The sequence below is a fragment of the Dipodomys merriami genome, unplaced genomic scaffold (genome assembly GCF_024711535.1).
Source record: "Dipodomys merriami isolate MVZ:Mamm:240054 unplaced genomic scaffold, mDipMer1.0.p SCAF_20, whole genome shotgun sequence".
NCBI lineage: Eukaryota > Metazoa > Chordata > Mammalia > Rodentia > Heteromyidae > Dipodomys > Dipodomys merriami.
Window position 1 is genome coordinate 21195833 of NW_027203382.1, and position 59146 is coordinate 21254978.

The following is a 59146-nucleotide window of genomic DNA, read 5'->3' on the forward strand; positions in this document are numbered from 1 at the left end:
GGAAAGAGAATGTGGAAGGAAGGAGGCTGTTTTATGTGTGTAGTTTAAGTCCCTGTGGATTCAGAGAGGTACGGCCAGCCTCTGAGGAAACCGAGCTCATGCTTTTAAAGGTGGGCCGGCACACTGCAAGATGGAGCTGGCCAGCGACCACAGATCTACAGAAGACAGCTGGCACACATTTAACAGTCAGGAGTATATGTACACCTGTCAAGGTATATATATTTGGGATGAAAATAAGAACAAGATGGGCTGGGGGTGTAGCTCTGTGGAATTGCAATGGCCTGGCATGTGGGAGTCCCTGGGTTCCATCCCAGCACAAAATCTCATGTATTCTAGTTTTCAGTAGAATGCCATACAATGCTATGTGAAGTTTTAGCTGTTTTCTTGTTTTCATGTTCAACCTCTATTGTGTGTGAGTGTGTGTTTACTGAAAATCAGAGAAGAAACAAAAGCTATTTGAAAAAGGGGCAAAAACTATGTGCCTATCAGTCTATAAGTAAACACACTGGGTGGTAAGCAAGTAGTTACAAATGAAATCACTGACACATAACAGACTCTATACAGAGCTCAAATAGTATAATTCTTTAGAAAGACTAAGTCAAAGCCCAACAAAATAAGTACTAGGAAACAGTTATTTGCAGGGGGTGGAGAGGCAGGGACAAGAGGAGTAGGATAGACGAGTGAAGGGCAGAAGGAGGAAAATGCAGTTAAGAATTCATTGTCTATACCACAAAATAAGAAAAATAAGGGAAGGTGATGGAAGGAGGGTGCAAGAGTTGAAGGGATGATACTGATCAAGATGCATTGTCTACATGAACTGCCTTGCTAAACAGGGGAAAATTCACTACACACCCTAAAATATTAAGGAAAGTGAGAGAAGGCGTAGGTTGGGAGGGGTGGGTGAGAATGTGGAAAGGGTTGATATTAATCAAGACATATTGTGTTCATAAACTGCTTTGTTGAATGGTACCTCCTTTGTACAACTACTTAAAGACAATAAAAATATTCGAAAAAGTTTTAAAAATATAAAAACACATGACCCTTCAACATATAGTAAACCTCCCCACAGCACCAGAAATCAAGGAAATGCCAAGTAAAATTGCACCATTGACAATTTGACTTCATACTGTGAATAGAACATGATGAAGGAACTTTGGCAAAATGAAGTATACAACACTTGTGTTCTTGCCAAAAGGTTTAATCTGAATAAGGGACAAAGGATACCATCATAAAAAAGGAACATAAAAAGTTGAACATTTCTATTTTAAGAAAACTGGGCTGGGAACGTGGATCAGTGATAGAGTGCTTGCCTTGCATGCATGAGGCCCTGGGTTCGATTCCTAAGTACCATATAAACAGAAAAAGCTGGAAGTGGCGCTGTGGCTCAAGTGGTAGAGCACTAGCCTAGAGCTGAAGAGGTCATGGACAGTGCCCAGCCCAGAGTTCAGGCCCCACAATGGGGGGGGGGGGGGGGAGGGGAAGAGAGAAAAGAAAAAAGAAAATTAACCTGGATGCATTAAAATGGTAATGTAACTAATTAGAAATGACCCAAACACCTATAGACTGTGGAATAAATAAATTGTTCTTATAAACATCATATAATGGAGTCAGCCGCCAGTGGCTCACAGCTGTAATCTTAGCTACTCAGGAGGCTGAGATCTGAAGAGTGTGGTTCGAAGCCAGCCTAGGCAGGAGTGTCTTTTCTCCAATTAAGCACTCAGAATCTGAAAGCTGTGCTGTGGCTCAAGTGGCAGAGCTCTATCCTTGAGCACAAAGAGTTTCAGGGACAGTGCCCAAGCCCTGAGTTCAAGCCCCACAACTGACCCCCCCCCCAAAAAAAAGCCATAGGACAAAATGCTTTCGTTACATATAACAAAAGAGAAACTTTTCACAAATACATTGCAGAAATGTTGGGTGGGCAGTTACATAGTAGTTGTACCAACTCAACTCGGGCCACAGTATATGAGTTTAAAATTTTTCATAAACCCCTCAGTTCTTACATTTGCATTTTTGATGGATGTGTATTCCATTGTGACTTTAATGTGTGTTCTTGTTGAATTCCTTTTCATATATTTGTTGAGCTTCTTTTCATATTTTTTAGCTATCCAGATATCATTTTTTTGGGGGGGGTCCGGTCGTGGGGCCTGAACTCTGGGCCTGGGCGCTGTCCCTCAGCTCTTCAGCCCAAGGCTAACTCTCTACCATTTGAGCCACAGTGCCACTTCCGGCTTTTTTCTTTATGTGGTGCTGAGGAATCGAACCCAGGGCCTCAGGCATGCAAGGCAAGTGCTGTACCACTGAGCCACCTTCCCAGCCCCCCAGATATCTTTTTTTTTTTTTTTTGTCGGTCGTGGGGCTTGAACTCTGGGCCTGGGCGCTGTCCCTCAGCTCTTCAGCTCAAGGCGAGTGCTCTACCACTTGAGCTACAGTGCCACTTCCGGTTTTCTGGTGGTTTATTGGAGATAGGAGTCTCACAGTCTCTCCTGCCCGGGCTGGCTTTGAACCGCGATCCTCAGATCTCAGCCTCCTGAGTAGCTAGGATTACAGGCGTGAGCCACCGGCGCCCGGCCCCCCCAGATATCTTTTTGTGAGGTGCCAATTAAGTCTTTTGTCCTTAAAATAAAAACTTGAGTTATCTTTTACTTTATGGATTTGAAGGAGTTCTCTGTTGATGCTGGGTATCATAGAATTTTTAAGTGTAATCACTGAAGCTCTCTTCTCAGTTTGTCTTTCCCTTTTCAATTTCTTAATTGTATCTTCTGATCTGATTAACAGATATATTCTATTTTAATGAAATTTAGTTTATCAGATTTTTTTTCTTTTATAGTTAATGCTTCTTTGATTTCTGTTTTGGAAATATTTGCCTCTAAGTCAAGAAGACTTTCAAACTTTTACTCTCTTTGTAGATTTGAACTGAAAACTTCTGCCTTTCTGAGTGTTCAGCCAGCTGGCTCTGGATGGGAACCACAGCAGCAGGCCTTTGGACTCAGACTGAAACAAAACCAGGCTCTCCTGGTTCTATTGGCAGCCTGTCCACCATGGAGACTCCATTATTGTAGCAGTCAATTCAAATCAATCACCTCATCCATTCTATTCAGCCTTTGAAGAACTGTGATTGACACAGAGGACTATACAAACATCTTTAAAATACTCTGTAAACTTTTCATTATGTTTGAAAGTATCTAAAATTGAAATGGAAGGAAATCTTCTAGAATACACAAGTGTCTGGAATCAGTTCAAAGAAGAATGCTACAGCCAGGCATGGTAATAAAAGCCTGTAGTCCCAGCACTTGGTAGGCAGAAGCAAGGTAGACTGCAAGTTCAAGGCCATTGTGGGCTAGATAGTGAGGCCAGTGTGGGTTATATAAGGAGACCTTTGACAAAAAGAAAAGAAAAGGAAGGACTTCCTCCTTCCTCATTCTGCCTCCATCCCTTCCTTTCCTTCTCACCTTCTTTAACATTGGATTTTAAATGCACAAGAGAGCCTATGGTTAAGCATAAATAACAAATCTACCCCCTCTTAGGGCAGATTTATGCTCTATAAACATTGCACTGATAAAGTTCAGCCTTAACCTTTGTTCTGTAAATGTTTCAGATTTCTTTCTACTGCCACGTTATAAAATAAATGTCAGTCTGAATGCAGGCTTTTTGTAAAAACCCAGCAGCTCCACAGATGGCCTCTAATCCATAGTTGGAAAAGATGAGACTACATTTTTGGGGGTTGAAAATAATTTCGAGAAGCTCTTAAGTTCCCATCAGAACATAATGCCACTCTCCACATGGCAGGAGGTCAAGTAAATGAACTCAGACACCGTTCTCCTAGAGATACCAGCCAAACAAAATTAGATAAAAGCAAGTTTTTGCTTAATGTTAATATAACCACTTGGTTTAGAAACCTGTCTGTTGCCGGGTACCAATGGCTCACACCTGTAATCCTAGCTACTCAGGAGTTTAGATCTGAGGATCATGGTTCAAAGCCAGTCAGAGCAGGAAAGTACGTAATAGTCTTATCTCCAGTTAAACACCAAAAAGCTGCAAGTCGTGCTGTGGCTCAATTGGTAGAGTACTGGCCTTGAGCACAAAAGCCCAGGGGCTGTGCCTAGGCCTTGAGTTCAAGCTGCAAGACTAATCAAAAAAACAAAACAAGAAAACAGAAAAAAAAAAAAAAAAAAAAAACAATGAGCAAATGACTCAAGAGGCTGAGATCTGAAGATCAGGGTTGGAAGCCAGCCCAGGCTGGAAAGTCCTGGAAAGCCTCAAGTCCAATTAACCAACTACTCAAAGTAGTTGAGCAAAAGCTCAGGGACAGTGCCCAGGCCCTGAGTTCAAGCTCTATGACCAATCAACCAAAAAAAAAAAAAAAGCAAAAGGCTCATAACTGTCATCCTAGCTATTCAGGAGGCTAAGATCTGAGGATTATAGTTCAAAGACAGCCTGGGCAGGAAAGTTCTGAGACTCTTATCTCCAATTAACTACCAGAAAGCTGGAAGTGGTACTGTGGCTCAAGTGGTAGAGCACTAGCTCAGGGACAGTGTTCAGGCCTGAGTTCAAGCCCCAGGACCAGCGCACACATGTTTGCATGCACAAGTGCGCTTGCGCGCACACACACACACACACACACACACACACACACACACACACACAGAGCTCAAATGATACTCATTGACCAATCTTCCAATGACATTAAAGTCTCAAGTTTTTAGTTAAGATTTTCAAGACCTTTTCTCCTACCAGATTTAAGATGTTGGAAAACATAATACCAAAAATATAAACTTTAACATAATGAAGAGGAATAAATTCAATAACCCCCCCTTTCTTTCTTGCCTCAGCTTCCCTGAGAGCTGAGATTACAAGCATGTACACTCATATCTAGCTTCAGTATAGACTTAGTAGTCTTTAAAAAAAGTAAAATATTTTATATATGTGAAAGAAGAGAATAGTGCTATAGATAAGTCACTATTCAGATGCCAATAAATCATTCCTGGAAATTATGGTGTTAAAGTAGGGCAGTGGGGGTTTATGCCTGGAATCCCAGCTGTCTGGGAGTCTGAGATCAGGAGGATCACAGTTTGAGAGCAGACTTGACAGAAAAGTCCACAAGACTCCATGGGAAGCTGGACATGGCAAGTGGGGCTTATGATTCTAACAATGACAGAAACCTAAAGTATGTGAATCACAGCTCAGGTGTATGCCCAGATGGGACACAAGACTCTATCTCCAAAATAATCAGCCAAAACACAGGGCTGGAAGTGTGGCTCAGGTCCAACAAGTGCGAGGCCTTGAGTTCAAAACACAATACTGACAAAAAAAAAAAAAAAAGATGCTATCAGTTTTTAAAAGCTTTATATGAAATAGAAAGATAAATTTGAGGACATTTTAGCAAAAGCAGAAAAATAACCAAAGCAATAATAATAGGCGAGATCATATTAGTATATATATATATATGATTAAGACAATACCAGTGCAAAAAGTAGGAGTGGCCCAAAATAGAATAGAGAAAATAAAAAGTCATCAAGGAAATAATATAAGAAAAACTTCCTAGAATTGAAAAATAAGGAATGTTCATGTCTAAAGTTCCTACCACTGGTGGGGGGGGGGGGGGAGCGCTGGGAATGGCAAAAAGACATACTGCCACTGGACACTCGTGGCTCATTTAATTACTCAGGAGGCTGAGATCTGAGAATGGCAGTTTGAAGTCAGACACGGCATTCCTGTGAGACTCATCTCCAATTAACCACCAAAAACCTAGAAGTGGAGGTCTGGCTAGGACTAGAGTGCTACCCGTGAGGAAAAAACAACAACAACAAAGGCTCAGGGACAGCACCACAGCACCGAAGCCTGAGTTCAAGCCCTAGGACTGGCACTAAAAAATAAGTAAATGAAGACACATTTTCATTGTCCTGGAAGATAAATGTATAGTATCATACAGCCTGGAAGAAAATACAGATAAAAACGTTGCATGAAGAATAGTGTTGCTCAGATACTGAAGTACAAGTATACTGCTCTGCATTTATGATACATATTCCTCTCCAACAACTAAAACTTTTAAGGAAAAAAATTTAAATTCAAGAAAATCATAAAAATGTTTTTTAAAACAGGGCTCGATATTTTAAGGAATTTTGTTGTGATTTCTTTCATAAATAGAGCAAAGATGCCTGGTATAAATAGGCATAGACAAGGGAGGTGACTGATGAGGCCACTTGGCTTGATCCATTTTGTGCTTGAGGCTGGATAATTTATTTATTTATTTATTTATTTTTTTTTTTTTGTCGGTCGTGGGGCTTGAACTCTGGGCCTGGGCGCTGTCCCTCAGCTCTTCAGCTCAAGGCGAGCGCTCTACCACTTGAGCTACAGCGCCACTTCCGGTTTTCTGGTGGTTTATTGGAGATAGGAGTCTCACGGTCTCTCCTGCCCGGGCTGGCTTTGAACCGCGATCCTCAGATCTCAGCCTCCTGAGTAGCTAGGATTACAGGCGTGAGCCACCAGCGCCCGGCTTGGATAATTTATAAACAGCAACCTATGTCTCACCATTCTGGAGTTGGGAAGTCTAAGTCTAAGCCTATTGTGATTGGTGAAGGCCTTCTTTCAACAGGTTAGCTAAAGGCTAGCTTGCCTCTCAGTGTGATGCTTCTTTTATACATAAGAGCCTCTGTTTCCTTTTTTATGTGTTTTTTTTCTTTTTTCTTTTTTTTTCTTTCTTTTTTTTTTTTTGCTAGTCCTGGGGCTAGAACTCAGGGTCTAGGCACTGTCCCTGAGCTTCTTTTGCTCAGGTCAACACTCTACCACTGAGCCACAGCACTACTTCCAGCTTTTTCTGTTTATGTTGTACTGAGAAATCGAACCCAGGGTTTCATGCATACTAGGCAAGCACTCTACCATTAAGACACATTCCCAGCCCGGGCCCCTTTGTTTCTTTAATGAAGAGGTAGCCCTGATGACCTGATCCCTGTTTTTCTTTCCCTTTTTTTTTTTTTTTTTTTGGTTGGTCATGGGGCTTGAACTCTGGGACTGGGTGCTATCCCTGAGCTCTTTAGCTCAAGGCAAGTGCTCTACTATTTGAGCCACAGCACCACTTCCTGACCTGATCGCCTCTTAAAGACTTTAATCTTCTTATTTTTTAAAAATAGAAATACTGAGACTTGAACTCAGGGCCACATCTTTGCCTGCAAATATTCTAATGCTTGAGCCACATCTCCAGCCCTTTTGTCCTGCTTATTTTTGAGACAGGGTCTCAATTCTTTTTTATTTTCAGGATGACCTGAGGCACAACCCTCACTTCCCGCTGAGCTGGGATGACAGATGTACACCAGCATGCCCAGCTAGTCATGAGAAGAGGTCTTACAAACTTTTTGCACAGGTTAGCCTTGAACTGCAGTCTTACTGATCTCTGCTTCCCAAATAACAAAGATTACAGGCATGAGTTATCAGTGCCTGGCTAGATACCACCTTTTGCTCCCATCAGACAATTTGTTAATTCGGAAGGGAACACATTCAAGCCATAATGCCTCTCTCTCTCTCTCTCTCTCTCTCTCTCTCTCTCTCTCTCTCTCTCTCTCTCTCTCTCTCTCTTTCTCTCTCTCTCGGTATATATATAATATAATTTTGATTATATAATATTGATTATATATTGATTAGTATATTATATATTATATATGTTGATTACTTTATTGGACTAGCAAATTTCCCAAAAAAACTTTATTAAGCTCAGATTTTCTCTGGATAAAGGACTGGGTACAATATTTTGCCAGTGGTACAATTACATTTTTAAAAAATCTATAAAATGGCCAACCATAATTTTAAAATGTCTTAATAGTAGGTTTGCATTGAGGCTTTTATTCACTCATGTTTTTTAGTATTGTTACACTGGTTTTGCAATTAAAACATTAAGTTCTCTTTCCTTAAAGATAATTGACCCCAAGCACAAAATAATAGTTTTTCATTCATTGTTTACTCTCATGACATGTTCCAAGATTATTTGATGAAAAACCCATGTGTTCCATTCAGTATGAGAAAAAGTCAAATGCTAAGAGATATGTAAGCTCTGTAAGTTGAATAAAGTCGCTTTTGAATGACAGGATAGAAATGCTTAACATAAGGTTATGATACAAGATGTAGCCAACCCAACCTCTTCACACTTAGCTGAGAACAAATGCTTCCATAAGATATGAGATTAATACAGTATCAAAAGAAACAATTCTGGAATAGTCAACTTTTCCTGGTTATAGCTATTAACATGGAAGAATTGTTACTAAATTTTACAATCACAAAGGACTTGAATCCGTGCTTCTCAGTATTGTTAAATTGAAATCTACCTTTTAGTTTCATTTAGTTGTTTTCCAAGAAAACTTACCAAATATGCTAAACTTATGAGTCCCTTATGGGTACTATCCTATTTTGTGAAGTTTATTCCTTTGCTGTGGCTTTTAGTTGCCCTCAAAGAAGAACTTGGACCAGGTCTAGGAATGTAGTTTGTAATCCCAGGAGACAGAACTAGGAAGGAAGCGGTGAAGTGAGTGAGTCAGGAATGGGGAAGGGACTTTAAAGGGTGTGTTCCCAATGTCACCACTTTAGGTACTGAGAGCTTGGATGAAATCGGAGATGAGGGAAGGGGATGTAGCACGAGGCCACAGACGCTGTTACCTAGAATCTTGTTTTAAGCTCCAGTGGTGCTCAGTGAAAGCCTTATGAGTCCTGAGACCCAACACAGTGGCCTCATGCTTTCCACCCCCATCAGTAATACCCTCTCATCAAAGATTACCCAAGAAAGAGCTGTACTTTTCTTTTTCTTTTCTTTCCTTTGTCTTTTGGTTTTGAATTCAGGACCTCATACTTGCTGGGCAGATGCTCTACTTCTTGAGCCATACCCTCAGCCCGTTTTCACTTTAGGTATTTGTTGATAGGATCTCCCACTTTTTGCCAGTGCCAGCCTCAGATCACGATCCTTTTACCTCCACAGCTCATACAGCTGCAGTGAAGCATTTTATTTATTTATTTATTTATTTTGGTCCAGTTGTGGGACCTGAACTCAGGGCCTGGGCGCTGTCCCTCAGCTCTTCAGCTCAAGGCTAGTGCTCTACCACTTGAGCCACAGTGCCACTTCCGGCTTTTTTCTTTTTGCTTATGTGGTGCTGGGGAATCAAACCCAGAGCCTCAGGCATGCAAGGCAAGCGCTCTACCACTGAGCCACCTTCCCAGCCCAGTGCGGCATTTTAGAGTGTAGCAAGCGTAAACTGTCACAGATCAATAGACATTGAATTACTGCCAGTGCACAAGGTATTCATCCACCTCAAAGTCTGTCCTGACCCCCTTAATTGAGCCATTATTTAGATGCATATGCACTTTTCTGGGGATGGAGCCCCAAATCCTTCTACTTACTCTTCTCCTAAGTGCTTCTCATTTTCATCCTCTGCACTGTCTTCTGGGCTTCTTGAATTCATTTAGTGTGTCATAAAACATCATCCCCCTCCCTAGCCCTCAGGATCCTCTCCCAACTCCCAGATTAAGTGGAGACTACCATCAGTCATCCAATGCTCGTTACCTATACTGAGATGGGTACTCTCAACAATTCAGATAGAAGAGATGATCATGGAAACAAAGAGCTGGGAATATTGCTATGAAGGCATGACATACAAGGAAGTGTACGTATACCTAAGGATTTATTAATCTTATTTACTTTTATTGTTTTATTGATTCTTTGTAGAGCTGTTTTGATCTCCATTTCATTAATTTCTGCCTTAATCTTTATTATTTCTTTCCATTTGTTATTTGGCTTTCTTTGCTTGCCTATTTATCTAGATTATTTGTTTCTTTGATGTTTAAGTTTATTTATCCTGGATATTAATCCTTTATGTGTTGACTAGCTAGCAAAGATTTTCTCTCCTCTCATGAGACAGAACCATAACAAGCTATGAGAATGAAATCGTGAAAAGAAGTGTCCCAACAAAGAAAAGCCGCAGACCAGATGGACTCACTGCTGAATTTGATCTGAACTTTTAAAAATGAACACCAATGGATGTAAACTGTTGATCAATAGGGAGTGGGAAGACTGATAAAGCAATAAAGTTATCCTGAGCAAAATATAACATATGCATATTATATTTAGTGTGCAATATATTAGTGTACAATTAATACATACTAAAAATGAATCACAGGAAAGTAAAATAAACTTTGTTTATTGGGTGGATGAACAAGAGGGAGGAGGACTACCAAAAAGGATAAATGAGGTAAAATGTGGTTGAAATTGTTTGCTTGCATGTATGAAAAAGAAAAATGAAAGTGATTGAAATTGTTTTAAGAAAAGTGGGATAAGGAAGGAGATTGATGGGAATTCATCATATACATGTGCTGCATTTGCAGCAATAGCACAAGGAGCCTGGCTCTGGTGGCTCACACCTTGAATCCTAGCCTCTCAGGAAGCTGAGGTCTGAGGATTTTTTGGTTCAAAAGCTAGACCCTAAAGGAAAGTCTGTGAGACCCTTATGGCCAGTTAACCAGTAGAGAGCCAGAAGTGGAGCTATGGCCCAAAGTAGTAGAGTGCTAGCCTCAAGCAAAACAAATCAGGGACTGTGGCCAGGCCCTGAGTTCAAGGCCCACTACTGACAAAAAAGAAATTACAGCCGGGTGGCAGTGGCTCATGCCTGTAATCCTAGCTACTCAGGAGGCTGAGATCTGAGGATCACAGTTCAAAGCCAGTCCAGGCACTCTGTGAGACTCTCATCTCCAATAAACCACTAGAAAACTGGAAGTGGTGCTGTAGCTCAAGCAGTAGAGTGCTAGCCTTGAGCTGAAGAGCGCAGGGAAAATGCCCAGGCCCAGAGTTCAAGCCCCATGACCGACCAAAAAAAAAAAAAAAAGAAAAGAAATTGCAGCAAACAACTTCTCCATGTACAGCCAATATACTGTATATTTTTTACATTTTTTTAATTGTCAAAGTGATGTACAGAGGGGTCGAAGTTACATAAGTAAGGTAGTAAGTACATTTCTTGTCAAATGTTACCCTTCCCTCATTTTTCTCCTACTTTCCCTCCCACTCCACCCTCCCCACCCCCAAGTTGTACAGATCATTTCCAACATATTGTCTTGTTGATATTACTGTTGCATTGCTTCTTTGAATATTGGGATTTTTTTAAAGATGAGGATTTATCATGCTTGCAGCATGCTGGACACCTACCGAGTTAGGGGTGGAGAGAAGAGAGTTGGAGTTTTGATGGTCATTGTGTTGAATTTTGGGATTTGCCATCCTATGGCATTGTCCTCCAATCCATAAACATGAGATGTCTTTCCATTTACTAAGATCTTCCTTAATATCTTTCACCAATGGTTTTCTTGTTCACACAAAATTTTGTCACAAATATTGTATTTGTTTTGATGCGCCAGTAAATAGAATTGTTTTATAATTGTATCTCATATTGTTTATTGCTGCTGCATTTGTTTTGGTGCTCTAGTAAAGGGAATAGATTTATAATTGCATCTCATATTGTTTGCTGCTACTGAAATACATTTTTGCATATTGATATTACATCCTATGGCCTTGCTGAACTAATTTAATAGTTTTAATTATATGTGTGAGTGTGTCATTTCTATACACAAGATCATGTCATCTGAAAATGATAGCTTTATTTTTCTTTCCTATCTAAATCCCTTGTTTCATTTTCTTTCCTAATTTACTTGGTTTGAACCTACAGCAAACAAAAATAGCAATAATCTACATCCTTACTTAATTCTAATTGTTGGACAAATATTTCAGTCTTCTACCATTAAGTACATGTAATGCCAGCTGTAAGGAAAACAGAGTTATGGCAGTTTCCTACCCATCTCCCCGCTTCTAAGGTACATGGTGTACCAACTTCTGAGCACTTTAGACACAAGAATGCCAGCTGAGTAGGTTTAAGTGATAGCTGTTACAATATTCTGTTTTGCTTTATAAAATCTCAGTGGTGGGCTGGGAAGGTGGCTCAGTGGTAGAGTGCTTGCCTTGCATGCATGAGGCCCTGGGTTCGATTTCTCAGCACCACATAAAAACAAAAACAAAAACCTGGAAGTGGCACTGTGGCTCAAGTGGTAGAGCACTAGCCTTGAGTTGAAGAGCCGTGGGACAGAACCCACGCCCAGAGTTCAGGCCCCATGACTGACAAAAAGAAAAAAAGAAAGAAAAAAAATTTCAGTGGTGATAGCTAGGCTAATGATAACCATGGGATTTTTTTAATTCAAGAGGGCAGACTAATCACACACAGGTCTCTATATCTTGATCAGTAGGATCAGATTTTTTTTTATCTTATTTCTTAAAGATAGAAAGCAGATTGACGAATTTCTGGACAGGATGCTTATCAAATCCAAAAATCTACTTTAACTTGTACCTAAAACATATCTTCATTCCTAGAACCTAGAAAAATGTTACTTGCCATTGCAAGAGGAGTTTTTCAGGGTGGTTAAATTAAGAACCTTCAGATGGCAGATTATCCAAGTGGGTCCAAGTGTAGTTGCAAAAGTCCCCAAGAAGGTGAGGCAGGATAGTCAGAGGAAGAAAGAGATGGGACAACATAAACAGTGGAAAATGGGAGGGAGGGAAGAAGAACCGAGGGGGGAGAGAGAGAGAGAGAGAGAGACTTGAGAATACAGAAAGGGGCGACCAGCCAAAGAACGCAAAACAGCTTCTAAAAGCTAGAAACAGCAGAAAATGGGGTGTCCTCCAGAGCCTCCAGAGAAAACACACCCATAACCCTGTTGACACCTTGACTTTAGCCACATGAAATCTAGATGGTGAGAAAGCAAATTTGTATTGGTTTGAATCACTAAACTTGTAGTGATACATATTTGATCACAAGTAGCAACTGGATACTAATAGAGTGAAAATGGGATCATCTACTTTACAAAGCAGCAATATCTTCAGAAAGTGAACATATGCCTACTTTATGACTCACATTCCATTCCTAGGTATGTACCCAAAAGAAATCCATATGTATGTTCACCAACCAGCATCTATTACCATAGTAGGTTTATTTGTAACATCCCAAACCTGAGAATTAACCCATGTCTATCAGGGGAAAGATAAACAAATTGAAGTACATACACCTACTGTAATATTATATGTAAAGAGGAATGAGTGACAACCACACAACAGTATGCATCTTTTAAACATAGTATTGAGGAGAAAAAGTCACACTGCAGGGCATATTCTGGTGTTATAAAGTGCAAAAACAAGCAATATCAACTTCATTGTTGGAAATCAATAATCTTCCCAAGAATATAAGGGGGGACTTCTAGGAGCTGGTAATGTTCTGTTTCTTGATCTAGACGATGCGTCAGATAACTTGTGAATGTGCATCTTTTGATGTGTAAATTGTGCATCAGTACAAACTTTAAAGGGTGGAAGGGAAGAGAAGGATGCCTTCATGAAAACCTGCCCAGTTGTTGTTTTGTTGTTGTTTTTGTTTTCTTTCTTCTCTTCCCTATGCCCTCAAATGAGCGCCGAAAAACGGTAACCTAGACCTAGGATTCCAGCTCCTTCAGAGCCCATCTTTGGAGCAGCTTGTCCTTGGAACGTGCTTTGCATTTGTTTCGGCTGTTTTCCTCTATAAAGGAGCCAGCCCAGAGAGATCAATCTACCTTCCCCATTTGGGGAGAATTACTGGCTGTGTTCATTGACATTATCTGAACAATGGAAAATATCGATATTTTCTCCAATCAGACAGTCCATGATAAATGAAGAGTTAAACCAGTTAATTCTACTTAATTCCTTTTTCCTTGATCTCTTGGTGGAGTTTAATATATGACATTTCTTTTGTGGAATTTTGTTAAGCTATATATTAAACTTCAATAGTAGAGTAATAGGGCTAGGTGGTCATAAAATAAAAACACTAACACTCCAAGCTGATGTGTGTGACTCTCTGGCTTCCACTAAGTGGGGTACAGGGATAATAACAGGAGAGAAGGACATGGAGAAGGGCAGAATCATGGACCAGCAGGGTTGATATGAGCTGGTGGGGGAGTGTTGGGTGCAAGCCGCTGACCAGCGGTCCCAGGAACATCATCTTTACAGAAAAAAACAAAAAACAAAACACTGACGCCCTTGTGCTTGGACCCAAGCTAGGTGGCCAGAGAGGGGTGGTGTGGTGGTGGTGGTGGTCAGGGGCGGGGCTTGTGAGGACAGAAGGCGGGGCTTCGGGGAGCATCTTCTGGCCAGCGGGGCCGCGCGGGCCCGCCGCCCCCACCTGCAGGCAGCGGGAAGCCGGCGCGTCACTCGCAGCGGAAGCGCCGCGCCACCCGGGCGTCTGGCGAGGTGCGCGCCTCCGGGCTCCCACTCCAACGCTGCGCTTCGCCGCCCGCAACCGCCAGTCTCTGCCAAAGCAGGGGCGGGAACCGGGAAGCACTTACCAGGATCCAAGGTCCACCGTGGTGCTGAAGATCACAGCCCAGATCCTCCGACAGAGCCCCAGGGGCCACCAGCAACCAGGGTGGGAGCAGCCGGGGGAGGCAGCGGGCGCCATCGCCAACTCGACAGCGCGTCCCAGGTCAGTGTGCTGCGCCGTGTCTGCCCGCTGCACTTGGGGAAACTTTGGGTGTCCGGGGCGACTGCTGGGAGAAGGGCATCTAGGGCGCAGCCAGGGGCCCCGCGATCGCCTGGCCTCCGTGCGCCCCGCTCGGTGCCACGGCTCAGGCCCTGGGTGTCCACACCTCCCGCGCATCCAGACACTGCAGCGCCCTGGCGGGGGAGACCCGGCCGGCCGAGGGCCCGCGGGCTGCAGCCCCTCGCCGCCCCCACCCCCTGCAGCCAAAAGGAACCACTGGCCCGCCACCCCGGGGCGCGTTCTGCCGGAGTCACCCCCCCCCCCTCCCGCAGTGCCCTCCCGCTTAGGGCTCCAGCTGGCGGCAGCTGGGATGCAGGTTCTGTCTCCTTGTGGGCCTCGCAGAGCGGACGGGGACCGCGGGGTGCAGAGTGCCGGCGCCGCCGCGGGAGCGCGCGGGTCGGAGGGTCGGGCTGGCCCGCGCCTCCGCAGGGGCCAGGGCCGCTGGGCAGCGGGACGGGCGGGACGGGCCCCGAGGGCGGGCTGGGGGCTGGGAGCTGTTGGCAGCCACCGGCTGTTCCAGAAGAGCCATACTAGGGGTTGGCGGCTGGGTCCCCGTGGCTCCGGGGCGCGCACATCTATGGCATTCGGAAACCAGACCCCAGCTGGGACGTGCAAAGGCTCACCTGCCTCAGGAGGAGTGCGATGGCTGTCCCCTCCCCAGACGCGCCATTTCCCAAGGAAGGGCCGCGTTCCCCAGGCGGGGAGCCACTCGGCAGAGGCAACGGAGCCCAGCCTATTTTCATGGATGGCAATCGCTCCTGGCCCTGGCGTAGAGAGGAGACGACGAATTACGCACCCCGCCCCCACCCGTGCCCCAGCACTGTCGCCCCAGTCACCTTCCTTTGCCCTTCTCTGACAGTGCCTTGCCCTTGCTCCTTCCTGCTCCTGAAAAAATCCGAGGAAACGACCGCGGGGGAGGGACCGTGAAGGGGCCACCAGCCTTCTCAGCAGCTCGGGCATCCACTCACCTTGGTTCTCAAAGACTTGGAGGTAGGTAGGTGCAGGTTTGAGGTTCTGTCTGCCTGCCTCTTCTTTTAGCTCTTCTTCTGCCGAGGAAGGGATTTACGCAAAGATGGTGGGGCATCAGTTGCCCTGTGGCCCAGACCTACAGGCCTGAGGGAACTAGAAAATAGCTGTGGGAAACACAACAAAAGCTTCCCAACTCCTCTTTTCCTTGGGCTGTTTCTGAATATCTCTTAGGAACCAGTAGCTGGGAAGTGCACTCTTGCCGGCCAGTCGTTCCCTTTTCCAGACCATCTCAGGTACAGCCTTTTGCGCTGGCTCTGCACCTCTCCTTGCTGGGGACGGAGCACATTTCTTCTAGCTAGAGAGGAGACACGCTGAGCTTGTGGCTGGCAGGTTTGCATCTACATCCTGGCTTTGTGTTGCCCATTGGGACTCTGGGTTTCGCCAGGCCTCAGAAGATCAGCAAACCTCCCATCCAGGTCAGTTCCATCCCAATGTTAAGTCTCCCTAGGACTTGAGAGCTCCCTTAACCCTTCTCTGGGATATGGCAACTGACCTGGCTCTTCTCTCCACTAGGTAAGTTAAGCATCAAACCATCCCGGGGTGAAGATGGAGACAACTCTATGTAAGCTGGAGACAGAGGTTGACTGCGGATAGGACGGGAATGAGGAATCTATGCAACAGGCTCATGTGATCCTTAGGATGGAGAAGCCATTGATGTATTAAACTTGGCCTTTCATTGTCAGATCCCACCAAGCCCAGAGGGGAACACATAGGCAGGGACTCTTACTTGCTGATTTATATTTGGAAACCGATATCTATTGAATTCCTAAGTAGCAAGTGTATGTAGGTTTTATAAAAATCCTCACAATCATCTGCTACAAAGTAGATATTATTTCTAGTTTAGAATGACTTCTCATATGTTGATAACTTGAAAAGAAAGTGAGAGAGCAAACCCAGGTTCCTGATGCCTCTTGCACAGAATGTAGAATGCCAGTGACTAGGGACAGGGGAAAGGAGTGAGTTCTGAGCTTAACACCCATTTATGATGCCCCCCCCATCTTCAAGCGGGCCCTCCTCTACCATCGCCAAACCACTCGTTTTATGGGAGGGAGCATGGATCCTCCTTGGAGATATTAGTAAAGGCAGAAAGGGAAATGTCCCTATTGTCCTAATGAAAGGAAATCTGAGAGGGAAGGGGAATGGGGAGAAAAAAATATAACTGCAGGAAAATTCCTGCCTGTCACCTCCAAGATGGCTTTCAAAGCACTTCAGCCCACATTCTCACTACCATGGAGGTATTAAGGTAAAAACACAGAACCTTGCATTTAAACCCCAGGCAAGTGAGTAAGATGAGGGGCTTTCCCTCCTCAGTCTCCTCAGCTTCACAAAATGGGGGCCACGTGAGTGACCAGGCTCTCTACGCCCTCCACCAAGCACTCACTGCTGGTCAGACTCTACAAACAGACACATACCCAGTTGCTGTGCAAAGGATCCACTCCAGATGTTTTTACAAACTCATAATCAGTGAAATGTGATAAACTGAACACTGTAAAGATTTCTTAACAAGGAATTAAAAAACTAGACTCCAAATGCGCGTAACAAATCATTGGTGTTTATATGAGTCTGAATAGCTTTGATTTCCTTGGTAGGAACTGACAGCTGGTGGTAGAAAACCTCATCTAAGGGGAGAGAAGAGACAAAAGTAAACTATGAAATCTGGAATCATGTTTTCAGGTAATTTTCTATTTCTGTTTGGAGTGGGTGTCTGCTTCAAAGGGTATGTGTCGTTATGGTTTGAATTGCTTCATTTATCAACAGATATTTTTACTAGGGCACAAAATTCTAAATGCAATATTTTTACATTTTTTTTTCTGGCTCCCAGTGCCCCAGTAGCAGGACAGAGCAAGGGATACTACTGTTCAGCCCACAGGCTCTTAGTCCTCATTTTCAGCATTCTGTCTGCAAGTCTGGAGCATTTCTGATCCATTTGTCCAGAGAATCAATCTTTGTTTTGTTAAAGATTAATATGGTTAATAATTAACATCTTACAATGATGCTGAAATAATGGTATTTGGAAAATGTACATACATAAAGGACATTGCCCAATTATTAAATTCCTTGCATACTTTACCAACTATTATTATAGATTCTAAACATTTTTTCAACATTTTAGCTGTTGCTTAAATAGGTTATAGATTTGAGATGTGATCAAAATAAAAGAAGGCTAAATTTTGAGATACATTAAAAAATAGTGAGCAGAAGATACAACAGAAAAACGTCTCCTTCTAACATTGTACAATTTCATTTTCACGTTTGCATGGAATTAGTGATATACAATTGTCATTGCACAGGAGATGAACTCAATCTGAGAGGCTAAGACTTAACCAGACATACTATAAGTATCTAGTAAGAAGGAGAATCACAATTGAAATCTAGCTCTATCTGACCCTGAGCTCTTTCCAGTTGATTATGTATATGAAAGGGGTACCTGAACCTCAGAATTGTCTAAAATGTAACAAAGGAATTGATTGGACACTAATATGACACCAGTTCTCGGTGTTCAGGCAGGATGCTTCTCACAGGAGGAGACAGGATGAAAGAACATTCAAGGCAGGGAAGTAGTCACATCAAACATAGTGAAATATAAGTCAGGCTTAAATGTTGGCACTTTTGGTGTATAAATGGATAAAGCAAGATAAAAGAACTACCTGAAAGAAGATAAAGGACTAAAAACACAGGAAATATTCCAGTAAGGCACAGATTATACAATGAACACTAGGAACCCATACATGTATTATGCATTTGGAGGATAAAGTATTTAACAATTTTTTTTCTCTGCACGTTTTATTGTTTAAGCAACAACAGAATTGTACTAAGTGGGAACAAACCAAGTGGCTTCAATAGCCATGATAGAAAATGCAGTGACATGTTTCTATAATCCCAGCTGCTCAGGAGGCTAAAGCAGGAAGATAGCTTTAGCCCAGGGCTAGCCTGGAAACATAGCATGGCACTGTCTGTTAAAAAATAAGAAAAGCTGCAGGTGTCAGTGGCTCATGCCTGTAATCCTAGATACTCAGGAGGCTGAGATCTGAGGATCACGGTTCAAAGCCAGCCTGGACAAGAAACTCCGTGAGACTCTTATCTCCAATAAAATACTAGAAAAACAGAAGTGGTAGTGTGGCTCAAGCAGTAAAGCTCTCTCCTTGAGCTCAAGAATGCAGGGAAAGCGCCCAGGCCAAGAGTTCAAGCCCCACAACCGACATAAATAGATAGATAGATAGATAGATAGATAGATAGATAGATAGATAGATAGATAGATAGATAGATAAAGTAAAGAAGAAATAACAAACATCATGGCATCATGTTTTCGAGACAACACTCCAGGCCTCTAGGGAGAGAGTCTGCCATTATATACATGGACATCCAGTTGGGGTGCTGCTCAGCTTCTCTGAGACTCTGGAGTCACAGCATTCTCCTTTCCACAGGACTCAGAGGGCCTATGGAAAATGATCCTAGGTCATCCTGTCTAGGTATCCTGACTCCAATACCAGATTCAGGCATCCCATCACCAGCACATTGCTAGCTATTCTTCTCTTTCGTGATTCTAGGAAGTACCCAGGTCTAATGTTGTGGAGAAGATCCTTTATATAAGAGTGGGTAAAAAGTCTGATAGCTCCCCCAAAAGTTCTTCTAAAACAAGTAAAAGACTTTCCAAATAGGGTTTGGGAAGGTGGCTCAGTGGTAGAGTGCTTACCTTGCATGCTCGAGGCCCTGGGTTCATTTCCTCAGCATCACATAAGCAGAAAAACCTGGAAGTGGCACTGTGGCTCAAGTGGTATAGCACTAGCCTTGAGCTAAAGAGCTGAGGGACAGTGCCCAGACCCCAGAGTTCAGGCCCCATGACCGACAAAAAAAAAAAAAGACTTTCCAAACTATAGAAAGTGTAGGATATTATAATATTCAATTAGAGCACCCTGCTACATGTTCGTATTTGAATATCTTTTTCAAATGCTTATGTCCAAGTTTTTTTAACATGTGTGTGTGTGTGTGTGTGTGTGTGTGTGTGTGTGTGTGTGTGTATGTTTTAATAATTGGAAGTATATTTCTTGGACTGCAGTTAACAAGTGCTTTCTGTATTTGCTATTATGTTCCAACTTACTCCTGCAAATTTCTTAGCCATATCAAAACCATTTGTTTGTGAACAAATGCTAAGAGGTTTCTTTTGTACTCATTGTCTCACATGGGCTCTTTTGAAATGCTTTGTTTCCAGAATAGAGCTCTGAGTTGGAACCAGATTGCTACAGATTCTTAATTCCTGCCTTCCTGCATTACTGGTATGTTTAGGTCTGGCATGTAACAATGGGAGGGCATAATATCAAAGCACTCACTGCCACTTGTTTAGGGACATGTTTATTGAATAATTGACCTTTGTTTTTGCATCATGAATGATAACCAAGTGGAATACCACCTTTTAGGAACTCACAGTACTCAGATGAAATATTTAGGCATGAATACAGTCAATAATACCTTTTGCTGCATATAGCTACTCAGGAGGCTATGGTTTAAAGCTAGTTTCAGCAGCCAGGCACCAGTGGCTCACACCTGTAATCTTAGCTACTCAGGAGGCTGAGATCTGAGGATCACGGTTCAAAGCCAGCCTGGGAAGGAAACTCCGTGAAACTCTTATCTCCAATTAACCACTCAAAAAACTGGAAGTAGGGACTGGGAAGGTGGCTCAGTAGTAGAACACTTGCCTTGCATGCATGAGGCCCTAGGTTCGATTCCTCAGCACCACATAAGCAAAAAGAAAAAAGCCAGAAGTGGGTGCTGTGGCTCAAGTGGTAGAGCGCTAGCCTTGAGCTGAAGAGCTGAGGGACAGCGCCCAGGCCCAGAGTTCAAGCACCACGACCGGACCCCCCCCCCAAAAAAAAAAAACAAAACAAAAACTGGAAGTGGCATTGTAGCTCACATGTAGAGTAAATGCCTTGAGCTGAAGAGCACAGGGTCAGCTCACAGGCCCAGAGTTCAAGCTCCACAACTGACCAAAAAAAAGCCAGTCCCAGCAGAAAAGTTCATGAGACCATGCCTCCACATAACCAGCAAAAAGCAGGCCTGGGGACATGGCCCAAGTGGTAGAGTGCCAGCTGAGCAAGCAAGCTAAGCATTCATAGCCCTGAGTTCAAACTCCAGCACAATAATAATAATAATAACAATAATAATTCAACTCTAAATACATTATTTGTATATATACAAATATAAACAAAATTTATTATGACTAAATTCTAATAATGTTATATGTTCACATATGCTCTCTTTCTTATACATGTTCTATTTGCAATAAATAAATGAGAACAGTATCATACAGAAGATTATGTGAAATGTATACTATTTTGGGGGGGGGTCAGTCATGGGGCTTGAGTGCTATCTTAGCACTCTTCAGCTCAAGGCAAGTGCTCTACTGCTTGAGCCACAGTGCCACTTCTGGTTTTCTAGTAGTTTACTGGAGATAAGAGTCTCACAGATTTTCCTGCCTGGGCTGGCTTTGAACCATGATCCTCAGATCTCAGTCTCCTGAGTAGCTAGTACTACAGGTGTGAGCCACCAGTGCCTGGCTTAAAATAAATACTAGTTAAAGAATAAAAAGCAGACACCCTTATATATTTATATATACCGTCTAAGTTGAGAGACAGAACATTATGTGAAGCTCAATGTCCCTCCCGACTTGCCTTGTTCTCCTGAGTCCCACTCCTTTTTCCTTCTTATTTTCTACTTATAAATGGCCCCTAAATAGCATAATTACTTAATTGGGTGAAAGGCACAAAAGAGACAAATGAAGAATGCTCAGCATCCCTGAGCACTAACGAGATGACCTCAAGATCAGCAGTGAGTCCTAGGATGCAAAGGGAGAGGGCTGTTCCCTCCTTCTCTTGAGCCCAGGACTTCTCCCAGACGTCAGAACATGGTGAATGAGAAGAGCAGAAGTGAGCACTGTCAGCCTACACACAGATAGCAGGACAAGGAGAAAGCACAGGTGTATCTTGACACAGCAAGTAGAAACCAGAACTGATGGGCAGGCAGGCTCTCAGGTGGTACATGGTAAAATGGCAGGCGGATCCTAGAGAGGATGTCTGTGTGTCCCATAGGCAGCTCTTTAGCATTTTTCTGGGGGGAGCGGCGTGCGGGGCTGCAGGGGAGGTGTTGAGCACATCTCTTCTCTAAAGATCTGTCTTCTGTCATTTTCATGTTCACTTGTTCACTATTTCATCCTGATGGAGCATAGCTCCAGTTAATTCTTTTTTTTGGGGGGGGGGGTCCGGTCGTGGGGCCTGAACTCTGGGTCTGGGTGCTGTCCCTCAGCTCTTCAGCTCAAGGCTAGCGCTCTACTACTTGAGCCATAGCGCCACTTCCGGCTCTTTTCATTTTGCTTATGTGGTGCTGAGGAATCGAACCCAGGACCTCAGGCATGCACGGCAAGCACTCTACCACTGAGCCAACTTCCCAGCCCCTCCAGTTAATTCTTGCTTGATAGTTTGGCTAAATATAGACTTCAAAGCTTAGGATAATTTTTTCTTCAGATTTTTAAAGACATTTCTCCATTATGTTCCATTCTTGTTGTTCCCATATCTGCATCTGTGCCGATTCTTGATCAGTTCATATGTGACTTATCTCCACACCCTGAAGCACCTTCCTGACCTACTCCTACAAGTCCATGCAATCTTTTCTGTTCTATGTTCTGGAAATTCACAAGCATGTGTCAAGGTCAATATCATTCATAGTGCTATATTGTAATTAGGCCTTTTCAATTTGGTAACTCACATCTGCGAACCTAGAATTTTTTTTAAGCAGGGTCTTTGTAGTCCAGGCTGGTCCCAAACTCTCAATCTCCCGTCTGTGCTAAGATGACAGGTATGCACCAGCATGCTCAGCTATAAATTTTTTTTTCCCTCCCTCCCTTCCCTCCTCCCTCCCTTGCTGCTCCCTCCCTTCCTCCCTTCCTACCTTCCTTCTTCCCTCCCTTCTTTCCTTCCTCCCTTCCTCCCTCTCTTCCTCCCTCTTTTCCTTCCTCACTTCTTTCCTTTTCCTTCTTTGTAGTACTGAGATTTTGAACTCAGGGCCTCACACTTTTGCTAGGCAAGCACTCAACTACTCTCTAGCCCTTTTTGCACTGGTTTATTTATTTTTGCCAATCCTGGGCAAACTTTTGATCAAGTTTAGCACTCTACCACTTGAGCCACAATATCACTTCTGGCTTTTTCTGTGATTAATTGGAGGTAAGACTCTTAAGGACTTTCCTGCCCAGGCTACCTTCAAGTTGCCATCCTCTCAGCCTCCTGAGTAGCTAGGATTACAAGTGTGAGCCACCAGTGCCTGGCTCTGGTTTATTTTTTAGATGCAGTTTTGCTTTTTTTCCCAGGCAATCCTGGACCATGAACTTCTTTTTTTTTTTTTTTTTTTTTTGGTCCAGTCATGGGGCCTGAACTCTGGGCTTGGGCGCTGTCCCCCAGCTCTTCAGCTCAAGGCTAGCGCTCTACCACTTGAGCCACAGCACCACTTCTGGCTTTTTTTCTTTTTGCTTATGTGGTGCTGAAGAATCGAACCTAGGGCCTCAGACATGCAAGGCAAGCGCTCTACCACTGAGCCACCTTCCCAGCCCAAATGTTTGAGACTTTTTTTTTTTTTTTTGGTCTGGTCGTGGGGCTTGAACTCTGGGCCTGGGTGCTGTCCCTCAGCTCTTCAGCTCAAGGCGAGCGCTCTACCACTTGAGCCACAGCACCACTTCCATGAACTTCTTATTTTATACTTCCCGCTGTAGCTGAGATGCCAGCTGCATGTTATCACATGTTGAGATGAGGTGGTGGACTTTTTGCCCACTCTATTCTATGAAGCACAACTCTCCTGATCTTAGCCAAAGTTGTTGGGATTACAGGTGTGAGACACTTACCATCGCCTGTCCTAGAAATTTTATCCTTCTCTTGCTATCTCTTTTTCCTATTATTTTTTTTTTCCTTACTGGAACTTCTATTTGAATGTTGGAGTTCCTAGCCTGGTGCTGTCGTTTTTTGTTGTTGTTGTTGTTGTTGTCGTCATTTTTGTTTTGTTTTCTTTTCTTTTCTTTTTTTTTTTTTGCTGGTCATGGGGCCTGAACTCAGGGCCTGGTGCTGTCCCTCAGCTCTTCAGCTCAAAGCTAGCACTCTATCATTTGAGCCACAGCGCCACTTCCAGGTTTTTCTGCTTATGTGGTGCTGAGGAATCAAACCCAGGGCCTCATGCATGCAAGGAAAGCACTCTACCACTGAGCTACCTTCCCAGCCCCCATTTTTGTTATTCTTTTGATTAAGTATGTTAGAGATTTTATCACGTTGTAGTATGTTAGAGATTTTATCACGTTGTCATCCAACTCTTCTATTGAGTTTTGCAGTTTTGTATTATACGCTTTCCTTTTGAGAGTTCTTTTTGTATTTTCTGAATATCACTTTGTCAAAGAATCTTCTTACTCTTGTTTCATGCTTACAACATCTCACTGAGTGAAGTTTTCATTTTCCTAACTACAACCTGTTTCCTCCAAGTTACTTTTCCTACTTGTTTTGGTTTCTGTTTTAATGTAAGAGGCCTTCTGGTTGTTTCCTGTTGTTTTTTTTGTTGTTGTTGTTGTTTGGACTATTCATAGACAAAGAGTTGGGTCTGAAAAAATGGTAAGAGTCCCAGAGCCTACAGGTGAGGCTTGTCACCTGTAGTCATCATTATTGTGCAGTGATCTGGTGACATGTGAGCTCAGTACCTTATGTGCTTTCTCTTAGGCAGGTCCTAGTCTTGAGAGAAGAGTATAGCAGTTTTTGCCCAGGAGGTAAGGTAGGCTGCCAACCATCTTGTAGTGTAGCTGAGGGAAGTGGGTTGTGAGTCCTTTTAGGTAATGGTCAGCATACAAACAATTGCCAACCCCGCCCTTTCCTCTCTCCCCAGCTTTTGCTCCAAAGAGAAGAGCATCTCCAGTCCAGACACCTACTATTTCATCTTTTTTTGAGAACAAATCTCTGGACATCCCTTAGGGTCTGCCTGTCAGGGATTAGTGATGGAGGAACCACAGTGGTAGCACTTCTCAAACTTGCAGCCAGGCAAAATTTAGGCTATGATTCAGTGGCTCAGGGCTGGAGCCTAAGATTGTCTGCTTTCAGCCGCTTTCTGCTGCTGGCCCAAGGTAGATTACACTTCAATTAGCACAGCCTTTGTGCTTCTAACAGCTTTTCACCAGACCCTCCTAATCTTTGCTGAAGTCTTCACCACCCACCCTAATCTCAGTTCTGTAATTTCCTGAGGCTGCATATTTTGAGAATTCTGTACTAGGCCTGGGTTTAGTTCCTAGCCCTTACCCCCAGTGACATGAGGTGCAGCTTTCTTAGGTTAAATCAGTTACCATTGGCTTGTTTGGCTTTCTAAATGTGTTGCTGTTCTCTCTCCTTTTTTGTCTTTGTGGGCTGATATTCTTTAAAGTATTCTTTAGTTGCTGGACACCAGTGACTCACGCCTGTAATCCTAGCTACTCAAAAGCTGAGTAGCTAGGGGATTGCAGTTCAAAGCCTGCCCAGGTATTAAATTTGTGAGACTGTTATTCCAGTTAAACATCAAAAAGCCAGAAGTGGAGCTATTTCTCACAGATAGAAAATCCATATATTATTGTTTAATGTGATATTTTGGAAAGTACTATGTTACAGCTAAATCATAAATATTCAAGAAAGATTTTGAAAATTTACACTTTCAAATTACAATAACTAAAATTTCATATTAGTTGTAATTCCTTGAAGGTCATTGCCATCCTGTATTTCTTTCATTTTGCAATTCCTATCTTTCCTCCACAAGTATTGATAGCATAGCCCATTTATATCTGCACATTTCAGAAATTTTAAGTAGCAAAATAAATTTAAGTTGGGATGCTGGTTTTGGCTCACCTTTTGGTCTTCATCTTCTTTGATAACCAGGTATTGATTTCTGACTTTTGAGGATGGATGAAAGTACAGAAATTTCAAGTGATGGGAATTCCTTGATCAAAGCAGTCCATCAGAGCCGCCTTCGCCTCACGAGACTTTTGTTAGAAGGTGGTGCTTACATCAATGAGAGCAATGACCGAGGGGAAACACCTCTAATGATTGCATGTAGGACCAAACATGTTGATCACCAGAGTGTCAGTAAAGCCAAGATGGTTAAATACCTGTTAGAGAACAATGCTGATCCCAACATCCAGGACAAATCTGGGAAAACGGCACTAATGCATGCTTGCTTGGAAAAAGCTGGTCCAGAAGTGGTTTCTTTGCTCCTCAAGAGTGGAGCTGACCTCAGCTTGCAAGACCATTCTGGTTACTCAGCTCTGATTTATGCCATAAATGCAGAAGACAGAGAGACCCTGAATGTTCTCCTTAGTGCTTGCAAGGCGAAAGGGAAAGAGGTCATCATCATAACAACGGCAAAATCCCCCTCTGGGAGGCATACTACTCAACAGTACCTAAATATGCCTCCTGCAGATATTGATGGGGGTCACTCCCCAGCCACCTGCACTACTCCATCAGAGATAGACATCAAAACGCCCTCTTCTGAAACTGACCTGACACTTTTTGGCTTTAAAGATCGAGAGCCCTCCAGAAGCAGTGACGACACCTGGGACCCAGGCTCCCCTGTAAGGAAACCTGCAATGGCTTCTAATGGACCCAAGGTATCCCAGAACCCAGCCTGGATCAAGACTCCACCATCATTAAAGCACCAAAATAGAGTGGCCTCTTTACAAGAAGAGCTCCAAGATATTACTCCAGAGGAAGAATTATCCTACAAAACCAATGCACTGGCACTTTCCAAGAGATTCATCACTAGACACCAAAGCATTGATGTAAAAGACACTGCATATTTACTCAGAGCCTTTGATCAGGCCAACTCAAGGAAGATGTCATATGATGAAATAAACTTCCAGTCTTTGTTTCCGGAAGGAAATCAGCCATGTATTGAAATCCCTGTTGACCAGGATCCAGATGAGAACCAGACAGTATTTGCATCCACCTTGAAAAGTATAGTTCAGAAAAGAAACTCTGGTGCTAATCACTACAGCTCTGATTCCCAGCTCTCAGAGGGTCTGACCCCTCCAACAGGAGAAGATGGCAAAACAGTTACAGGAAAGAAAAAAATCTTCTCACCATCTCCTTCTCTGTTGTCAGGATCCAAAGAATTGTTGGAGAATATTCCACCAGCTTCCTTGAGCAGGAGAAATCATGCAATTTTAGAAAGGCGTGGTTCTGGAGCTTTTTCTTTTGATCATAGTATTGTGCAGAACAGACCTGGGTTTCTGCCACCTTTAAATGTAAATCCTCACCCTCCCATTGCAGATATCAATGTCAGCAACAAGATTTGCAGCCTTCTGTCTTGTGGTCAAAAAGTGCTTATGCCAACTGTTCCTATTTTCCCTAAAGAATACAAAAGCAAAAAAATGTTGTTAAGGAGACAGTCATTGCAGACAGAACAAATTAAGCAATTAGTAAATTTTTAAGAGATGGCTAGAAAACACAAATGTCTATATCAGAAAAACATAGACTTGGAGATGAAATCTAAGTCCCTCTCCTTTTAAGGTCTTGTAATTAGTTGGTCAACATTGTTAGGTGGATCAAAATACAATGTGTTTCATATTAGGCATAGTGAACACACCAGTAATACACAGTTTCTGCTAAAAGAATTCTTTCAAACAAAATGAAAGCTTTTTCCCCCCCTCAAAACTTCCCTGTGGTTTTCGACTTAAAGAAATATTGGTAAAGAAAGATAGTAATTTATGTTAGAAAAAAAATTTTAATTTTAGATTGGCTTAAAGTGTTATGAGAACATCATGTTCTCATGTTAGTGATTTTATAAATTTTCATCTCAGTAAATTAATCACAAACTAGTTGCAATTGTCCGTAGTATCAAAAGCATAAAAGAGAACACTGATAGCTACAAATATGTATAAGCCAAAAAATATAAATTAAAAAAAATAGTGACTGCAGGTAGGCAACAATCTAATTTATAAAGGCCAGCCACTGTCATTAGAATGGGCAACCATTATTCTTGCTGCCAGCTAAACCAAGGTAGAGCTGGTAGGACAGAGTCATAAAGTACTAATAGTCTGTTGAGTTTTCTGGGCCACTTTTTGCATTTTTTTAAAAAAATTAAATTTAAATGTTATTTTTTAATTATATTCTTATTATCTTTAAGTAGTGGTACAAAAAGGTTATTCTTCAACATGTCAGTTTATTTATTTTTATTTTTTATTTTATTGCCAGTCCTGGGGCTTGAATTCAGGACCTGGGTACCATCCCTGAGCTTCTTTTGCTCAAGGCTAGCACTTAAGCCACAGCACCACTTCTGGCTTTTTCTGTTTATGTGGTACTGAGGAATTGAACCCAGGGCTTCATACATGCTAGGCAAGCACTCTACCACTAAGCCACATTCCCAGCTCCAACAGTCAGTTTAAAAATGCAATGCATCTTGATCAATGTCACCCCTTTCATCATTCTCCCCAAATGCCTCCCAATCTAACCCCTCCCCTCAATTTTCCTAGTTTCATCAACATGCATTATGATTTCATTCTCCCCACCCCCTTCCTTTCTTCATTCACCTACCCCATTTTGTTTTTATGTTGGTCATGGGGCTTAAACTCAGAGCCTGAGTGCTGTCCCTGAGCTTCTTTTGCTCAAGGCTAGCTTTCTACCTACCACTTGAGCCACAGCTGCATTTCTGGCTTCAAAGTTAATTGGAGATGAGCCACATGGACCTTTCTCCCTGGGCTGGCTTCAAACCACAATCCTCAGATCTCAGACTCCTGAGTAGCTAGGATTACAGAGGTGAACCACTGGCACCTGGCTTTCATTTTGTCTTTTTAAACAAACTTACCATATAATGTTAGCTTAGAGACTTTTTCTTCCTCCATGTTTTTTTTTTAGTGTGTGTGTGTGTGTGTGTGTGTGTGTGTGTGTGTGTGTGTGAGTGTGTGTATGTGTGTGTGCCAGTATTGGGACTTAAATTTAGGGCCTCGAACTTACCCTTAACTGTTATACTCAAGACTGGCACTCTACCACTTGAGCCATACCTCCACTTCCAGCTTTTGGATGATTAGTTGGAGATAAGAGTCTCTTATATTTGTCTGCTGAGGCTGTCTTTAAATCTTGACCTTCAGATTTCAGCCTCCTGAGTAACTGGAATTACAATTATGAGCCACCAACACGTGGCTTCATCCATATCTTTTATTATACATATCTTTCCAATAACAAGATAATACAAAAATTAAAAGGCATCCCTTTTCACTTACTATTCCTGTCTTCCAAAAAGAAGTAATCAAATGGGGAAACAACATTTAAAAGAAAAAAGTTTGGAATTTATCATAAATCTAAATGCTTGCTTCATTTTAAAAGAAAAGTTACTAGATTAGATTAGCTAAAATTATTTTTAAAAAAGCATAAATGTAATCCTAAAATGTATTAAGCATTCGGTCAGTATTAATATCTTTTTATTTCTGATATGTAGTTATTAGACATCCATACAATAAGGATAAAGGTAATTTCCTTAGTGTGACATTCCAATCACCTTAGTATTCTAGCACCTGTGAATAACAAAATAAATGCTATTATAAAATATTCAAAAAAATGACTATATCTTCATGGCTTCCAAGTACGGTGTTTATACAAAGACTTATTTCAGACTAGCAGCTCTAAACAAAGATCAAATCCAACTAAAAATGTAAAGGTATTAACCTGATAATTGTCACAGACAACTTTATTTGCATTCTAGAAATAGAGAAAAGAGCCTAATGCTGGGCACAGTGCTCTTCTCAGTAATGTCATAAAAGCAAGTTGTTGTGTACGTAGTAATTGTTTACTGTGACTTTTATTTTAAAAATTAGAGGCTTTTCCAGTTAATATTTTGACAAAGCATTCATTACATTAGAAATTTTTTTTATTCAGAACTTAAAATTGTACCTGATGTTTATAAGTAGCTAACTGCTTTTTGCGAGTTTTAATATCGAGTTAAGTACTTGACTTTACATTGTAAGGGTATAGTTTGGAAGAACATGTAAATAGATTAGTTCATAAAGAAGACAGTACCAATAAAGATTTAAAAATCATTTTGACTATTGCTGATTATTGTTTTTTTTATTTCTTAAATGCTGAGAGCAAAGATTTGAACATAAAAATTGTGCTACATTTGTTAAAGCTAGGAAAAACTCAATACTATTTTTTTAACTTGCTAGCAAACCTAAGAATATTTTCAGTGCCATGATTGTTGGAATTTGGTTCTAAGGCCATTCTATGGGACTTTACACTCCATTAAGTGAAATATATGTTAATGTGCCAAAGCTGAATCACAGATGCTTATAACAGAATCATGTGTGTGTATGTTTAATCTGGTCTTATGTTAAATTATAATATCATGTAACAATAGGATTTAACTTTAGTGAAACTTCATTAACTTTTATAAGTAACATTTTTAGTTACTGGAGACCAAGATTTCCAAGAACATAGATAATAGTGATCCATGGCAGGAGTCATTTAGAGATGGCTTTATTTATATATTAATACTTCTAGATGCTGCAGGTTGAAAAGAAAGTTTGCTATGGTTTGAAAAATTGGAATGTCCCCACAAGACCAGGAGGATGCTTGGTCTCCAGCAAGTGGCACTGTTTTGGGAGGTTCTGGAGACTTTAGGAGATGGGATCAAGCTGGAAGAAATCAGCCACTTGGAGGGGTGAGTTTATGGGGCATCTTGTCCCTGGTCCCTTTCCCCTTAAATTCCCCCTTCTGTATCCTGTATTTAGTGAGGTGAAGAAGTTCATCCATCCCCAGCTTCTCTTGATTATTCTACCCAAAACCATGGAGCTAATCAACTATGGACAGAACCCTCTGAAACCATGAGCCAAAATAAATTCTTCTGTTTTTGTCAGGTATTTTTGTCCAGTCACAAAAAGTAAATAACATATTGTTGAAAATAGGCTTTGGGATTTCAGGATTTCAAGAGCTATAACTCTACCTTTGTATTCATGTTCGTGAAGAAGGGAGCAACTACTAGCTTTGATCTACAACACCAACTATAGTGAGCACAACTCAGTCACCAGGGTTAGTGGGCTGGGTGCTACCAGAGAGCAGAGGGAGAAGAAAGGGAGCCCTCCTTGAGAGCCACATGCTGCATGCTTTCTTTCCACTCTGATCATGGTGCTGTGTGGGTGGTCCTAATATATAAGATTAGCAAATAGTTGAAATATGTAGTAAAAGAGAAGTAACTGCATTTTGTGGAGGAGTAAGGATAGTTGATTTTGAAGAAACTGGCAGGATTAAATATAAAATAGAACATCTTTCTTAATAGTAGTAGGTTAAGTCCAATGTCAGATAGATGGCTTTATCTTTGTTAGTTGGTGTAGGGTAGCAATATCAACGAACCAGTGGGGGGAAATAAAGCCATGCCTAACCTCTTTCTCATCCTGTTTGGGCTCAGTGACTTTATCTGGCCTGCTGTCATCCAAGCTAAGAATCCTAGATCCCTCCCCCCCTCTTGCATACTCATTTGTCTTGTTTTGAAACTCCTACAAGACTTCCTTTTTAATTTCCCTCTCTGCTTCTTTATCTCCTTTTGTTACCATACTACTTAAAGGTTTTCTTCTTTCATTTTAAGAAGTCCTACTCTTTTGATTGGTTTCTGTCTTCTTCCTGACTTTGTAACCCATTGTTACACTTTGCTGATGGTTAACCTTTTCTCCTCAAAATAGTGCCATGGCTCCCACTGACTAAGAGGAAAGGTATGAATTTAGTGTGGAAATCTATCCCTTGCTTCATAGTTTGGCACCTCATATTTTGTTTTGACCATGTCAAGACAAAGGCTCTTTCCCACCTAGCTGGTGTACCTTTTCTGCCTGCAAGGCTACTCCCCACAAGTATACCTGATGGATTTGATTCACTTTCCATAGTTCAAGGGTTCCCTTCCGGCTTACCACCACCTGTGTGAGGATTAGTAGGGATAAAGATTGCTTTTCCCATGGGGCTGGGAAGGTGGCTCAGTGGGTAGAGTGCTTGCCTTGCATGCCTGAGGCCCTGGGTTTGATTCCTCAGCACCACATAAGCAAAAAGAAAAAAAGCTGGAAGTGGCACTGTGGCTCAAGTGGTAGAGCGCTAGCCTTGAGCTGAAGAGTTGAGTGACAGTGCCCAGGCCCAGAGTTCAGGCCCCACAACCGGACCCCCCCCCAAAAAAAGATTGCTTTTCCCCCTGAATAATCATTCAAATTTGCTACTCAACAGAATAAATTTCGTAATTGTTGATGTTCCTAAGAAAAGTTTACAAGTGTACCTTTAAACCTTAACCTAAGTAACATTAGACTCAGAGATATCTCAACATAAAACAATTTTTCTTTTCTCTTTTTTTATGTGTATGTGCTGGTATTAGACTTGAATTCAAGGCCTCACCTCTCATTCAACTTTTTACTCATTGTTGGCACTCTACCACTTGTGCCACAACTCCAGTTCCAGATATCTGATTTCCAAAAATCTTGTAGGTTTGCCTGAGTTTCCAGCGGACTCTTGAGTAGATAGGATTATAGGTGTAAGTCATCAGTGCACAAGATTTTTTAAACATAACATTTAAAAAATAGCCAAGTGCTGGTGGGTCACACCTGTAATCCTAGCTATTCAGGAGGCTGAAATCTAAGGATCACAGTTGGAAGTCAGCCTGGGCCAAAAGGTCCATGTGACTCATATCTCCAATAAATGATTAAAAGCTAGAAGTGGGGTTGTGGTTCAAATGATAGAATGCTAGCCTTGAGCAAAAGAAGCTCAGGGAGGAACCCAGGCCCAGAGTTCAAGCCTTGGGACCAGCGAAAACAAACAAACAAAAAACTATTTAGGGTTAAAGAATAGAGGGTAAAAAAAAAAAAAAGAATAGAGGGTCAAATATCACCAAATTGCAATTTATTTATTCCGGTCTCTTCACAAAATTAATGCATGGTCATTAGGAGAAAACTCATAGAGGTTTTGTTGTTGTTGTTCTTTTAAGACAAACCTTCACTATATAGCCATCTGCCCCAGCCTTCCAAATGCTGGAATTACAAACATGCAACATTATACCCAAGTTAAGTATTTTTACTGTAACTAAAAAAAATGATTTTATGGCAGCTGTTAAAATACTAAAATGTAATTGTCCCTTTCACCTTTGTCAAATAACTGCAAAAATAAAGCACAGATGGATATGATAACAGGAAGTAATGTAGACAAATTTTCTCAGAAATTAACTTTGATTCCAATGGCTTGTTTAAATTCTTGATTTTGTGGTTCCAAAATGTCATAGAAAACTTGATTTTTATTAAAGTGTTCTCTAATGTAAAGCAAATCTTCAATGGGATAGTTATCAGTTTTTCCAGTCCAAATAGTCAGGCTGTACCTGTATTAAAATAAGAGAACTATGTAGTTAAAAGCCTTTTTTTTTTTGGTAAGAAACAATGGCAAGTGATTCTACTAAGTCTAAAAATACATATTTGTTTCTATACCAAACATACACAAACTTAAGTTAATTAGCAATAGTATAACTATACTTTCCTGTTTCATTCCTTCATCAACAACAAAGAGACTAGAGATTTAAAAAATTTAACACCGGTGTTTGTCAAAATTGCATAACAACTATATTTGAATTACAGAAATACTACATGGCTTTTATTTTTTTGTTGTTTGGGTTTTTAAACTGCATATATATATATATATATATATATATATATATATATATATATATATATATATATATATATATATATGAAAAGCCAAATATACATATACATATATATACACAGATATATACATATATACATGTGTATGTATATGTGTGTGTGTGTGTGTGTGTGTGTGTATGTGTGTGTGTGTGTGTGTGTGTGTGTGTGTATATCTTTTCTGTTTGGGTACTGGGGACTGAATCCAGGACATTGCACTTGCTAGGCAAGTGCTTTGCCACTGAGCTATATCCCAGTCCTTATATGGCTTTTAGAAACTCAGACTAGTAACACAAAAAATAAATAAATAAATAAAAATATGTCAAATTTTGGAAAAAGGAACTGAAGGGACTGTGTTACCTAATGTCAAAATTACAGCTGTTAAGCTAGGCACTGGTGGCTCATGCCCGTAATCCTAGCTACTCAAGAGGCTGAGATCTGCGGACTGCAGTTCAAAGCCACACTGGGCAGGAAAGTCCATGAGACTCTTATCTCCAATTAACCACCAGAAAACCGGAAGTGGTGCTGTGGCTCAAGTGGTAGACACTCACTTTGAGCTGAAGAGCTCAGGGACAATGCCCAGGTTCAAAGTTCAAGCCTCAGGACTGATTTAAAAAAAAAAAAAAAAGATTAAAAAAATACAGCTGTTACTGGGCCCAATTGGCTCACACCTATAATCCTAGCTACTCTGGAGGCTGAGATCTGAGGATTGCAGTTAGAAACCAACCCAGGAAAGCAAGTCTGTGGACTCTTATCTCCAATTAACAATCAATAAGCTGGAAGTAGAGTTGAGGCTCAAGTGCTACAGCACTAGCCTTGAGCAAAAGAGCTCAGGGACAGTGCTCAGGCCAAGTTCAAGCTCCAGGAGGCACATACACAAAAAAATGAGAGCTGTAACCTGGGTTTATTCAGTAGTCTGTAGGAGGGGAAAGCATTAACAGCAGAATGTGAAGGGACCAGAATATCACTACCATTGTCAACATCCATAGTCACTTATGATGGCCCTGCTATCTCTTTGGGAGATTTTTGTATGAGATGATAACACATCAAGGGATGTTATTAAGAATATTAGAAAGAATAAATTTACAACCATTTCTGAAGTTAAAGAACAATAACATAGGGCTGGGAAGGTGGCTCAGTGGTAGAGCGCTTGCCTTGCATGATTGAGGCCCTGGGTTTGATTCCTCAGCACCACATAAGAAAAAAGCCGGAAGTGGCACTGTGGCTCAAGTGGTAGAGCGCTAGCCTTGAGCTGAAGAGCTGAGGGACAGCGCCCAGGCCCAGAGTTCAGGCCCCACGACCAGACCCCCCCCAAAAAAAAGAACAATAACATATGCAACATTTTATGGATTTACGAATACTGTAATCAAAATGTCATTTCTACCCTATATTCATTTCTTAGCCAGGTCCTGGTGGCTCACACCTGTAATCTCAGCTACAAAGCCAGCCAGGCAGGAAAATACATGAGATTCTTATCTCCAATTAACTACTAAAAAGCCAGCAGTGGAGCTGTGGCTCAAGTGGCGGAGTCTTAGACTTGAGCAAAAGAGCTTCAGGGACAGCACCCAGGCCCTGAGTTCAAGCCCCAGGACTAGTAAAACAACAACAACAACAACAATAATAATAATTTCTTTCAGTCATATGGTTACATTAGAGTCTATGGAAAAGCAAAGCCCTAAGTAGTTTCATATTTATTTTCCCCATAAATTTGTCATAATTTGGAGGAAGGGAGGAGGTAATCCCCAAAGCATTTCTTCTACTACCCATAAGAAATAGCTGTGTAATTGGGCATATGGTCTTGTTACACTGACATGTTCCTGCCCTCATGAACAGTTACACCATTTTCGATATATAACAAAGGAAAGTACTTTGGATTTTGCCACAGCAGTATTATATGACAAACCAGAAATAATTTTAAACTACCACACAGATCATAGAGGAAAGGAAAAGTGAAAATTCTCTTTGAAGCCTATATTTCATGCTAGAATGGAATCTATTAATTTATCTGGGCACCATGGTGACAAGACTTATAAAAAGACACAGATATGATCATCGTGGTTAAAAGAAGAGCTTTCCAGTGTTAGCTTGCCTCATTTCATATTCCCCCCCCCACTGAACTTAAATAAAAATGAAAAAACAAAATTGCTAAAGAGTATCTTAAATTATGTTCATTCAAATAAATTATCTACCTACATTTTAAAGCTTCTTACTGTCCAAAAAACATACATAAGTTATATAAATTATCATCAAGTATAAGTCAGTTAACCAAAACACAAAACAACACCTCAGGAGGTATCCCTGCTCCAGCACAACCTCTCTTCTCCCTCCCTTCTTCTGTCCTCTTACCTTAATAAGCTAGCTGTATACAATGGATATTTTGTTTTACAAGGAGGGAAAATAAGAATCTATATTTACATATCCACTTATATTTACAAAGAAGCTAATAACAGGTTAATAAGAAACTGACAACTGTTAGCTGGGCACCGGTGGCTCATGCCTGCAATCCTAGCTACTCAGGAGACTGAGATCTGAGGATAATGGTTCAAAGCCAGCCTGGGCAGGAAAGGCTGTGAGACTCTTATCTCCAATAAACCACTAGAAAACAGGAAGTGGTGCTGTAGCTCAAGTGGTAAAGCGCTCGCCTTGAGCTGAAGAGCGCAGGGACAGCGCCCAAGCCCAGAGTTCAAGCCCCACAACTGACCAAAAAATAAATAAATAAATAAAATAACAAGAAACTGACAACTGTGGTTAGCAAGATTGGTCAGGAAGATGGAAGAAAGGATTTTTCACAGCATGATCCTTTATTCTTTTGGGTTTTGGAACCAATTTCTTATTTAAATAACAGTATATGTAACTGTGTGACAGAAACTGGCAGCTTTGTTCAATATCCATTCTCCTTTTTACTTAATAAACCTCTGAATTCTTTTCTAGACATAAATGTCATACAAAATAGAAACTACATTCCCCAACTCTACATGAAGCTAGATGTGGGCACAACTGTCATCTTCAATGAGTTACGCGAGCACACATTATAGTTTTCAGCTCTCATCCTCCTAGAGAAACATTGATTTTGGGCAATGACCCATGGAAAAAAGTATTAAGGAGACACTGGAGAAGGGTGAAAAAGAACAGTTTCACCTTATCCACACCCCATTCTCCCAGTGTAATTCAGTTAGGGTCCAAAGAGACCTCCTTGCCATCTGATTTTTCCCATGTGGGAAAGTAGAAACATAATGAATTCTCAGTTTCCCTAAACTTGTGGGATGATGGTCAAGAAATCTGATTCATATTCAGCTTACCCAGGATACTGAGGGAATCTGATCAAGCCTGAGGGCAACTAGGAGGAAGAAGAGGTGAGGGCTCAAAGCAATAAATCCATGGAACTCAATGAAGTGGGGGAGTTCCCGTTAATCATGTCACAGACTTCCAAGATCTCTGCTTACAAGCCTTGGAGGATGGATACCTGTGGATGCTCTACAGGCCCATGATTACAACCAGTACTCTGTGACGCCCTCGTCCATGGCATCCTCACAAATGGCACACTCAAGCCTCTGCAGATCATGCATGAGCACAAACAGCCAGATTGATTCTTCTGAATTTGGAAAATATGCTTCACTGCTTTAGAGCACTACAGGAAGGAAAATAAATAGGAGGTTTCCAGACTGGCTGTCCAAGCTTAAGAGAAAGCACAAAAGAAGAAATAAGATGGGTAAAGTATGTGCATCCAGAGAACAGTTATGGAAGAGCCACAGAATCTTGATACAGTTTGACTCGGGAAGGTCTTTCCATCTAAAATGCTCAGTAGAGTTGAAATTTGACAATATAACTCTATCAAAGGAACTCAGTAATTTCCTTCCTTCCTTCCTTCCTTCTTTCCTTCCTTCCTTCCTTATTTGCCTGCCTGCCTTCCTTCCTTCCTTTCTTCTTTCCTCCACCTTCTTCCCTTTCCCCTCCTCCACTTCTTCCTCCTCCTTCTCCTCTTCCTCCTGCTGCTACTGTTACTGCTATTCTTCTTACAGTTTTCTAAATTCAGGGTATCATACTGGCCTAACTTTGCTCAGCTAGTGGCTTTGTCACTTGAGCCACACTTCTTTGCTGGTTATTTTGGAGAGTATCATGGACTTTTCTACCTGGGTTGGCTTTGATCTCTGGCTCTCAACCTCCTGAGTAGGTAGGATTACAGGCATGAGCAACCAGTGCTCTGCTCACAATAATTCTGTTCTAAACAACCTAGAAGAAATGAAAAAACTATGATATATCTGTGAATGTAAAAACACTGTTCTAAAAGATGCTCAGGAAGCTATAAGAGAATGAAATCAGGAAATCAACATATGAACAAAATTAGAAATACAATAGAGGGGCTGGGAAGGTGGCTCAGTGGTAGAGCACTTGCCTTGCATGCATGAGGCCCTGGGTTCGATTCCTCAGCACCACATAAGCAAAAAGAAAAAATCAGAAGTGGTGCTGTGGCTCAAGTGGTAGAGCGCTAGCCTTGAGCTGAAGAGCTGGGGAACAGCGCCCAGGCCCAGAGTTCAGGCCCCACAACCGGACCCCCAAAAAAAAGAAAAAATAAAAAAAAGAAATACAATAGAGACAAATCATAAAATAAGAACCCAACAGAAATCCTGGAACTAAAGAATATAATGTCATGAAAAATACAACAATGAGCAACAGACTCAAGCAGAAAAAATACTCCATAAACTCAAAGAGTTTATGTGAAATTGTATACTTAGAAAAGAAAAAAAAGGGGATAAAAAACAAGGAAACATTGTGAACAAACTTTCGAGGATTAATACACCCAATATATGCAATATAGAGATCCATCCAAGAAGGAAAAGAGAAAGAAAAAAGGGAATTTTAATAAAACTTTGTATGAAAAAGATTTCTGAAATGAAATGAATTAAGAGAGAAACTAATTTATCCTCTTTTAACAGTTTGTGACTGTGTAATAATAAAGCAAGATGATAGCACTGAGGGAGCATCTATTTCATATACAACCTTTTGTATGAAACAGGTTAAAAGACTAGCTGTTAAGAGAAAGTCCACAGCGCTTCCATCTGCTGGGGAAATCTGTGCATATACACAACCTTTTCCATTTCCTTTTCTTCTCATACACACTGTCCTATGATTTTCAAGCTCAGTTGATTCTCACACATACTCACTTGCACACTTTACCTTGTTAAACTAATACATACCTGTTTGATTTCGTTAATAGCCAAAGTAACTGAGAACAGGACTGCCTGACTAATGCTGCCCTGACAGGGAATGTTACGGGCTGATTGAGTCCACTGCATATATATTCCATCTCTTTCACCATTGTCCAACTGTACCCTGAAATGAAAGAGAAAAAAAATGAAGATTTCTAATTAAAATCTTAGAAGTCAATTAAATAAAAAATCAATTAGCTCAAATAGATAAATCTATTGTAAATTTACAGGTAAATGAATAATTTATAAGTTTTTCCATTTGGAGTCAGAGTAAATTGAAATATCACAATACAAGTGAACATTTTTTTAATTGTGTGGTAGGATAGAGGTACCTAGGGTCTTACTCAAGGCAAACAAATTACCTAACTCCAAGTCATATCTCCAACCCAACCAAATAAGGTTTTAGGTTTTAAATTTAAGAGACAGGGTTCTTAATATGTAGCTCAAATAGCCTCAAACTTGTGATTTTTCTGTGAAGAATCACACTCCCATACTTGGTTATCCAAGAAAATATCTGTAGTGGGAAATGTATATAAAAACCATATCGCCGGGCGCCAATGGCACACACCTGTAATCCTAGCTACTCAGGAAGCTGAGATCTGAGCATCAAGGTTCAAAGCCCACCTGAGCAGGAAGTCTGTGAGTCCTACCAGAAAACCAGGAGTGGCGCTGTGGCTCAAATGGTAGAGTGCTAGCCTTGAACTGAAGAGCTGAGGGACAATGCCTAGACCCAGAGTTCAAGCCCCACGACCGACAAAAATAACAAAAACAAAAAAAATAGCTGGGCGCCAATGGCTCACACCTGTAATGCTAGCTACACAGGAGGCTGAGATCTGAGGATTGTGGTTCAAAGGCTGCATGAGCAGGAAAGTCTGTGAGACTCTTATCTCCAATAAGCCACTAGTAAACCGGAAGTGGTGCTGTGGCTCAAGTGGTAGAGAGCTCGCCTTGAGCTGACAGCGCCTAAGCCCAGAGATTAAGCCCCACGACCAACAAAAATATAAATAAATAAATAAAAATACCACATTAATCTAGAGCACAACAACTTATAACATTAAAGAGGTTTTAAGGGCATAGAGGTGTAGCTCAATGATAGAACATGAGCTTAAAATATGTCAGGCTTGGGTTCAATCTCCAGCACAAAACAAAAAATAGAAAACAAAATCCAAGGAAGTTTTACTAATCTCTCAAGTAAAAAAAAGCATACTTGAAACAATTTTAATTTACTTCATCGCTAAGATCTTTTTCTTTTCTTTTTTTTTTTTTGGGGGTCCGGTCATGGGGCCTGAACTCTGGGCCTGGGCACTGTCCCTCAGCTCTTCAGCTCAAAGCTAGCGCTCTACCACTTGAGCCACAGCGCCACTTCTGGGTTTTTTCTTTTTGCTTATGTGGTGCTGAGGAATCGAACCCAGGGCCTCAGGCATGCAAGGCAAGCGCTCTACCACTGAGCCACCTTCCCAGCCCTAAGATCTTTTTCTTAAGTATATAGAGACAGAAAGAGAAGAAAAGAAAAGAAAAACCCACAAAGTCAGGCATCAATGGCGTATGTCTGTAATACTAGATACTCAAGAGGCAGCAATCTGAGGACCAAGGTTCAAAGCCAGCCTGGGAAGAAAAGTCTGAGAGACTCTATCTCCAAATAACTAGCAAAATGCTATGTGGGGGTGTGGTTCAAGCAGCAGAGCTCCAACAGGGAGTGAAAATGCCCAGTTCTAGTATCAGCACCAAAAATAAATAAATAACTTTTAATCTCTCAAACAAAAAAATATGATAGTATTTTTATTGAAAGATTCTAAGGTATGTGTCATCTCTTAGGTCATTCTGTATCATTAATATGCTCTATGAATGGAGATTTTTCTATTTGTGTTAGTTAACTTTTCCAAGAAAAAGTGATTACTAGGTATTTATTAGCTGTTTAAGTGATAACTGACTTCAATTCAATTTTCTTTGTGGCTAGTCCAAATCACTTACAGATTTTATGTATAGTAGAAGTAGAAGTAAAACTGACTTTATAAATCTTGTTGGGATATTCTAGAAAATGCACTGGTTGTGTATAAATAGCATCTAAAACTGTTTCATTTTGTATCGCCCTAATCTCTACCAAAAGTGGGTTGTAAAAAGTCTTGGAAGGAGTTAGAACAGCAAAAATCAAGAACTCTAACAACAACAGATGCTGGAGGGGATGTGGACAGAAAGGAACCTTACTTCATTGTTGGTGGGAATGTAAACTTGTTCAACCACTTTGGAAAGCAGTATGGAGGTTCCTCAAAAGACTTCACATAGAACTCCCCTATGACCCAGCAATCCCACTTTTGGGCATTTACCCTAATATTTACAAAAAAGACCACACTAAAGCTACCAGCACAACTATGTTTATTGCAGCATTATTTACCATAGCTAAGATATGAAACCAACCCAGATGCCCCTCAGTAGATGAATGGATCAAGAAAATGTGGTATATATACACAATGGAATTCTATGCCTCCATCAGAAAGAATGGCATTGCCCCATTTGTTAGGAAATGGAAAGGCTTGGAAAAAATTATATTAAGTGAAGTAAGCCAGGCCCAAAGAAACATAGGTCCCATGGTTTCCCTTATTTGCAATATCTAGTATAGGTATGAGTCAAGCGGAAAAGGTCAGATAATGTGATGTTAGGAAAACGAATCCTTAAATATGTATTTTAATGTTTTCATTTCTTTCATGCATGTGTTTCTAACACATTTATAAGATTATTTCTTTGTTGCTTTGTATGTCCCTCCCCCACAGTGTAACCCCCGCTTTCACTATATTTGATGTCAGTATAACATGTGGAGGAGATGGGGACAAACAAGTCGTTTAAGGATTCAGGTAGACCTGTTGCAACAATGAGAAGTACAAAATGTCATGTCAAAACCAGCTTTACAATGTCGGTGGGGGGGGAGGGGGGTATGATTGAGTGGGGGGGAGGGGGGAGGCTGGGAAGGGAGGTGAAGGGTAAACCAAAGGAGGAGGCTGCAATGCTTGGTAAGAAATGTACTCATTATCCTGCCCATGTAATTGTAACCCCTCTGTACAGTATGTTCTCAAAAAAAAAAAAAAGTCTTGGAAGGTAAAGGAGGATTTGCAGAAATCCTCAGTGAATATCTCAATTTAGTAGGTAAATTTCTGGTAAATAAAAAGGAAATGTTTTTTTCTTTAAGTTTTCAAAATTACAGAATACTAGAATACTAGAAGAAGTGATCGCTAACAGAAACTATACTATGGTTAGAAAGCTATACATACCCTTTTTAACAATCTTTAGCATAAGAAGTAGAACAGGATAAAGCACAGTGATGGAAAAGAACTTGAGCACACTCTGGTTCCAGACATGGTTTACTAGGTGCAAACCTGGGGGAGAGCCCTTGTTAGACTACATAGGGACAAGATAGAGTTTATAATCACAAGAGAGGTACTAAATACTTTTCAGTTTATTTTCTTCAAGCATTTTTTAAAATTTTATTTTACTGTAAGGTGATGTACAGAGGGGTTACAGTTATGTAAGTAAGTACATTTCTTTTCAAACAGTGCTACTCTTCAGCATTTTAAATTACGTATTACCTCAATGAAAATAATAAAAACCTAAATGATTAGAAATTTTTAATTGAGTTAGGATAGTTTTTTTTCTCTCAATTGTATCAATTATTGGCTAAGAAAGTCACAATCTGTGTCATTACCCACTAGGTGGCAGTTACTCGAACCTCATGCTGAACATGAAGCCGTTATATCTGGACCTGAGGAAACAACTCAGTAATAGGGCAATAAATTCAATCCTCAGCACCCCCATACACACATAATGATAATACAAAGCAATAGCCAATTAATTTAAAAATGACTAGCTCACATCAATAATCCTACCTACACAGAAAGCTGAGATCTGAGGATCACAGCTCAGATAGGAATGTCTGAAAGACTCTTATCTCCACTTAACCACCAAAATGCCAGAGGTAGAAATGTGGCTTAAGTGGTAGAGCTCTGGCCTTGAACACAAAAGCTCAGGGACAGGACCCAGGCCCTCAAGCAGAAAAAAAAGAGTGCGCTGAAGCCCATAGATAAAACCTGTGTAGATTCCAAATGCTATCTACTTTATTACTTTTACCATGTGAACTAATGTTCTAGGGCACTGAGTTGTTTACTGGCTGTTTAACCTAGACATCACTGCCTAAGGATTTGCAAAGAAAATACAAACATGAGCCAAGGGAGTGTAATAAGAAGCCGATCATGTCTACCTGTAGCAGGATGCGAATGCAAAGAACAAATCTAGCCCCAGAAGTGTCTCTGGGCTTCCCAATGTCTTGTCCAATCAAAGAAACGTAAGGAGGTGCCTCTAATATCTAAAGGGCAGAACTTTTGCTCTTCAATTACTCTTACTTCTGAAAAGTTTTTGCATCCATTATCTAAAATATAGAGTCTGCTTCACAGTGTAATTGGGGGAGAGGGTGAAGAAGGCACTAAAATGGTTCAACGGTTCAACAACAACACAAGAGCAACTCAGGACTTGTTCAAAATATGTAAAGAGGCAACTTCACTTCAGTAAATCTAGACTTTTCAACCAAGTATTTCCATTTGGTGATAGATGAAGAGAGTGAAACCAATGAGCACAGTGCCATTGTGAAAGAAGGGTCAAACCCATACATGAAGGGTCAGGACTTTCTCAGCACTAGACTCTTAGATTTTGTTGGAAGGGGTTTGTTTTTTTTATTGGCTTTGTATTAAAGGTACTATTTTTATAACTGGAGGATATTTTAATTTGACTAACTTTAAACACATTAGAATGATCAATCACCTTCATTGACTTTTTCAGGATGCCAGCCTGTTGTCCAACCAAGGGAAAATGTCACATCTGGAAAGAAGGATGTCACGGTGTCTATAAATGGTTTCGCATCTACTACCTTGCTACTCCCATTTGGACCCGGAAGAATATCAGCATTAATCCACACAGGACACTTCAGGTATCTCTTCACCTTTTCCAGCAGCATCATGGATGGCTCCACAGCTGCCAGACTAAAAACAGTTGGCTGTTAACAAAACATTCTCACAGTAAAAGGGCTTTTAGACCACTGGTGTTGATGTTCTCAAATTCATGATAATAGCATAATACAAAAATATTTGACAAATAAAATCAAGGATCATAGCAGAGGAAAAAGCTAACCTACACTATATTTCAAAATATTGATTTCTACTTATTATTCATGAAAGGAATGCAAAAGTTCTACAGATCTATGAATAGTGCCATTACTTATAGACCCAGTAGAAGTTCGGAAGCTCCTCACTAGGCTAGTGTAAAACAGTTAGTAGCTCATCTGTGGTGGAAGACTAAGAATCATGAGGATGACTTCGGGAGAATGAGCAGCCCCCCTCATGGTCCTCCGCTTTTTCAAGACGGGACATGTCTAACAGGGCTTTTGTCCTTCTTTCTACTCCTTTTGTGTACCTTCCAAAGTCAAATCAACAATCCCATAAAGTACTACACTAAAACCAGAGAAGCCAGGCTCTAGTTCTTAGCTTCTCATTGTCACTCTGCTCCTATGTGGTATATTTCCTTCTTCTACTCTTCTGCTCCTGAAATGGAAGATTAATAAGCCCTAAATCTGGGCTTGTAAACTCCAAATAAGGTGTGTCATTTCTCATGTCAAGTCATATGGAACAGAGAAAATCCAGAATAGCCTGTAATCCTGAGCAAAAAGGGCAAAGCTGGAGGCATCACACTATCTGACTTCAAAGAGCATTATAAAGCTACAATGACCAAAATAGCACGCTTTCTTATGAATTTCATTTAGAAATTAGGATGAAAGAATAAAAATCATATTCAAAATTGTAATAAGTCACTTAAATTACTTATTATGGAAAAGTAATTCCTTGCCAAAACTCCAGATAAAAAATTTAAATACCACACATTAGCCAGGCATGGGTGGCTTACCTGTAAACCTAGCTACTCCAGAGGCTCAGATCTCAGGATTAAAGTTAAAAACCAGAGTGGGTAGGAAAGTCTGTGATACTCTTTATCTCCAACAAACCACTCCCCACCTCCCCAAAAAAATGAATATCAGAAGTTCAGAGGTGAAGTTGTGGCTGAAGTGGTAGAGCACTAGCCTTGAGCAAAAGAGCTCAAGGACAGCAGCCAGGTCCTGAATTCAAGCTTCAGAACTAAATTTTGATTAGAATATTATTTAGCTTCCTTCCCCTTACACTCTCCAGCCAGGTTGAAGCTCTCCATTACTAACCATACGACCTCCAGCAGCCTACCTGACCCCCTCTGCCTCCATTTCCCTATGTGGAAAAGGAGGATAACAACAATGACCTACATCCTGGGTTGTTAGGCAGATTAAATGAAAAACCCATGTGATGTTCTTAGAAGATGGTCTGACAAATAATACATGTTCTTACAGCTGTTTTGGTCATTCCCCTTCAAATAATAGGATTAATTTTTTTAATAGCCTGGCTCTTTTGTGGTAGCTGCTAGCATTTAAGAATAAACAAGCTAATCTGTGGGGAGCCAAAGGAAACATCCCAGGGAACAATTTAAGGGGAAACAGTAAACAAGAAAAATTGAGCTCTTAAAAAGGCAAGGAGGTCTAAAACTTGAAATTGCCAATTACTACTGATGAAATGCTCTACTTCATGGTGGAATAAATATTTCCAAAATCGTAGGATCTGGTGCTAGTTTAGTCAGCAAAGCTTAGCTATTGTCTTTGGTAGTAAGTTTCTTTGTCAATAAAACAGTTGAATCAGATGCCACTGGAAAATCTTCATAATTTTAAGCCAGTTCTTTAACTCACAAGTCCCCATCAATACGAACTGCTGTATACTCAAGATTCTGTATACCCTCATTCACCAACAACGAGGCTTACTGACACAGCTTGTCCTACAGCAAATGGCTGGACTACTTTACTAAATCTATAAGGATTCTAAATCCTTATTACTTTCTTGAGTTAATTCAAATTTAAAATATGATTCAGAGATGAGGTAGGTTTAGCATCAATTCTGAATTTCAATAGTGGCAGCCTTCATGAAGCTTATCGTGAGCTTTCCTGGTATTTCTTATAAATACAAGTTATAAATAATTTTCATTTATGAGTAAGGAAATGACATTTAGTCACACTTCACTATCAATACTTCCAAAACAATATTTTAAAGAACACTTTAGTTACTGAAAAACTCTACATAATTCTATTTACAAATATAATAAATCATATAATAAATCATATTAACTGCTTCAATAATGTTCTCCCAACTCTCCCCCTCACAGATTGCTTTTCAACAAAAGAAGCATTTTTTGGGGGGGATCCAGTCGTGGGGCTTGACCTCTGGGCCTGGGCGCTGTCCCTCAGCTCTTCAGCTCAAGGCTAGTGCTCTACCACTTGAACCACAGCGCCACTTCCAGCTTTTTTCTTTTATGCTTATGTGGTGCTGAGGAATTGAACCCAGGGCTTCAGGCATGCAAGGCAAGCGCTCTACCACTGAGCCACCTTCCCAGCCCAAAAGAAGCATTTTTTTTTTTAAGTTACCACTCTGTTATCACACAGATCACTTGTGACTAATTCCTTTATAAAAATTAATTGTAGCCTCTAAAGGTTCCAAGAAACAATCTTAGCATATATATCTCAGCGAGCATCAGGTCCATTCCTGGAACATATTAAAGCCTATAATTCAACTAGCAGTTTGAATTAAGTACAAAAATACACAGGCATGGGTATGTGTGACTATTAATTTTTTTCTCAAAGTTTTCTGAAACAACCAAACACATGTTTGTATAAATACCTCTTGAAATCCAGCTTGATGCCTTTATTGCTTTTCATAACCTCTGCCAGCCACTCCTGCAAAGTGTTATCACTACTTATTTCAGGAGGGTGGGCCATGATTGGCTGACCATGCTCTGACTCGTCGCCTGGAAGAAGGACATCAGCCTCTATCATGTGAGCACAGCCTGTCCGAATGGAAAACCTTCAGTTAGTGCTAATAAAACAACAAGCAGAAACACAGGAAATGCCATGCCCTGTACATAATGAGGAATGGAAAAGGAAGGAAAGAAAGCTAATGGTGAGGAATGACTACATGCCAGGTACTATACTAAGCCCTATATGTTGTCCTTACTTTTTTTCAGATGAATTAACAGGTGCCCAGAAGCTAAACACTGCCTAAGTTACAGAGTGCATAAACTGTTGTCAGACTTATGTACATGTTCCAGTACTGAGCAAAATGAGTATGTGAGGGTAGACTTACTAAGATTTGCGGAAGTCTTCTGGAAATAATGAATCATTATTTTTTCTTCTCAACTCTCAAATTTGAAGCTGTAGTTATGTATTACTTATGGCTGAAGTGTATATTGAAAACTCATATCTCTGTTTATAAGCACATATTCTTTGACAATAGGATTTCTAGCTCCAGCTGAGCTCCCCATTGACTGCAGCTCTATAAAGACTCTGGTCTACATCTACACCACCTGCAAAGGAACCAGTCAGTTGACCCACACTATCATGAGACATAGTACACAATGCTATTTTAAGTTGTAAGTTTGAGATATATAAACAGAAGGAAACATCTGGAAGTCAAGTGTTGCCCTCACAAAAAAATAGGAACAATGCATCATTGGCTTTGAAACCTAGTGAGGGCTACAAAGGCAAGGAAAGAGCTAGTCATGGAAGTGGGAAGAGCAGTGTGGAAACTCTTATTTGAAGTATGAGAATATACAACTTGTTTTATGCAGCAGTAAAACCTGGCAACACTGTCATCTGTAGCAACTAGGAGAAGACAGTCTTCTCCCAGATGAATTTGTGGACTTAAGAGAAGGAGGTATCCAGGGGAAAGCTGAAAGTGCGAAGACTTCTTTTAACTATAGTACATAATAAGAAAGGAGTAAGCTAAATAATTAACTCTTCAGAATTTCAGAAGCATAGGAAGGTGATAACAGGTGAACTTGGAGAAACAGGTCAGCTTGTACAAGGGCTTTTTGGCTACTGAGGTGGTTTGAAGATTCCAGTAACAGCCTCTGAGAAATAAAACAGCTAACTTAGTAGACAGGGATGAAATTATTACTTGTGTTAGCTCCAAGATAAGTGAAAGCAAGCAACTTACTTCTCAAGGCCTCATACATTTGTGCCTTGTGATTAGCAGCATGATACCAGACAATCTCAGCGCCATCTTCTGTTGTAATCTGGTTATTTCTCAGAAAATATTCCAGTACATTTTCACTCCATGATCCTAAAATAACAGGATTTATTTACATGAGAAAGACTGGTACTTTCAATGGAGCAAAAAATTTTGAAGCAAAATTAAACAAATGTAGGCATGATGTGGTGAGACGTATATTGATAGATAAAAGGTTACTATATGAGGCAAATTAACATTCTATATGTATTACAATTTATTACCCATAATCCTCTTGTTATATGTTAGATCTACAGATGTGTTTGACAGATTTGCCACTTTATATCCTCTGACATATATTCTCCACACATATCCAACTAAAGTTTTGTTCTCTATTTCTGTATACTTGAATTCTCTTTTAAATTCTCTATATAACATCACACAGTATTTCCTTCTTTCCTGTGTAGCTCTTTCACTTAGACTAACAGTTCCCTCAAGGCTCATGCACTTGTGGCTATTAATAAGAGTCATTTTTGGGATGAATAATATTCTTCTTTGTGTGTATCTGTGTGTGTGTGGACAACACATCTTTACTTAAAAATCGGCCATCAGATAACTAGCTTGTTTCCATACATTGGCTATTATGAATAATGCTCTTGAGATATCTTTACAAGGTAGTGATTTTATTTCCTTTGAGTCTATGCCTACAGGAAGGATTGCTGGGCTAAAACAGTATGTCTCTAATAAAAAGGAATAGAAGATGGTAAGGGATATTAACAAAGTAGTTATACTGGGAAAAATACAAACACTTGAAGACAACATATATTATGATGCTGCAAGTATATAATAAATATAAAGATATCATATGTTACATAATGTAATAATCAGTAGATATTCAAGATGGTCTGAACATCTGAAGCATAAAAAAGGATGCAGGAAGAAAATTAAAATGGCAAGAAATAGATCTTCAAGGGTTGAAACTTCAGAAATTTCACATCATATCCCAGACCTATAAATAAAAATAAGAATATAAAGCCAAAGTTATGCTTGAAACTTGTTAGTTTTGTACAATTTGTTTCCTCCATCTGAAGTTCCAATGAACATTCTGCTGCATATTCTCTTCAGATTATGACTCTTGGAAATATTCATGAGTGGTTAAGTGAACTCTTGAGATAGTATTTATAGACTTATATAGCATGTAGAAATGTAGTTAATTCTATCTGTCAACTACTTAAAATACACCATATTTTCATCATCTCTCTAACTCTGCTTATTTATTCAACCATTTATTAATTGCCTTCCAAGTGACTTCAAGTATCTCATGCATAAGATTATGCCCTTCATTAACTGTTAAACAACAGATATTAGAAACTGCCAATGAAATATTGTGCAAAGCAGTATTTGATTGGAGAAGAGAGGGGCAAATAAAGACAACTTCTAACCAATACACATGGGATGTAGCAACCACTCTGAATAAAGAGTTGGCTGGGGACCCCATTGTCCCCAAGCATTCACCTCAGACACTGGCCCTATTCAGCACATCAAACAGTCATGGCCTTACAAACTTAAATGGCAATTTATGGCCAACATGTCCAATAAGAAAATAATGAAATCACAGTATTCACTGTGATACACTAAATGGAGCCAGCTGTGGTGGTATACACCTTACACCCAGCCCTCAGAATTTGGCACCAGAGGATTGTAATTTTGAGGCCTGCCTGGGCTACAAAGCAAGGCCCCATCACAAAAGGGAGAGAGAGATGGCACCAGTGGCTCATTCCTGTAAAGCTAGCTACTCAGGAGGCTGGGATCTGAGGATCGCAGTTTGAAGTCTGCCCAGGCAGGAAAAATCTGTGGGACTCTTACCTCCAAACCACCAAAAAGCCAGAAGCAGAGCTGTGGTTCAAGTAGCAGAGCACAAACCTTGAGCACAAAATATCAAGGTCCTTAGTTCAAGCCCTAGGACTGGCACCATAAAAGGGGGCAGGGAAGATGGCTGGAGAGGCTGAGAAAGGAGTAGGTATCAAATCCTAATGACTTAGGACTCTATATCTGTGCTGCACCTATTCATACCTCTCTGGGGGACTTATTTTCATGCTACCTTGACATTGGGTAGTTAAAACAGAAGTTTCTATCTTACAAAGTCTAAAATTAAGGTATGTATGTTTTCATAGGAAACTAGAAAAATCATGATCTTCCTACCTACATCTTCCATGTAGCTAAGATTATAGGTGGAAGCCACCATTCCCAGATCTACTAATTCTTTAAATAGGTGAATTGCTACATTGTATGTACTCAGCCATAACTATGTACAAGATGCTCCTTGCGTCTGAGAATAGACACATGTCCAGATGAACATATTATAAATTGGAAATACAAGAATACATTTAGAGGGGGAAAGGGGAGGGACAGTAAAAAAAAAAAAAAAAAGAATACATTTAGCCGGGCGCCAGTGGCTCACGCTTGTAATCCTAGCTACTCCGGAGGCTGAGATCTGAGGATTGCGGTTCAAAGCCAGCCCAGGCAGGAACGTCCGTGAGACTCTTATCTCCAATTAACCACAGAAAACAAAGTGGCGCTGTGGCTCAACTGGTAGAGAGCTCACCTTGAACTGAAGAGCTGAGGGACAGCACCCAGGCCTACAGTTTATGCCCAATAAGAATACATTTAATACCCAATGTCATAGCCTATTCTAGCCTACCTTAAGCATGCTCTGACACTTTAATTGACCTAAGCTTGGAATTAATCGGTTGATGGGAAGGAAGTTTTCATCATACATCCTAATGTGCCTTTTGTGTTTATTATGTGTTCAGAACACATTTTTATTTTTGTAGGATAAAAAAATTTAGGGCTGGGAAGGTGGCTCAGTGGTAGAGCGCTTGCCTCGCATGCATGAGGCCCTGGGTTCGAATCCTCAGTATCACATAAGCAGATAAAAGCTGGAAGTGGCTCTGTGTCTTCCGTGGTAGAGCGCTAGCCTTGATCTGAAGAGCTGAGGGGCAGCGCCCAGGCGGAGATCAGCCCCCATGACGGACACAAAGTTAAAAATAAAATAAAATCAGTCATTTGAAATTATGTCTATTTAAAAGCTCTTGTAGCACCGAGGATATGATTTTTCTTTTTAAAGATGCAGGGTACAAACATACTTCGGTCCTTACTTTCTTCAAAGCGAAGAACTTTAGAAAATGCTCATACGTCTGGGAACACAGCTACCCTGAAAAAGAAGTGTCACCAGGCCGGCTGATTTTGGGAGGAGTTGCAGGCCGCGGACTGCCTCCGACGGCAGAGGTCCGACCCCAGCGAAGGCCTGAGCACCTCGGTGGAGCCCGCAGCGAGCGCACGCGGCCGGCCCGGCGCCTCCAGGCTCCGCCTCCCACCGACCCCAGCGACCCACCGTGCCACCGATTACACAGGCGTCCCCGCCCTTCCATTTCAAGCGAGTCCTCCAAAGGCAACCATCTTGCCAGCGTCCCGCGCCCGCTAAATGCTCTTCCCTAAACCTCCTCCCGGAGCCAGCCTCCGCGCCGCGCGCCGGGCGCGGACGGGGTCCATCCCCAGCCACCGGGGCTCCGCGGGGACGGAGCGGCGCTCTTCCGCCGGGCGAATCCCCGACAGCGCCCACCCGGGTACTGAGGCCCGAAACGTGTCCCGGGGAGGCCGCCGCCCGGAAGCCCACGCCGCGGGCAACGGCGGAGACCGCCCGGAGCGACGTCAAGGAGAGAGGAGTACCTGGGCCCCCAGCCGATGTTGTCATGGTGACGGACGCCCGCCGTCCGCGCAGGCGCTTCACGGGAGGGGTGGAAATCTGACTCCACTACGGGCAGGCTGCAGGCCTGTGCCTCGCGGGCGCGCCTGTGAGGAGGAGTGCGCACGCGCAGAGCTTTGCGCACGCGCACAGCACCTGAAGTACCACCGGAGCTTCTAGCTTTGCCACCTTAGGGGAAGATGAAGTGGCTAGTGTGAAGAATGGGTTTCCAAAGTTGGGTATATTTTCTTTTTAATCCTACTCATACGCTAACGCCATGAAATCATCAGTGCTCCCAAGAATAGAGTGTTGCTGCATAAAAATACTGAACTTTGTTCTCTCTTCCTTAAATTTGAGGGCCTTAGTGGTACCAGAAGTCAAGGCAGCTTTGTATTCTTGAGATTTCAGGCAACACACCAAATCTAGAGCAAAACCTGAGTTTATTAAGAATTGTAAAGTTCAATGCCGGGCGCCGGTGGCTCATGCTACTCAGGAGGCTGAGATCTGAGGATCGCGGTTCAAAGCCAGCCCGGGCAGGAAAGTCCGTGAGACTCTTATCTCCAATAAAGCACTAGAAAATTGGAAGTGGGGCTGTGGTTCAAGCAGTAGAGCGCTTACCTTGATCTGAAGAGCGCAGGGACAGTGCTTCAAGCCCCACCACCGACCAAGAAAAAAAAAAAGTGAAGTTCATACAGAAAGGCACTGTCAGAAGTGACAATGGGTTGTCTCAAGAGAGGTTGAGTAGGACCATCACTTTTATATCTGGCCAACTTTTATCAAGGTTTCAGGAACCTGAAGGGTTAAGTTCTTCCCCAAGGCCAGCCCACAGGGAATGATTGACACATGGTTGTCAATGAATTCCACATCTCAAGAATCACCCTCTGACCCCCAACGCTGGTGGCTCACGCTTGTAATCCTATCTACTCAAGAGGCTGAGATCTAAGGGTTGTGGTTCAAAGCCAGCCTGGGAAGCAAAGTCCATGAGACTTATCTCCAATTAACCACCAGAAAACCAGAAGTGGAGCTGTGGCTCAAGTGGTAGAGCACTAGCCTTGAGGAGAAGAGCTCAGGAACAGTGCCCAGGCCCTGAATTCAAGAACCATGACGGACAGAAAAAAAAAAAGTCACCCTGTGCCTGTGATTACACGTGACCACCTAAGAAAAAATGGGGTGTGGTGGTGATTTAAAAGTAAAATGTGATTATGACATAGTCTTGGACAAAGAGGCCCACCTTAACCCAATTAGCACTTACTTTTCATTTGAGACCAGATGCAGGAGGATATAATGATGAGTAGCATTCAGAATTAATTTTGAAGATCATTGCAGCATTGAAAGTAAATCAGTTAGGACCCAAGACCCTTGGTCAGCATCTTGGCCTAGTAGGCTGAAATCAGACACAAAAGAGTGCTTCAAATATCTTGCCTCTAGCTCCTTATCCTAGCCTCTTCTAGTTTTGATAGCCTTCCTATGACCCTGGGGAGGGGGAGGGAGGGATTTGCAGAAAGAAACTGGTTAGGAATTAATAACTCATCAGGATATTGTAGGACACAACCAATAACGTGTCACCTTCCAAAAATACCTAAAGGGAAAACCAGAAGACAGCAATGGTGTAAGAACCCCTAACCTCAAAGCCACTGAGACAGTGACACACGCAAACACAGAGATATCTCCTGGGGAAGAGGATGGAAAGAGAGCAGAGGCCTTCAATTTATTTTTCTGAGTTAAGTTCTTCACACAATCTTCCCTCATCCTGCACAAGAACCTGAGAAGGCTCAGCAGCAGTGGTGGTGAAGGTACAATGTTGGCAGACAATGGCTACTACTGGAAGGAATAGTCACTGAGAGGCAACTCCAGTGACTGCTGCTCCTGAGCCAGAAGGGCTGTTTGGGCTCAGCTCATCACAAGCAACAACAGTATTTTTGTAATTTGCCATTTTTTGCATGAATTTCCAAATCTAAATTTAAAATTCAGAAACCATAAAGTGAATGCCTATGTATATGAGTTTTATTCTTTTTGGAATCTAGCAAAATGTTTTTTTCTGTGTTAGTAGATGCTGTATTCAAAAAAGGACTTGAATCCTACATGGAATTTTTTATGGAAAAGACTTAATTTTAGGCTATATGTCAGTGGCTGTGGCCTATAATCCTAGCTACTCAGGAAGCTGAGATCAGAGGATCGTGGGCCAAAGCCAGCCAGGGCAGGAAAGTCCATGAGATTTATCTACAATACACTACTCAGAACAAGCAGGAAATGGAGATGTGGCCCAACTGGTAGAATGCAAGCCTTGAGCAAAAGCTCAGGGACAGCACCCAGGCCCAGATTTCAAGCCCAAGGACTGGCAAAACAAAATTTTATGTTCCTGGAACCTGAAGGCATCAGGTTTGATGTATCTTAATGCAATGCATAAGATTATTTGTGTGACTTATGCAACTTTAAACTTGGCTTTTATTTTTGATAGGTTTCTCCTCATTCTAAAAGTGATAATAGGATCTCTTGTTAGATTAACCCCACTATGTGAGGCCTGAGCTGATTTTTGTTATCCTTTATATGGTTGTTACAATATAGCTCATGTTCACTTTTAATGTTGGACTGGACATTCCTTATTCTCTTAAAATCTTTGTTTTATGACGACTCTAATCATCTTCTGTTGTTTTCAGTGGGAGCATAGACCTAAATATCCAGGTAGGCAGTTTTCAGAAACAGAAGTTTTCCACAATTGCATCTTTGCTACTGCAGGGCAAATTAACTGCTAAATTCATTCTCTATACTTAGCACCTATGAATGGTGGCATGGAGTCCATAAATGAATTGTCTAATTTTGTCAAAACCATTAGCAATTTTTACTTAAAAGCTGCTCAAAATTAATATGTGTATTATAGAATATCAGTTGCTACATGTGACAAATGACCAAAATCTTAAGTTTAAAACATTTATTATCTTACAAAAGGTAATTGGTTATCTTCTTAGAGTGAGAAGCAGGGCCTCCTGAAGGTGTGCATGTGCTGTTGGTGGAAAGCTTCAGGTCCTCTATGTAGCTGCCTACACTTGGCAGCTAGCTAGTTTCCCTCAGTTATTTAGCCAAGAGAAGATGAGACAGAGGGGAAAGAAAGACAAATGGACTAAAGATGGACAGCGAAGTCTTATCATATACTCTTCTACCATATTCTACTGGTCACAAAGACCAAAACCAGTATGAGTAAGGGAACCACACAACAGTTCTGGTAATAGGCAGTGGAAATCACTGTAGAGGCAATCTGGGAGACTAAGATTTTATTAAAAAGATCTTTATTGCTGAGCACTGGTGGCTCACATCTTTAATCCTAGCAAGCTATTCAGAAGGCTGAGAGCTGAGGATGTTGGTTCAAAGCCAGCCCGGGCAGGAAAGTTTGAGCCATATCTCCAATAAATTACCAAAAAGCCAGAAGTGGAGCTGTGTTTTAAGTGGTAGAATGCTGGCCTTGAGCAAAAGAAGCTCAGGGACTGTGCCTAGGTCTGGATTTCAAGTCCCAGCACCAGGAAAAAAAAAAATCATTGCCAGGCACTGATGGTTCATGCCTGTAATTCTAGCTACTCAGGAAGCTGAGATCTAAGGATCACATGTCAACACCATCCTGAGCAGAAAAGTCCATTAGAATCTTACCTCTAACCACCAAAAAGACAAGAAGTGGAGCTATTATTCAAGTGGCAGCATGCTACCCTTGAGCAAAAACTCAGGGACAGAGCCTAGACCCCAAGTTCAAGACTGGTACATGTACACATATGTGCACACACACAATCTTTAATATTCGATCTATTCATCTATATAAAGCACAAAAAATAGTTGAATTTTTATCACAAATGTAGAACATGTTTACCAAAATATATTGTTTATCAGTCCAAGCTTAATTCAAAATGGGATATTAAGAACAAAATTTAAGCTGGGAACCGATGGCTCAGACCTGTAATCCTAGCTACTCAGGAGGCTGAGCTCTGAGGATTGCAGTTCAAAGCCAGCCCTGGCAGGAAAGCCAATGAGACTGTTTTTTCTTCTTTTTTATGTTTTTTTAATTGTAAAAATACTGTACAGAGGGGTTTTAGTTACATGAGTAATGAGTACACTTCCTATTGAGCATTGCTACTTCCTCCTTCCCGTGAGACTCTGATCTCTAATAAACCATTCGGAAAACCATAAGTGGCGCTGTGGTACAAGTGGTAGAGAGCTTGCCTAGAGCTGAACAGCTGAGGGACAGTGCCCAGGCCCAGAGTTCAAACCACACAACCGACAAAAATAAATAAATAAAAGTTAAAACCACTTAATTTTTTCCAAGTCTTTCCATTTCCTAACAAATGAGGCAATGTCATTCTTTCTGATGGAGGCACAGAATTCCATTGTGTATATATACCATATTTTTCTTCATCCATTCATCTACTGAGGGACATCTGGTTTGGTTCCATACTTTAGCTATGGTGAATAATGCTGCAATAAACATGGTTGTGCTGGTAGCTTTAGTATGGTCTTGTTTGTGATCATTCAGGTAAATGCCCAAAAGTGGTATTGCTGGGTCATAGGGGAGCTCTATGTAGAGTCTTTTGAGGAACCTCCATACTACTTTCCAAAGTGGTTGAACAAGTTTACACTCCCACCAACAATGCAGTAGAGTTCCCCTCTTCCCCATGCTATAACCCCTATTTTCACTGTATTTGATGTTGGTATAATTTGTGGAGGGGAAGGGAAAAAACAAATTGTTTAAACTGTTTAAATAGGGATACAGGACCCATTGCAACAATGAGATGTACAAGATGTTATGTCGAAAAACAAACTTTACAACTTTGGCGGCGGGGGGGGGGTAGAGGTGGAGGGGTGGGATATGGCAGGGCAGGGATGGTAAGGAGAAACAAAGGAGGAGGCAACAATGCTTGATAAGAAATGTGCTTGCTTGATAAGAAATGTACGCATTATCCTGCCCATGTAATTGTAACCCCTCTGTACAGTGTGTTCACAAAATAAATAAATAAATAAATAAATAAATGTGCTCATTTCCTTGCTCATGTAATTGTAACCGCTCTGTATGGTATTTTCACAATCAAAAAAACTTATTAATAATAAATAAATATCCAGTCAAAAAAATTTAAAACCAAAAATAAAAAATAAAAACAAAACAAAAAAATTTAAAGCCACTAAAAATCTGGAGGGATGGAGCAAGAGAAAATAATTGGGAATAAATAGATTAATGTATGTTATAATAAAATACATCTTTTTTTTGGGGGGGGTCCAGTTGTGGGGCCTGAACTCTGGGCCTGGGCACTGTCCCTCAGCTCTTCAGCTAGCGCTCTACCACTTGAGCCACGGCACCACTTCTGGCTTTTTTCTTTTTGCTTATGTGGTGCTGAGGAATCCAACCCAGGGCCTCAGGCATGCAAGGCAAGCACTCTACCACTGAGCCACCTTCCCAGCCCTAATAGACATCTTTTATGTGTGTACAAGTCCTGAGGCTTGAACTCAGGGCCTGGCTCTGTCCCTTAGCTTTTTTGCTCAACACTAGCACTCTACAACTTGAACCACAGCTCCACTTCTGGCTTTGTAGTAGTTAATTGCAGGTAAGAGTCTTATGGACTTTCCTGGGCTGGTTTTGAATGGCCATCCTCAGATCTCAGCCTCCTGAGTAGCTAGGATTACATCAGTGAGCCACCAGCCTGAAGTTTGAAACACATTTCGTACAATTAATATGAGATAATAAAAATCCAATAAACGAGAAATACTAATGTATCAGTTAAGTGGTAAAACAAATTTAGTGCCTAGTGCTTAGTGCCTAGTAAAAAAAAAAACAGATTAGAGAAATTTAATTCCAGTAAGAAAGATAGCCATGTAGTATTTTAGTAATAAAAATTTTGTTATGAAAAAAGAACTCCTACAAAAAGCATGCTGTAATTCCAGTAATAGTTTTTCTTCCTTTTTGTAACTAAGATGCTTTTCTCAATCACTATGGAAAAGTGGTCAGAAGTAATGAAAACTTTAAGATTGTGAACATAAACTACAAAACCCAAAGTAACTGAGTTGGTACAATTGTGTTCAATATGCTATGTTTTATAAGGGAGTAAAATAAACATAGTCATGAAAAAGTGTGAAGTTCCTCAAAAATACAAGTGAAATTACTGTATGATCCAATAATCCACTGGGAATATATCTAAAAGGAAATAAAGTTATATCTAAGACTATCTGCACCGCATTTTCATTGCAACACTGTTCACAATAACAAGACATGGAATTAACCTAATGTAAAATTGAAGGGTGTGTGTGTGTGTGTGTGTGTGTGTGTGTGTGTGTGTGTGTGTGTGTGTGTGTGTGTGTGTGTGTGTGTGTGTGTGTGTGTGTGTGTGTGTGTGTGTGTGTGTGTGTGTGTGTGTGTGTGTGTGTGTGTGTGTGTGTGTGTGTGTGTGTGTGTGAACTCAGGCTAAAAGGAAAGGAAATCTTGCCATCATAACATAGGAATGAATCTGGTAGCCATAACTGAAGGGGGTGTTTGAGTATAGTAACTCAGGCTACAGGCTAAAAGGAAAGGAAATCTTGTCATCGCAATATAGGAATGAACCTGGTGGCCAGTAGATGATATAACAAGGCACAGATAGACAAACACTGCATGGCATGCAGAATCTAGGAAGTTAAGCTCATAGAAGCAGAGAGTAAATGGTAGTTTCCAGGGGTTGAATTGGTGACAGTTGATAGGGAATTGGAGGAGATACAGATTGGGAGATAATGTTTCTCAAAGGAAACAAAATTTCAGTCAGGCATAAAGTTCAAAGAATTTCTTATATAATAGTAAATAACATAATAACAATGTATTGTATGCTTGTAAAAGGAAGGGAGAAATAATGTATTTGTTGAAACTACACCTAAATCTTGGCATATTAGGAAATAAAAATGACTACCTATTGAGGCTAAGGAGTGGGAAATATAAGGGTAGATGCATACAGATGAGAAGTAAAACTTAACATTGTTTAAAAAATTTCTGAGGGGGTGGGGGGGCGGGGGGAGGCTGGGAAGGGATGTGAAGGGTAAACAAAGGAGGAGGCTGCAATGCTTGATAAGAAATGTACTCATTATCTTGCCCATGTAATTGTAACCCCTCTGTATAGTATGTTCACAAAAAATTAAAATTAAAATTAAAAAAAATTTCTGAATCATGAATACACACACATATATTACATGAACAATTTCTTAAAAACCATAAAGAAAAAATAAAACCTAGAATGAGCTGGAAGTTTCTGTTTTGCTCAAGCTCAAGTATTTTTTTTTTTTTGGTCCAGTCGTGGGGCCTGAAATCTGGGCCTGGGTGCTGTCCCTCAGCTCTTCAGCTCAAGGCTAGTGCTCTACCACTTGAGCCACAGCACCACTTCCGGCTTTTTTCTTTTTGCTTATGTGGTGCTGAGGAATCCAACCCAGGGCCTCAGGCATGCAAGGCAAGCACTCTACCACTGAGCCACCTTCCCAGCCCTCTGTTTTATTTCTAGATATATTCTTTAAAACCTGGGTCACATTATCAATGTTATGCTTGTATGGTAGCTTATGCCAGTAATCCTAGCTACTCAGGAGGTTGAGATTTGATTATCACAGTTTGAAGCTAGCTGGGGAAGTACATGAGACTTTTTTTTTTTTGGTCGGCCGTGGGGCTTGAACTCTGGGCCTGGGCGCTGTAACTCAGCTCTTCAGCTCAAGGCGAGCGCTCTACCACTTGAGCTACAGCGCCACTTCCGGTTTTCTGGTGGTTTATTGGAGATAGGAGTCTCACGGTCTCTCCTGCCCGGGCTGGCTTTGAACCGCGATCCTCAGATCTCAGC

At 41.1% G+C, this 59146-nt stretch overlaps 2 protein-coding genes across 9 annotated transcripts; one reads left to right on the forward strand and one right to left on the reverse strand.

The window, feature by feature from the left end:
- Positions 1-14293: 14293 nt before the first annotated feature.
- LOC138832922 (ankyrin repeat domain-containing protein 34B) lies at positions 14294-29658 on the forward strand. 5 transcript variants are annotated; one of them, XM_070031174.1, is made up of 6 exons: positions 14294-14510; positions 15427-15557; positions 16110-16252; positions 17186-17270; positions 19807-19870; positions 25511-29658. In XM_070031174.1, the coding sequence occupies exon 6, from the start codon at positions 25534-25536 to the stop codon at positions 27058-27060; it is 1527 nt and encodes a 508-aa protein (XP_069887275.1). In that variant the 5' UTR covers positions 14294-14510; positions 15427-15557; positions 16110-16252; positions 17186-17270; positions 19807-19870; positions 25511-25533; the 3' UTR covers positions 27061-29658. The 5 variants fall into 5 exon arrangements, with proteins under 5 accessions (XP_069887275.1, XP_069887276.1, XP_069887279.1 ...); XM_070031175.1 differs by having other exon boundaries at positions 16110-16158; XM_070031178.1 differs by lacking the exon at positions 16110-16252 and having other exon boundaries at positions 15427-15561.
- A 2815-nt stretch (positions 29659-32473) lies between these two features.
- On the reverse strand, positions 32474-51446 carry LOC138832923 (protein FAM151B). 4 transcript variants are annotated; one of them, XM_070031180.1, is made up of 7 exons: positions 51317-51446; positions 47576-47701; positions 46262-46427; positions 43287-43504; positions 41747-41851; positions 38472-38607; positions 32474-32957 (listed from the first exon to the last, which is right to left on the reverse strand). In XM_070031180.1, exons 1-7 carry the CDS (start codon positions 51339-51341, stop codon positions 32798-32800), a joined length of 936 nt encoding a protein of 311 aa, XP_069887281.1. In that variant the 5' UTR covers positions 51342-51446; the 3' UTR covers positions 32474-32797. The 4 variants fall into 4 exon arrangements, with proteins under 4 accessions (XP_069887281.1, XP_069887280.1, XP_069887283.1 ...); XM_070031179.1 differs by lacking the exon at positions 51317-51446 and adding an exon at positions 50982-51281; XM_070031182.1 differs by lacking the exon at positions 41747-41851.
- Positions 51447-59146: the final 7700 nt, after the last annotated feature.

Excerpts from the sequence above, each read along its gene's own strand:
- LOC138832922 (XM_070031178.1), top strand. The coding sequence starts at position 25,534 with ATGGATGAAAGTACAGAAATTTCAAGTGATGGGAATTCCTTGATCAAA.
- LOC138832923 (XM_070031179.1), bottom strand. The coding sequence starts at position 51,018 with ATGGAAGGGCGGGGACGCCTGTGTAATCGGTGGCACG. Across the intron at positions 41,852-43,286 it reads TCCTGAAAAAGTCAATGAAG|GTTTGCACCTAGTAAACCAT; the intron begins GTGATTGATCAT and ends GCTCTCCCCCAG. Across the intron at positions 32,958-38,471 it reads CTATTAACGAAATCAAACAG|GTACAGCCTGACTATTTGGA; the intron begins GTATGTATTAGT and ends ATTTTAATACAG.